This window comes from Anolis carolinensis, chromosome 1 (genome assembly GCF_035594765.1).
Source record: "Anolis carolinensis isolate JA03-04 chromosome 1, rAnoCar3.1.pri, whole genome shotgun sequence".
Lineage (NCBI taxonomy): Eukaryota > Metazoa > Chordata > Lepidosauria > Squamata > Dactyloidae > Anolis > Anolis carolinensis.
The window spans coordinates 259,356,533-259,424,261 of record NC_085841.1 but is presented as its reverse complement, the minus strand read 5'-3'; the positions used below and the strand labels follow the sequence as shown (position 1 = coordinate 259,424,261).

General features: G+C 41.2%; 1 protein-coding gene across 1 annotated transcript; it reads right to left on the bottom strand.

Annotated features, from left to right (window-relative positions):
* Positions 1-28,745: 28,745 nt before the first annotated feature.
* Positions 28,746-62,392, bottom strand: LOC100551818 (acyl-CoA 6-desaturase). The gene is made up of 12 exons (XM_003224120.4): positions 61,928-62,392; positions 51,639-51,749; positions 47,774-47,971; positions 46,100-46,201; positions 42,957-43,082; positions 37,911-37,971; positions 35,865-35,941; positions 35,571-35,668; positions 33,794-33,890; positions 32,737-32,816; positions 31,779-31,904; positions 28,746-29,266 (listed from the first exon to the last, which is right to left on the bottom strand). Exons 1-12 carry the CDS (start codon positions 62,147-62,149, stop codon positions 29,215-29,217), a joined length of 1,350 nt encoding a protein of 449 aa, XP_003224168.2. The 5' UTR covers positions 62,150-62,392; the 3' UTR covers positions 28,746-29,214.
* Between the last annotated feature and the right edge of the window lie 5,337 nt (positions 62,393-67,729).

Genomic DNA, 67,729 nt, shown 5'->3' with positions numbered 1-67,729 from the left:
AAACTACGGCTTCCATCCACGTTTCTTTCCTCCTGTCATTGAAACCTCAGAAGTCCCCGCAGGGAAGGCCTGGCTGCAAGAACTCACAGCGGTGCAACAACTATTGCTCCAGCAACTGGACCAAGCCAAGGAGGACTATAAACGCCACGCTGACAGCCATCGCCAGCCGGGCCCCGAGATCAAGGTAGGAGATTGGGTTCTTCTGTCCACTCGCTTTCTGCCCTCCCACTGTCCCTGCCGGAAGCTAGATGCCCGTTTCATTGGTCCTTATCCAGTGGTGGCGCAACTTAACCCCGTGACTTTCAAACTTCAACTTCTGCGCTCTATGCGCATCCATCCAGTGTTTCATCGCTCCCTGCTCCTTCCGGCGGATGGTGTCCGCCCCGATGCAGACCGGCCGGCCCCCACTCCTGTTTTGGTGGATGGGGAGGAGGAATTCGAGGTTCAGGACATTTTGGATTCTCGCTTCCACCGCCGCCGCCTTCAATATCTCATTGACTGGGTGGGTTTTGGCCCCGAAGAACGCTCGTGGGAAGACGCTTCCACAGTTCATGCCCCCGACTTAGTCCGCCGCTTCCATCAGGCCTACCCTGTCAAGCCGCGGCCCCGCACCTCGGGGAGAGGGCCCTTTTTGGAGAGGGGCCTTGAGGAGGGGGATAGTGTGATGACTCATGGGCCATGTAGTCCCGTTCCTAGTACTGTTGTGACAGATGAAGAGGAAAACTTGGGTTTCCCACCGTTTCTGCCAGATTTGGAGCCCACAAGAAGTCAGCCAAACAAGCCTTAAGCAGAAATCTCCCCCATTTTCTCGCCGCCTTTATTATAATCAAGATAGAAGCGCTCGGGTGGCGACTCGCAGGAGTGCCAGGATTGCTGCCAGACAATTAGATGATTAAGTCTGTTTCCCTTGGGAAAGTTTAAGGAGTCCTGCATCTGGACACAGAATAGGTTTCGTTTCTTGTTCCCCAGAGAAAGTGTTCTTTGGCGGGAAAACAAGATCCTATATAGGTGTTTGGCCACAAGGATTCCTTGCGGAGTCAATTCGTCAACTTCGGGAGTAGATTGTGTGTGGACTACGCTACTTCAGTTTCCAGGACCTTGTTCTCGTTTCCGCCCTGCCTTGTTCCCTGGACCTCGCCACGGATTTCGCCACGGACCCTGTTCTTGTTCCTCGCTTCTTGTTACCTTGAATCTAGCCTTGTTTGCCAAGAATCTAGTTTGCTCTCCAGCCTTGCATCAAGCTCCATGGACTAAAGGACCTTGTCATTTCCCCTCACTTTGCTTGGCAAAGTGTGTGTTTCGGTTATTGGATTACAACTTTGGACTTTAATATCTCATATTGGACATTGTTTCCCTGGACTATATTTGACCTTTCCTGAAAGGTCTACTTCTGAACTATATTCTACACTTATTTTTATTGACTTTATATATTTCCTTAATAAAGATATTAGATAGATTCTGGTCTCTGTGCATGGTTATTGGTGCTCCGCAGTCTGGGTCCTGACACAACTGCTTCTTCAGTATTTTGTTCTGGAAGAGAGAGGTAATTCCTCAGAGAAAGTCATTCAGAGTGAAATAACCACAGAGACCACCTGTCTCTCCACGTAATGAGCATCCCTGAGTAGAAAAAGAAATTGCTAGAAATTATCCTGGACAACATAAGCACTGTTTTGATACATTTTTAAAAATAATCGTAAGCCTGAGAACTACAACAGCAAATTATACAACTCCCAATCTGGATGAACCACTGATATCCTTAATCCAATTTTATTTTCTGCCCTCCTGAAAAGTTTACTTGATCTGTTCTCTTGTGGATATTTACTACATCATGTTGCTTCAAGAAACGTGGATTCAGACATCACTTTGAGAGTGCAAAGCTAATGTCATTTGATGGTGTAGATTTGAATTGCAGCTGCTCTTTTGCCAGGTTGCCCAAATACACTATGATGAGCAGTGGTGGGCTTACAGTTAGGAAAGTAGATACAGGTGACCTGAAGTTTCATCGAGTGCAAACTTATGTCAGAGAAATGTGATGCAAGGCCTGCAAGGTCATCGTGGAGCAAATGTCCTGTTCGAATGAGATGCCCAGTGACCTATAACAGAAAGTTCATTAGGGACATTGATAACCCTTTGCACATGTAATGCAGGGCAGTTATTCAACCTCCTGGAAGACTGAGCCATCAGTAAGAATTAAGGTTACCAATTAACAAATCAAAAGCCAGTTTAGCTTGGCTGTTCCTGGGCCCCTGGTTAGGAATTGGCTCTAGAAATTGGCAGGTGAAACTACAACCCCATGTAGATAAACAGCTTGAAAGATCAAACTGCTATTGAAAAACAAGAACAGGTTAAAAAACCTGGAAATGAGCCAAGTTTTCCCATTTATTTATTAAGCATATATAGCAATTGTTTAAAATCTTTATCCAAAGATTCAAATCAAGCAATGGATTATAATTATTTATAATAAAGTACAGTTTTTTTCCTTTTAAACACTGTAGAAGAAATCTGAATGTAAAGTGCCTTTTCTCCCAATTAAAATTAGAGTAAATTTGGGGGCATCCTTGGTGGAATAAAATGGGCTTTGTTGTTTTCACAGCAACCTTCCAAAACATTTAGAAAATCTTTATATGTCCAAAGAGGCCCCACTCCAGGCTCTTGGACATCCAGAGCAGACAAATGTAATCAATGAGCCAAGGACACAATTTCAAATTAGAAGTTACTGAAACATTAACTAGAAGAAAATAGCAGAACATTGAGGCATGTATGGTTAGGGTTTTGACAAATAAAGATCCTCTTCTAGAATAACAAGGAAACAGACTCCTAACAATGAGAATGATTGTTTCTTTAAAAATTGTGCAATCTTGAAGCTTATTCAAAATGTAAGACTTATTAAATACAAAATGCAGCTGTAGTTGTTTTGCAGATAAACAGTCTTTTCTGCATAGAAAAAAACTTACATGAGCAGAAAAGGTTGTTTTCTATTCAAAACAAACATGCATGAGTTTTTGGGGAAAAAGTCCTGGTATGCAAGATTCTAATTAGTTTTGGATTCCTTATCACGGTTACTCAATACATGAATATTTTCAAATATTCTTTTCATCCCAAACTTCCTTCCCCTGACATAGATGGTGTAGAGCAGTGGTTCTCAACCTGTGGGTCCCCAGATGTTTTGGCCTTCAGTTCCCAGAAATCCCAACAGCTCTCAAACTGGCTGGGATTTCTGGGAGTTATAGGTCAAAACACCCACAGCTATAAGCCAAAACACCCACAGGGGACCCACAGGTTGAGAACCATTGGTGTAGAGGGACATTATTATTCATACCTCAGCCTGGTTCTGGAATCATGGAGCCATCAAAGCAAGTTACATCTGTTTGGGAAGTCTGGCACCCTTTTGAGCAGCTAGCTAGTTTATACTCTAACTTCAATGGAGACTGATTAAAGACAAATGGGAACAACCAGACAAGCACTGAGGTTAGAAAAGGCAATGTAGGTATGCCATCCAGTGCAGCAATTAAGCATCTCTTCCATCCTGCTAGCGAGTAGCACCTGAGAAATAATCCTTACTAGGAATTTCTAGGTCTTGCACCTTGACTCTTCTGTTGGAAGTTGAACATAGAATCGCATTGGAGGATCTAGAGATTTCTAGAGAGGAGCTCTCTATAGAAGTATCTAGGTCCTCAAGCATGACTGAATGAAGTTGACCATAGAGTCACATTGGCAGACCTAGAGATACCACAATGAACATTTTAAATCAAATTTGTGAATAATCAAATCTGCAAAAGTCAAAACCACTAGGATGGAGGAACACTTGTGTATAGAGTAAATAATAAAACCACTGTGAAATTATGAAGGTACTGAATATATCGTATACCAAAAGTCTGCACATTTTAGAATTCCTCTCCTTGGGAGGTGAGTGTGGGGGCACCCTATTGCTAGTCAAATCATTCCATCCTATGGAAGCCATTTTGACTGACTGCTGTTCAGTGACCTTTCAACCAGATCCCTCTTAACAGTTCTGCAGGCCTTGCAAAGTCTAAGGCTCTTTGTTCCCACCTCTCTGTCTTTTCTTTGGTGGCTTCTTGGAAGGCATGTTGAGAATGCTAACACCTTGCCAGAACAAAGCCCTTTCAAGGTAACTTCAATGAAGCCTAATTAATTTTATGAAATATGGGAGCAATTTGCCTTAATAGGTGGTGACTGGTTTTCTTCTCAAAAGGAAATCATCTCTTTGGAATTAGAAGAGAAGCAACTCAAGAACAAACATGTTGTTCCACATTCCCCAAGCTACGTATTTTCAGCAACAACTAGGAAGCTCTGAAATCTGGCACTGGTCATTGTTGCACTTAATTTTGTTAACTAGAAATTGTTCTTAGGCTATACAAGGCAATGGCATGTGGCCCTCCAGATATTGTTCAGTTGATAAGTATTTACCATCCTGGAGCTACTTGATCTAGACAGTGATGGAGACTAGAAAATAAGTACATTTTGTAGTCCATATCAGGTGGGGAGCTGTTGCGGGCTGTATAATGTTTAGCATTAAGCTAAAGTAGTTAAGCTTAAATATTATGCAATTAAGTATCAAACCCCAAGATAAAGTTTGAAATAGTTCATCCCGTTGATCACACTGAGGGATTCTGGGAGCATACTCCAAAAGAATGACTTTTCCAAGCTCTGTCTCAATTTACTTCTGGGGATTCCCGATCAACAAACAAGATTTTTTTGCAACTCTGAATGTAAGAAATAGAAATTCAAAGTGAAGTCAACAGCTACAGATGTTCTAATATGTTGTGAAAGATATACCCCTTTTGAAGTTAGAATAACAGTTAAACACCTCGACAAGTCACTATGTTCTGTTTTGAAATTGTGAGATCTCAATGAAAACTCTGGAAGCTAAAGCAAGACTATTATTTATAAGTGCAGTGATAGTGTGCTCAAAAGAAACCTGCTCACACAAACAGTTCTCGAGTATGTGGAACCACATCAAAAGACAATGGTTCACTGATGCCTCTTTCCTTGAAATGCTAAGCATGCAGATGTTTCCATACTAGATGGACTCAAATGATTGAAGAGTTCAACAGGTGTTCACAATGTCTCCTTTCCCTGAACTTCACAGTGGCATTATAGCAAAGTGCCAGATAAGGCAGGGCAGATTGGGCTAATATGGCAGCACAATACTTATATCTCAGCCAGGCAAAAGTCAGGGACAGGAAGGCTTTTAAGCCCAAAGGCCAGCTGGAGTCAGCCCTTTATGGTGGTAACTAGTGGCCTTAAATAAAATACTATTTTACACTGTTTAAATAATAAATAAAAGTAGATACGCAGGAAGGTTTCATTCGCTTACTAATGTGGAAACCATCAGACCCCATTGGTTCTTGGTATTTGAGCTCAGTGCCCATCTTGGGAGCTTCTCAGGGCAAATCATTTGAAGGCAGATTATCTTTGAGGGCTAAAGTGGAAGTAAAGCCTGCAGAATGTGGATCTGTTTGGTCTTGAAAAAGAGGGATATGAAGTTTTTGATCTCCCAGGGGTCCTTTCATACTACATTAATTATATTGCTATAATTCCTTTTTAACTGCCAGGGCAACATCCTACAGAACCCCAGGGTTTGTAATTTGGGGAATCACAACAGGTCTCTAGCTGAGAATTCTAAATACTTCTCTGTAAAATGTATATTGTAGGATTCCAAAGGACTGGAACAAGACAGTTAAATGGAATATAGCACTGTAATTTGGTAAAATGAAGAGGTACTGGTTGTTTGCGACTACAACCCTTAGGATTCTTCACCATTGGTCATGTTAACTGAGGCTTCTGGGTCTGAAATCAAAAATATATGGCGACCCTAAGTTTCTCCATCTTTTAATGTAAAAAGAAAGATGTTCATTTTTGCAGAAAACGTATTACAGTAAGATCCTCATCTCTGATCCCAGTCAGGCCACAATTACCAATTATACTGACCAAATGGCAGTATATTACTTGACCTCCAATCCAAATATAGCATAAAATTGAGTAGGAGGATTTAGAGATTTCTAGAACCGTATCCTCATTAGGAATTTGCTAGATCTTCCAGCACAACTTTCCAGGGGAAGTAAGTAAGTAAGTAAGTAAAAGTTTATTTGTATACCGCCCTCTCTCCCGAAAGGGACTCAGGGCGGTTTCCAATATAAAATCAGCATAAAACATTGTACAATAAAACACTGAAAACACTATAAAACGCTATAAGAATTAGAAACAAAAACAAAACATAACAATTGACTAAAACAATCACATAAGCAGAAGGAATATAATCACTCAAATAACATGAATCTGCAAAGAAAGAGGAAGAAAAAAAAAGACCACTGGGATGGAGGAGAGGATGGCCTGGAGGGACCACTAGAACTAAAATGCAATGTGATATTCTAAGATGCTTTGGGGCAGAGGAAGTATACCATACAATTTCCTGAAGGACCCAATACATTCTTAAGGAGACCATTTCCCTCCAATTGCGAGTAAGTGAAACTGCAGATATGTACTCCATGTTTATGAGAATGTTACTACATATGTGTGATGGGTGCCAGACCCTGCATCTCCAGATCTCATTTAGTTTTTCTCCATAATCTTTTTCCCAGGATGCACAAAACCAGTCCCAGTAGATCTATTTTCAGGGGACTTCCAATATAAAAAGTGGGGCATAGGTAAGCAAGGATTCTGTGCCCCTTTCCTGTGCAAAGTAGATCCACTTCCCATCCTCTTTCTAATTGACTATCTATGTCAGATCCATATTTAAAGCAGAGACAGAAGAGCTAGGCCGGGGCATTCAGGGTACTTTCCAAGCCCTCATTTAAATACATGAATCCTATTGGTATTATGATTCATTTGGCCTTGAAAGCAAAAGCTTACCGCTGTAAGAATGAAATGTGCCTTGAATTCCATTCAATACTAATAATGAGCCATAGCTATTGGACATCTGCGAAACAAAGTTCTTTCTCCATAGAAGAATTTGTTTGTGGCCAGCAATGCGAAACTGTAAGAAAGAGCAGCTTTGTTTTTCTCCATTCTTCTAGACTAATTCTCCTGCTGCCATAAAGAGCATTCTTATCAAGATTCATAATTAAGATTAGGATAATTATTATCAGTTTTAGACCAGTCTCTCCTGCCCAGTGTTGAGCCTCTTAATCAAAAGAATAGGGATGGAGTGCAAATGGTTTAACCTCATCATAATGTGTGAAGGAAGGGAGAGTAACTACAGCCTCCCTGGTCAAATGCTACTGAGAGATCCAGGGAGATCAATGGGGTAGCACTCCTCCATCTTTCCCTCAAAGTTGGTCAGAGCTAATAAAGTGGGTTCAGTACCATGCCTTGGCCCCATCTACATTGCTATACAATGCAGTTTGAAATTGCATTATATGGTTCCGAAAAGGGAGGTTTGCAAAAACATGATAGTTCTCATACAACTCTGGATCAAATATGGTCCTCTTAGGAGAGAATACATCACAGACATCCTGTAAGACTCTGACCAAAATATGCTCCTGATCCAGATGGAGCCACTGTACCAGTTTACTGCTGAAAAAAAAACCAAATTCCATCCTTGCTCCAGATAATATTTGCTCAGAAGATACTATCTATTACCAAGGACAATTTGGGAATTTGGAGGGTCAACTAGAAGTCAGAGGGGAAGTTTCAGATTCCACAATATTCAAAAAAAATCTTCATTTTTAAAGTATGCTACTTTGGAGATGAGTCCATGAACCAAGGATTCAAATGACCAGCCAAAAGAAATCCACTTAATGTTTAAGTGGTGTTTTGTGCTTTTGTTTTTGCTCACAGTTTGAATCCTTGGTTTATGGTCTGGTTTCCAAAGCAGCAAAAAAAGAAAAAAGAAAAAAGGTCTATCTTCCACATGACATCCAGATATCTAAAGATGGCCATCATGTCTCCTCTTTTCTTCAGGCTAAACATACTCAACTCCTTAAATTGCCCCTGATAAGGTTTCCAGACTTGATTATCTTGGTCACCATTATCTGAACATGTTCCAGCTTGTCATTATCTTTCTTGAATTGAGGCACTGGAAGATTCAAGATTCCAGGTGAGGTTTCACCAAAACACAATAGAGTGGAACCTCTGCTATCCTTGATCTGAACACTATGCCCCTGTTACTGTAGCATATAATTGTATCAGGGTTTATTTTAGAAGGTTATTTATTTTGGGGTGGGTTTATTTTACTACTGTATCACATTACTGATTCAACTTCAGTTTTAGCTTGTAGCTTAGTAAGACCTCAGACTGGATTCTTTCCATGTGCTTTCAAATAAGGTGTCATCCATCTTATATTTGCACTTTTCATTTTTCCTACCTAGATATATTACTTTACATTTATTCCTGTTGAAGTTGATTTTAGTAGCTTTGGCCCTATGAGATATTAGCTACCACCATCACCACCATTGGAGGTCATGTGCAATTTGGTAAACATGCTTTGTACTCAATTATCTAAGATACTATAAATAATAATAATAATCATCATCATCATCAGCATCACAACTTTATTTTTATATCCTGCCCCATCTTCCTGAGGGGACTCGGGGTGGCTCACATGGGGCCAAGCCCAACAACATACAATAAAATACAGCAATATAAAATACAACAATATAAAATACATAACAATCACAGTAGATTAATATATCAACTCTACAAAAAAGCTCCAACAGAGTAAAAAGCATGGACATTAAAAAGAGGCGATATCATGGCACTTCAGTCCATGATCTGGGAAAAGAGAAAAAATTATAATTGTGCAATGGATTAGGAGAACTAATCACAACCGTCTGTGATAAGGTGCAGAAGACTAGGCTGTAGAACAAGTGGGGACTCAATCAACTGTTCACCTCAATCAAAGGTGGCTTGAAAAAAACAAGTTTTCAAAGCTTTTCTAAAAGACATCAATATAGGGGCTAGTCTGATTTCTCTCAGGAGAGAGTTCCAGAGCTGGGGCCACGACAGAAAAGGCCCTCTCTCTCGTCCCCATCAATCGGGTTTGAGATGAGGGTGGGAGCGAGAGTAGGGCCTCCCCAGTGGATCCCAGAGTTCGTGCAGGTTTGTAGCAGGAGATGCGATCACAAAGATAGACTGGACCTGAGCCGTTTAGGACTTTACAGGTAATAACCAGCAGTTTGAATTGGGTTCGGACATTTATCGGCAGCCAGTGGAATTGTTTCAATAGGGGGGTAGTCCTCTCCCTATAGTTTGCTCCCGTTAACAACCTGGCTGCCACTTGTTGCACTAGTTGGAGTTTCCAAGCCATCTTCAAAGGCAGTCCCATGTAGAGTGCGTTACAGTAATCCAATGTGGAGGTAACTAAGGCGTGGACCATCATGGCCAAATCAGACTTCTCTAGGTATGGTCGCAGCTGGCGCACAAGCTTTAATTGTGCAAAAGCCCTCCCAGCCACTGCTGACACCTGAGCTTCAAGTGTCAGTGCCATGTCCAGGAGGACCCCCAAGCTGCGCACTTGTGACTTCAGGGGAAGTGTGACCCCATCCAGCATCCAGCACGTGATACTAAACAACACCTGACCCAGGGATGTCCCAATACCCATTTCTCTCCAGGATGAGAAGGAATGCATGGTGAGCATTTACTGGAGGTTTTTTTTGTCAGCCAGTTACAAATCTACAAATTTTCTAGAAATTCTAGCAATACAGTATAACTCAATTTCAGGCAATATGGGACAAGAACATCGAAAGTGGGACATCTACTGTGGGTCCCAGTAGTAATGTAATTATTTGCTATTTTTCTTCTCAAAGGATGCAATGAGTAATTTTAGTTATTTTTCCCCACTGTGAAAATGTCTTCAAAAAGTGTGCAGTTTTCAAACAGTATTCATAGTTTGGGACTTGTGCATAAAATCTGTTCATTTTTGTTTTGCACAAAAGTAGACTTTTTGTATGGAAAATAATGCTTATGTGCAGAAATATTTTGTACGCACAAAAATGTTACTTCTTGCACAGAAAATGCTGTTTCTTGTGTAAAACAATCCTGTATGAATTTTACACAGAATAAGTTCCAAATGTTTGTAGATCCTTGTCAGTCCAGGATTCTTCTTGTCAGGGATTTTTGATATACACCATTTCTTTTTTCCCCCCAAAACCCATAGTATTCACGATTCAATTTTCAATATTCAATACAATAATATTCCACATTCCATATTCAATACAATTCTACAATATATGTTTGCATCCACTGTTATTTTCACCTATATATATCTCCCATACCCCTGTGCTCCCCTCCCCCCAAGCCATTTCTTTTACACATCATCTGTCCAAAATTTCATTTCCTCTTGTGGCGGTAATTTTCCATCCTTCTTTTAAAATCCTCTTTCAATAAATTTTCTCCATACAACATCAAAATCATTTTATTTCCATATCCCTATTTTAATTTTTAATTTACATGTCAGCTTATCATTTATTGCTAATTTCCAGGACGCTATAGATCATTTCTTTAAATACGTTCATTTTTTCTACAAGCCTTAGGTATTGCATAGCATTGCAGTTAGGGACATGACTGCTCAAAGAATAACAATCCCAACTCTAACCCTGGAGATCCCTCACAGTCGATCAATGACTGAGCTGGGGCACAAGGAAGAAAACATTGTGCAAGGACATACTTTATTACTTTCTTACACAATGACATAAAGGCTTGTGTAATTGCTGGTTATGCCCAATTTTCCCTCTTCCTTATGTGGGGAAAGGGAGATGAGCCAAGTACTACTCTTCCCTTTGCAAGAACTGCCTGAGAGTGTGAAAGAGAAAGGAATATTGTTTCTAAACAATAACTGGAGATAGAGAGGATTTCCCCCCCAGTATGCTAAGGAATATTGTAGCACCGTAGAGATTAACAAGATCACTTTCCATACTAATATTCCATACTTACATGGCTGGATTTTCCCCTTTTGAAAAGGGCTTTTGGAAACACAGCATGGACCAGATTAGGCTTCTAGACATGTATGTCCTTCACTAGTCTAGGGTGCATCTACTCTGTAGAATTAATGCAGTTTGACACCACTTTAACTGCCATGTCTCACTACTATGGAATTGTGGGACTTGTATTTTCACAAGGTGCAGCACCAAACCACAACTCCCTAATTCCATAGTTTTATGTCAAAAAGGAGCCAAACTGCATTAATTCCACAGTTTGTATTCATCCCTAGGTATACTTTATATGAAATAAGCATGAAACTATACTTCATTGCTTGTCAGAAATCAGTATCATAACATAATTGTGTTTGTGTGTGTGTGTTGGGGGGGGGGGGGGACAATGCACTAGGTATTTGAAGTAATTTGCTCTCTGTGTGTGAACATGTACGTTCATATATATTGAATGTTGGTTTTAAATAGGATTTCATGTCTGGCTGTAGTAGCCGGACTGCGACACTAATCTTCTAGATCTCCTCTTCTCAGTGATGCCGAAGACTGGAATAGATTCTAAAGCAGGCCAGCTTTGTGAAAATAGGTCAGGTTGTCCTGGGAGACGCAAACCGGAGATTTGTGTTACATTTCAAGGGAAAGCTAACTTGAAGCTTAACCAATGATGACACTGAGCGAAAGTCAGAAGGAGGAAGGCAAGCTGTTGTTAAAAATTAAAAAGTGAAGACCAAGTGAAGATTACTCTTGTATCTGGCATATTTTATAGGCAGGCCTTAGTCACCCAGAGACTAATCTAATTGCTAGAGAGTCTAAAATACAAGCATCTTACTTATACAGTGTTCCCTCACTACTTCGCGGTTTGCTTTTTGCGGATTCGCTGTTTTGCGGTTTTTCAATAAACTCTAAAAGAATATTATAAATCATAAAAAATTACAATTTACAGAGAAAAGGAGCCCAAGTGGCAATAGGAGGAGGAGGAGTCAATTTATCAACACACGATTGGTTGATAAAGACTTAAATTAGTGTATAACTACTAAAATAATGTATAAATATTAAAATAAATATAGCGCCCCTACTTTGTGGATTTTCACTTATTGTGGGTGGTCCTGGAACATAATCCCGCGATAAGTGAGGGAACACTGTACCTGTTTTTGTGAGGCTTGGACATATGTATACAGTATGGGTGGTCAGCCTCTATATGTTAATGGTCTACTCTAGACAAGAGTGAGGCAGATAGCATCTCAGGATGAACTACGGGGATTGACCCTCCTGGATCGCTGAACAGGGTCCTGGGAGTTAATCTCCAACAGATCTGTACTTTTCAGCAAGGTCTGGATCTATTGAGGCATTTTATTAATTTGAAGTAAATTGGGAAAACCCAGCTTAACTTTGAATTAATCCAGATTGTTTGGATGTCTCAGATAAACCCGTTACCTATCACAGGTTTTGGGCTTGTGTAGAAGGACCTAAAGTGTAGTGGTACCTAGGCATCTACACTGTAGAAGGAATGCAGTTTGTCACCACTTTAACTGTCTTGGCTCAATGCAAGGAAATCATGGGAGTTGTAGTTTGGTGAGGCACTGGAACTCTTTTATAGAGGTGGCCAAAACCTTGTAAAACTAGAAATGCTAGTATTATATGGCATTGAGTTATGGCAGTTAAAGCAGTGTCAAACCGCATTGATTCTTCAGTGTAGATCAGTGGTTCTCAACCTTTGGGTCCCCAGGACAGGTGTCTGGCCTACTACTCCTAGAAATCCCAGCCAGTCTACCAGCTGTTAGGATTTCTGGGAGTTGAAGGCCAAAACATCTAGGGACCTACAGGTTGAGAACCACTGGTGTAGATGTAGCCTAAGGAAGGTTACTTTATTTTGAAATTGGAAGCAGGGTTCAAATATATACTTTTATCTCCAATCCCCATGTGTTTATGCATGACTCATTGTTCTGAATATATTTGATTTAGGAAGGAAGAACCCTGAGCCCCGCCAACTATAAGACTACATCCTTTCTAGATTGACTTCATACATATGTCTCATTGGTGTCAGAAACATTTTATTTTTTATTTGTATGGGAAAAATGGACTTAGAGACATGATTTATTTTTGCTTCAACTGTGGTTACAGAGCATGGGGCACGTACCTCAGCACCACTCATTGTGACCTCCTTTATACCAGCATTAAATCAACCCAAAGTGCATCTGCAGACAGCACTATCATTCTGTTCCTGAGGATGTAGGAGAGAGAAACTATGGCAAAGGCAGATGTAGCTACTCAGCTGCAAAATATCACAACTATATTGCCTCTAGCTATCCCAGAGCTTTTAAAACACAGGGTACTTTTCCCACATCACCAGAAAAAAAATGTTTGAACCATAAACTGTGATAGAGATGTGGTCTATTATTAATAACAATTGGAAGGAGGATAGCAAACACAATTGGTGTGAGAAGAGATGTGGTTGGTGAGGATACAGGGCGGGCACTTTATGAATATAGTACCCTCCTTGCTTCATTCCAGTCCTTGGAGCTATCCTCTTCCTTCTATATATATAAAAGAGTGATGGCATCACGGCAATTCACAAAACAACAAAAGTACAGGCCCCCCAACCTCAAAATTTGACAACACAACCCATCATCCACGCCTCTAGGTTGATACAACAAAAAGAAAAGAAAAATAAAGTCCTAATTAGAGGGAGAGCAATAATTGTTTTTATCCTATTGCTGCCAGTTAAGAGGGCTAATCTCTGCTCACTTGGTTGCCTAGCAACCAGCCAAGGGACAGCCAGGTTTCAGTTAGGGGACAGGCAGATTTAGGCCTCACTGAGTCTTCTTCCACAGATTATCTAATTTGCACTGGATTATATGGCAGTGTAGACTCAAGGCCCTTCCACACAGCTATATAACCCATTTATAATCTTATATTATCTGCTTTGCACTGGATTATCTTGACTCCGCACTACCATATAATCCACTTCAGTGTGCATTTTATACAGCTGTGAAGAAGGGGCCTCATATAATCCAGTTCTGAGCAGATAATATAAGATTAGAAATATACAGTAGAGTCTCACTTATCCAACGTAAACAGGCCGGCAGGATAAGTGAATATGTTGGATAATAAGAAGGGATTCAGGAGAAGACAATTAAACATCAAATTAGGTAATCGTTATACAAATTAAGCACCAAAACATCATATTATACAACAAATTTGACAGAAAAAGTAGTTCCATGCGCAGTAATGCTATGTAGTATTTACAGTAGAGTCTCACTTATCCAACACTCGCTTAACCAATGTTCTAGATTATCCAACGCATTTTTGTAGTCAATGCTTTCAATATATCGTGATATTTTGGTGCTAAATTCATAAATCCAGTAATTTCTACATAGAATTACTGTGTATTGAACTATTTTTTCTTCCAAATTTGTTGTCTAACATGATGTTTTGGTCCTTAATTTGTGAAATCATAACTTAATTTGATGTTTAATAGGCTTATCCTTAATCCCTCCTTATTATCCAACATATTCGCTTATCCAACATTCTGCCGGCCCGTTTATGTTGGATAAGTGAGACTCTACTGTACTGTATTTACAAATTTACCACTAAAATATCACAATGAATTTAAAACACTGACTACAAAAACATTGATTATGAAAAGGCAGACTGCGTTGGATTATCCAGAACATTGTATAAGCGAATGTTGGATAAGTGAGATTCTTCTTTAATATGAAATAATTACTGGGATAGAATAATGCAGAACAATATAATCTCTAAAACCAGGACAGTAAATAAACAGGGGAATTCCACACAGGAAACAATCAGGGCCAGCTAACACCTCCCAACAAAGTATTCCCATCATCAAAGTCTGGCAAATCCTCTGTTTTCTCAGGGCCACAGACAGTAGAAGCACATAAAATATCGCAAACAACACCACTCTGAAAACAAGGGAATTCCAGACAGGAAACAATCAGGGCCAGCTAACACCTCCCAACAAAAAATTCACTCAGGGAGGAAACAGCCAGGCTTTAAAGCTGCAAGGCCATTACATCCTAATCATTTTTCCTAATTGCAGCATTCATACTTTCCTCCAACAAACAAAAAAAAACAATCAGAAATATTGTATATTCACAACCTTTAGGAAATAATATCCCCTGATGGCGCAGCGTGTTAAAGCACTGAGCTGCTGAACTTCTGGACTGAAAGGCCGCAGGTTTGAATTGGGGGAGCGGAGAGAGCCCCCACTGTTAGCTCCAGCTTCTGCCAACCCAGAAGTTCGAAAACATGCAAATGTGAGTGCATCAATAGGTACTGCTCCGGCGGGAAGGTAACGCCGCTCCATGTAGTCATCCCACATGACCTTGGAGGAGTCTACGGACAACGCCGGCTCTTCGGCTTAGAAATGGAGATGAGCACCAACCCCCAGAGTAAGACACGACTGGACTTAATGTCTGGGGAAAACCTTTACCCTTGACCTTAACTACCACCAATTCCTCAATACTTTATTTCCCATACCACCATACTTTGCCACAGCAACGCGTGGCCGGGCACAGCTAGTTTTATATATATTGGTCCCAACTCCTTGAATCTTACCAAAGTGATGATTTACCAAGTTCTCATTGATTCAATGGGTATGCTCTAATTGGGGCTAATAACTGGATTTATGCTATCATTTATACATGCTGTGAAGACCACTTTATTTTCTCAGGTATACATCTTGTTTATATCCGCAGCCTTATTGTGTTTACTGAATAAGTTTTTAATCTGCAGGGGTTTTATAGATTGTTTTATATACATTTTGTGTGTAAATTTTATTGTTCTGTTTTATATGTTCATGTACCTACTGTATTTTGTGTGTTGTTGCACTATTGAGTGCTTTTGTGAGCCATCTTGAGTTCCTTCAGGGAGATGGTGGCGGGATATAAATAAAGTTTCATTCAGTTTCATTAAGACAGCTGATTGATGCCAAAACTGTCTTTGCCCTGCTTCTAGTTTGAATATCTTTAAAATTGTCAGTTGTCTGGACAAGAATGATCCCGAGAAATGGTCTATTGCCATCAGTATCATTTTCAGGACCAAAACGCAGTACAGGAATGGTTTTACAAAAACAGCAAACAAGCAAAAACGTTGAAGCTTGGAGTCAAAGCAGATATGCAATTTGATCCCTGTGCAAAGCATCCAAGGATTGAGTGCTGATTCCAACAGCACTGTCCCTTGTACTATCATTAATTGCTGGAATAACAGAGCAGTTTTCTCTGACCATGATCTGGTGTGTTTAGACAAGGGCCATTGGGTTATTTGTCTGTCTCATGAAAGACTGATAAGAACCACTGGGATGGAAAGGCCCCCTCGGTGTCAAGGCAAGAGGACTTTGTGCTGTCACATAACACTTCTCCAAGACTGTTAACCCACCTTGAACTGAAACTTACATAAACATACTGTCACCCCACCAAAACTAGCCAAAGAGCATCCTTAGGAAGGAAAGGCTACTTTGAGTGACAAGAAGGATAATATTTGCATCCAGATAACCTTTACCTTGCAGTGCACAAATGGGCCCTCTCGATTTATAGCTGTTTCCCCAAAAGCTGAAGAATTTAGGTTTAAAACATATTTGACATGTCCATTTGCCTTCTGCTGTCTCCCCATCAGACTGGAGCTAAAATGCAATTTAGCACCAAAACATCACAATGTATTGAAAACATTGACTACAAAAACACTGACTACTAAAAGACAGACTGCATTGGATAATACAGAACATTGGATAAGTGAAGGTTGGATAAGCAAGACTCTACTGTATTTCTATTGTCTAGCTGGAGTTATTTTTATTCACTTAAGTGTGTTTTAATGATGGTTAGTATATGTGTGTGTGTGTGTGTGTGTGTGTGTGTATGTATGTATGTATGTATATATGTATATGTATGTATGTATGTATATATATATATATATATATATATATATATATATATATATATATATATCTATCTTGTTGGTGTCTGATTGCATTTTAGCTCCAGTCTGATGGGGAGACAGCAGAAGGCAAATGGACATGTCAAATATGTTTTAAACCTAAATTCTTCAGCTTTTGGGGAAACAGCTATAAATCGAGAGGGCCCATTTGTGCACTGCAAGGTAGAGTCTTGCTTATCCAACCTTCACTTATCCAATGTTCTGTATTATCCAATGCAGTCTGTCTTTTAGTAGTCAGTGTTTTTGTAGTCAATGTTTTCAATACATTGTGATGTTTTGGTGCTAAATTTGTAAATACAGTAATTACTACATAACATTACCGTGTATTGAACTGCTTTTTCTGTCAATTTCTTGTAAAACATGATGTTTTGGTGCTTAATATGTAAAATCATAATGCAATTTGATGTTTAATAGGTTTTTCCTTAATCCCTCCTTATTATCCAACATTTTTGCTTATCCAACGTTCTGCCGGCCCATTTATGTTGGATAAGTGAGACTCTACTGTAAAATGAAATTCTGAACATAAAAGCTTGCTTAAACATAAAAGATTTTTCTAATTTCCTAGCAATTGTCATTTTTATTGTGTCTGCTCAGATATCAATCCCACTGACTTTTATAAAATAGATTTATTTATTTGTGAGATTGCAACTGGAGTCAATCTTGGATGGCTTCCATGAGGAGAAAGTTCCAAAATGCAGGGAAAACATACAAGGCCACTAAATTTGTCATGATTTCCTAAGTTTGGAAGATTGGTAGTTCATTACCTCAAACATTCATTCATGGCCGATCATCTGTGTCCGACTGCGATTGTCTTCCAGAGGCAATCTTGGCAGTGAATCCATAAATGACAGTGAACTATTCTGGATCCACATGGTCATTCACTTAGACTTAATTCGCCTATCCAAAATGCAGGACAGAATACAATGGGTTGCAAGCCATTGAAGTAGTGATCAGGGGACAGGGGACAGGGAAAAGGCAGAACTGCTTAATGCCTTCTTTGCCTCGGTCTTCTCACAAAAAGAAAGTCATCTTCAACCTCAGCAACATGAAATGGACGAAGGATTTGGGGAAATCCAACCCCAAATAGGGAAACAAGTTGTCCAGGAACACCTGGCCGCTCTAAATGAATTCAAGTCGCCAGGGCCAGATCAACTACATCCAAGAGTACTGAAGGAACTAGCGGAAGTTATTTCAGAACCACTGGCGATCATATTTGAGAGTTCTTGGAGAACGGGAGAAGTCCCGGCAGATTGGAGGAGGGCGAATGTGGTCCCTATCTTCAAGAAGGGAAAAAAAGAACGAACCAAACAATTACCGTCCGGTCAGCCTCACATCGATACCAGGCAAGATTCTGGAAAAGATAATTAAGGAAGTGGTCTGCAAACACTTAGAAACAGATGCAGTCATTGCTAATAGTCAACACGGATTTACCAAAAACAAGTCATGCCAGACTAATCTGATCTCTTTTTTCGACAGAGTTACGAGTTGGGTTGATACAGGGAATGCCGTGGATGTCGCGTACCTGGATTTCAGTAAGTCCACGACATGCGAGTATGGAGAAGAACAAACCATAGACCACCTATTACAATGCAGCCTGAGTCCTGCCACATACACAATGGAGGACTTTCTTATAGCAAGCACACTCCAAGTGGCCAGTTACTGGTGAAAAGGCATTTAGTATAATGCCAAGGGTTTTTTTTTAACTTTGTATTTTCATTATATTACAACTTGTATCCTCGGTTCACTTGTGACATCTATATATATAATAAAAGTGAAATCGGAGTATGTATCAGCGTTTTGATTGGCCTGGCGGAATATGTGCTCGCGTTTTGATTGGCCGCCACTATCCCAGGCCACTGAGACCAACAGGAATGACGGATCTGCACCAAACTTGGCACACTTCATCCCCATAATGCACTTTATGACCTGCTGCCATTTGGGGGAGGATGGACCACAGATGATGGGATTTGCAGTACTTTCAAACACTTTAACTCCCAGAGACTACTGCAATGCCCACCAATGATAGAAATGGACCAAACTTGGCACACAGAACTCCTGTCGACCCCTTTACATCCTGATGTATATTGGGGCAGGATGGACCAAGGATGATGGAATTTGCAGTACCTTCCCTCACTTCTTGAGACCACAGCAACTGCCACAAATCACACAACTGAACCAAACCAGGCACACATATCCCAAATGACACACTTCACATGCTGCAGCAGTTTGACGGAGGGTGGACCAAGGATTATGGGATTTGCAGTACATTCATCCAATTCACCTCCCACAAACCACTGTGATGCCCATGAATGACAAAACTGTATCAAACTTGACACGCAGGTGCAGGGTACCCCACTTTACATCCTGGTGCAGTTTGGGGGAAGAGGGACCGTGGATGAGGGGACTTACAATATCTTCAGTCACTTCCTGGGACTACTGTGACCCCCACCAATGACTGATCAAGACCAAACTTGGCACATAGAGCCACCATGGCCCACTCTACATCTTGGTGAGATTTGAAAGAGCTTGGACCTTGGATGATGGGACTTGCAGTATGTTCACTCACTTCCCGAGACCACTGTCACCCCCATCAATGTCTCATCAAGACCAAACTTGACACAGACAACACCCAGGACTCACTCTACACCCAGGTGCAGTTTGGAGGACGATGGACCATGCACGATGGGACTTCCAATACCTTCACTCACTTCCTGACAGCACCGCGACCCACACAAATGACTGATCAAGATCAAACATGGTACATGGAGCCCCCATGACCTACTCTACATACTGGCTCTGTTTGCAGAGGGATGGACACTGGACGATGGGACTTGCATTTGGGAGTTGGAGCTCACCCGCACCCACTGAACCCACCTGACATTGGATATAGGCTACACTTGGAACACAGGCAAACAATGCCTTTCTCAAATGACCCGGGCACCGCCGGGTCTCCAAGCTAGTTATAAATAAATAGCAGGCTTTATGACAATATCTCTTCTGGAAGTTCCTTAGGGTTGCTCTTTCTTCACTAGAAAGTTGTTTGTCTGTGAATGCTAATTATTCTATTAATTTATAAGAAAATGTTTGTAAAACTGAATTTCTATTGTTAGGTATTCAAATGTTAGCTGGCTGAAACTGATGTCTATATGATTTTGGAATCATCATGGCAGTACAACGTGCATACAGATTCTCACTCGCTCTCTGCAAACCATGTCTATATGATCTTTGGAGTCATAATGGAAATACAGTAGAGTCTCACTTATCCAAGCTAAACGGGCCGGCAGAAGCTTGGATAAGCGAATATCTTGGATAATAAGGAGGGATTAAGGAAAAGCCTATTAAACATCAAATTAGGTTATGATTTTACAAATTAAGCACCAAAACATCATGTTATACAACAAACTTGACAAAAAAAGTAGTTCAATACGCAGTAATGTTATGTTGTAATTACTCTATTTATGAATTTAGCACCAAAATATCACTATATATTGAAAACATTGACTACAAAAATGGCTTGGATAATCCAGAGGCTTGGATAAGCGAGGCTTGGATTAGTGAGACTCTACTGTACTATATATATATATATATCCATCTAAAAACTGTGGAGGTGACAGGTGAAGTGGCTGATTGAGACCGTAGGAGTTTATCAAGGGCTTCACAAATTTCATAGGGTTTTAAAGGAAATTATTTTGTGCAAACAATGGGATTATCCTGAGGGGGTACAAAGGGAAGAAGTCGTTGTCACTAAAACTATAAACTAAAACTATGTTCAACTTTCCAATAAAAGAGCAATTATCATGTTGTTGAGGCACATTATCATGTTGAAAATTCTCCTTACAATAAGGCATTCTTTCTAATTTAAATAATCTGAGAGTTAAACTCAGGATTACTGTTCAATGGAAATGTCACTTGGGCTTTAGCCAACTCCCTTGCCATATCTTGCTTTTTAGTCACCATTGGGGGGGGGGGGGGAGGAGATATAATAAAAAAACGGTGGTGTTGGGGGCCATTTTCACATGCATTTAATCAAATATTGTTATATTTACAAAGGAAAACACATCTAATGGTGCCATGGCCTTTGATGACTCCTCTAAAATGTGCAAAACTCTATATTCAGTGGTGATATATTCAGTGGCAAATTCAACATTTGGCTTGTTGACAGTGATATACAATGCAAGATTAACATCACAGGTTAAATCTTTAACATCGCAGATCTACCCCTGATTTGGAATTCATCTAAGCCAAATTGAACCCAAGCTGCATGATTTGGATCACGGAGCATAATTTCCAGCAAGGGGTGGCAATTTGTCACCTTTCAGCTGTTTCTAGACAACAATTCCCATTACCTTTCACCACTGCCTATGTTGGTTGAAGGTGATGGGAGTCAGTCTTTGAACATCTAGATGGCTGCATGTACCCATTCCTGATATTCAGGAATATACTTGCATCTATCCCATTAATTACATTTTTACATTTCTTTCATTAGCCAGATTTTTTTTTTGCTGCTCCAAGATGAGAAACTGCACATTGCTTCTGGTGTGAGAGAATTGGCAGTCTGCAAGGATGTTGCCTAGGGAAGCCCAGATATTTGATGTTTTACCATCCTTGTGGGAGGCTTCTCTCATGTCTCTGGAGGGGGAGCTGAAGCTGACAGAGGGAGCTCATCCACTCTCCTTGGATTCGTACCACCAACCTGTTGGACAGCAGTCCTGGCTGCACAAGGTTTTAACCCATTGCATCACTGGGGGCTCCTCATTAGCCAGATATAGCATATATAACAGTCAAACAAAAGCAAACAAGTTGAGAATTTATTAACCAGATAGAACAGATAAATTCTCAACTTGTTTGGTTTTGTTTCACTGTGGAAATCGTATGGACATGTATACTCATGTATTCTAAGTATATTTAATATGGGTAATTAAAGACACAAACATGCTTTTATATTCAACAGCTATGATTTTATTGAACAGTAGAGACACTAAAAAAAATAGGCAATTTGATTGTTTTTTAAAAGTCAAACTTGGACTGATCCAACAGACCATTGGTGTGTATTATAGCCCTCTTAGACTATCATTAGACCACACTGTAGGTTTAAGTATACTGTTACAATAGCTCATTTTCAAAAACATGATTGTATACAGAATTGAATGTCTGGACATTTGTAACACAAAGATGACTTCTTGGAGGTTTTTGTGTTTTTATTTTGCAGACATTTTAATGAGGCTGAAGCTTAAAATATTCATAACTGACTTGCTGAAAATGGGTATTTGTATGGATACTTCATGCCTAAAAGTGGGTGCTAATTTGGACAACTGAACAATAAAATATTAAATGATGCATTATGTTTGCAGCCTGCCAAATTCCTCTAGATTTCATCTAACATTGTATCACAACTTTTGCCACACACAACAGAGCTAAGAATTCACAAATTTTATCTAAACACATCAAGAAATGAGAGATAGTGTGCTCAGATGGTACGATGAAAAACAGCATAGAAGCTATCATTTGTAACCTGAGATGGTGCCAAGAATCTGTTCCCCCAATGTTTTATGAACTTTTAAACTGCTCCTCAAAAATAAAAGTTTTATCAAACCAATAAGAACTTCATCAAGCAAAATGGGCAGTTCAAACCATCGAATAAGGTTGCAGGGGAGGGGAAAGGGAAATCTGGGCCAGAAGATGTGGGCATCTGCTCAACAATGTGCCTGTCTGCTCATGTAGAAGACATAGTTAAAAAAAAAAGTCTGGTACATTCTTACATCATCATTCACAATCCACACTGCTACAATCCACGTTATTTAACTGCTACAGTTATGGCAAAATTATAAAACAGACTGACACCTCTCTTGAAGCTGTAGGTATTTTCTCCTTTCATGTTTTTTTCTGTTTAACACATGCCTAACACTGTTGTTTTCTTTCATGTTTGGGGGTTGATGGCTTTCACCACATATTTACTTGGCTTTTCCCAGACATTCACTAACCCAGCTGGTCAGAGGTACTTTCATTTAATATTTGAAACTTTTAATTATTATGCAAAGCTAGCATTCTCAGAATATGTCCCTTTTGCTACTTAAACATCATCTAGAACATTTCTTAGAAAACACCAATGTACAGGAACAAAATAATTCTTATAAATAATTTTTATAAATTTAGAATTACTTAATTCTAAATTTAGGTAAAGGTTTTCCTGACATTAAGTCTAGTCCTGTCTGACTCTGGGGTTGGTGCTCATCTTCATTTCTAAGCCGAAAAGCCAGCATTGTCCATAGACGTCTCCAAGGTCATGTAGCTGACATGACTGCATATAGCCCCGTTACCTTCCTGCCGAAGTGGTATCTATTGATCTACTCACATTTGCATGTTTTCGAACTGCTCGCTTGGCAGAAGCTGGGGCTAACAGCGGGAACTCATCCTGCTCCCTGGATTCAAACCGCCAACTTTGTGGTCAGCAAGTTCTGCAGCTCCATGGTTTAACCTGCAGCACCACTGGCCTTCTACATTTACTTACTAATTATTGTTCTTCATGAAAAGAAATTAAAATATATTGTTCAATTTGAATGGGCAGGGAGACGGACAGCGGATGGATCTTACCCCAGGCACATCATTTACTTCTATGCAAAAGCATCTTAAAGTACCCATAATGCCCGTGATCAGTTTACAACTACAGCTCACTTGACTGAAAGTCTGGCTGATGATCAAACCATTAGAGTTTTGACTTCCAATCTTGCTCAAGGAAGCCCACACATATGAGCCCAGCGGTCGAGCTCACTAAAGTTTCATCTAGTCAGAAAGACAAACTAAATGTGGAAATACTACATGTTTCTGCATCTTAATTTCAGTAAAGAATGTTGGGCCATTCCAACATCATATGCAATAAAGCAATGTTTCATCTTACTGAATTTTCCTTCAAAAACATTCTTCTTCAAGCCTTTAAAATTGGAAAAATCAGAAACAGGTATTTTGTTGGAAATGAGAAAATTCATTTGCTCACTCAAAGCAATGGTATTAATTTTCACACTATGTGGCTAGGTATACTTAATGCAATTGTTTTGGAAGACTCATCTTAAAGATCTGGATGAATTTTTGAAATCTATCTGAACAGAGACTAGTTAGAGCAGCAAATTCCACAGAAGAGTGAACACAGGATGCTCAGTATTTACAGTTGGCATGGCTACATTTGAATATACCCATTAACAGTGTGTACACTACTATCGATTTGGTGCTTTGATCTCCTGGGCGGAAAGACACATTGTCTTCCATTAAGAGCAATGAAACAGAACACTCAGGATATCTCCCAAATACAAAAGCTTCATTCATTTCAATTAATGATTTTTGTGAGTTTTCTCCTCTGTGAACAAGAATGTAGCCACTTGGACTTATTTTATTCAAGGGATTCCTGCCCACCTCCAGGAAAAGAAAAAACCCTTTTCTGTACTTATAATGTTCTTGAGGGCTCACAATCTTCTCACTGGAAATAACTGCCCTCTACAATGGCATACTGGCCTCTACTTTTGTTGATTGTCCCAGTAACTTTGTTCTGCGTTCTAAATTGGAGACATCTATATGTGGTGCTCTCCAGCTGTGTTTGACCACACATCCCATTATCATCAAACAGCTACGAGTTATGAGGGTTGTAGTCTGATATATCTGGCGAACATTAGAAGTTGACAGTAGGGAATTCTAAGTTATGCTTACCTAACAATCAGAAGATGCAAGCATCATTTCCTACATACACAAAGACACGACATTTTTATTTCAACAACACATTAAATCTTCTCCACAGGTGATTAAATAGGTCTATTGACTTCAAAAGACTCAATCTACACTTTTCTGAGGCTACTCTGCATGAATAGAAAATACTGGTACAAAGTGGAAAGCAAGGACCATTTATAGCAGTGGTTCTCAACCTGGGGTCTCCAGATGTTTTTGGCCTGTAACTCCCAGAAATCCCTGCCAGTTTACCAGCTGGAATGATTTCTGGGAGTTGAAGGCCAAAAACATCACGGGGCCCCAGGTTGAGAACCACTGATTTGTACTCATGTATAAGATGACCTCATGTATCGGTTGAGGGAAGGTTTGGGAGTCAAAATTATGGATTTTGAAATGACCCATGGATAAGTTGAGGGTCAATCTGAAGAGGTAGGAAAGTACTAATATCACATTGGAGACCAGCTGCCATTTTCCTATCCAGGATTTCAAGAAGTCTAGAAATGGCACCATAGCAGAGTGAGTTGGTGCTTCTTTTAGGTTCTCCTAGTATAGACTAAGCTCATACCTTTCAAGACTCAGAGAAGATGGTTCCATTTTTATAAGAGTTAAGATTCAGCACTCACACTGACCTGTGGCTACACTGACTTAAGTTTTTGAGGTTTAGTTTATGATGAAAAAATTTAGACTTATACATCAGTATATAGGGCATATTAGATGGATTGGATGGAGCAAAATTATGGGGAAAACTGCTGTAAATTGTGACAGTGTTTTTTTTCTGGAAGCAAAGGTTAAGGGGGAAAATGAAAAAATTCAGATCAAGTGAGCTTTCTAGTTGAAAAATTACACAGAAGATGTTACAGTACGTTGTGTGTGCATGTGGTGCATACTCATGTGTGTAGGGTAGAACAGAGAAAATGTATACATTCACAGAACCAGGAAGATGGCACCAAATCAGCCAACATTAAGCTTTTTTATGAGTCAATACTAAATTAAGTGCTTAAATCTCTCAAGTTTAAATCAGTAGGGTTTAAAAATTCTTAACTCTGGCCCAACCATACCCAGAGAGATTAAGGCAATATGTAATTGTGTTACCGACAATGTCATGCTATTATTTGTCCTATATAATATTTCCAAAGTTTTACAAAACATGAAATGTTCCTGTTAATTTGGAAACCAGAGGCACCAGAAGTTCCTAAATTCACAAGAGAAACAAAGTTGAGTAAATGTGACCTAAAACTTCCATTGTGGTTGCTACAGTAATAGCGGCAAGCAAGATTAATATCATTTACAAAATGGTAAAGAGGCACCAAAATGGCATTCGAAGCAGATTCAATGTGACTTCATTTACTAACATTAAGTCATGAAGGGCTACTGTAACACTTCACTTGGACTGGACTTGAAACAGCATACCTGTCCTCTTATTGTGGTTCATTGGGATTTAAAATTGGTTATTAGTAGTCTGTCTGTCCTGAATCCAATGGAGGTATGAGACCCATGAACAATGCAGACGAATCCCTGTAAGACATGTCTCACTCACAGATCTAAGTCTTCTGATACATGAAATAAACGAATTAAAGAATAAACTCAGTGGCCCATGAGAGCATTCACAAAATTCCCTGTACGTATATTCACATGGCTACATTTATTTATTCATTTCTTACATTCACAGCCCATCCTTCCTCCAAGAAACTCAGGATGATATAATGGGCTTTCTTCAATCCCCACCAATTATATGGGGTAGGTTAGGATGAGTGAGTATCATAACTGAATAAGAACATACAACTAGCAGCATTTTTCTAACATGTTTAACTACTGGATTAAAATACCAGGTGCATCCAGGTTGATTAAAAAGACCAGAAAATCCCATATTTTGTTTCTTTCCTTTCCAATTTTATTTTGGAGTTCCATAAAGGTTTATCTCAGGATATTTTATCTCAGTTCCCAGTATGATCATAGATGTTTTATACTAGCTCCACAGGTCGGTTTATTTTAATTCGGCATAAAACCAGAAAGAAGAGGAATGCAATCTAGGACTTTTTAATCAGTTTGGACCTGCCCGCCAGCGGTAACCTGGCTCATTAAGATATGCAACTTCAGAAGTAATTCATGGTGAGATACCCCATTTAATATTGGGTGGGCTGAAAAATAATAAGATCCACTGGGGTAAAGAAAAGACTACTTTACGAAACCACTTGATTATCTCTCACTTGATAAACCACTTTATTATTCCCCATTTAAAATTGTCCAAAGGAAGTATTTTTTCCACATAACACACAACTGAGTTGTGGCTTTTGTAGCCTTCTACATACAAAACGTCTACAGACTTCATGGCCTAAAAACCTGGCTTAATATGTTCTCCCACCCCTACCAACTGTTAGGAATTGTGGGAGTTGAAATCCAAAATACCTGGAGGGCTGAAGTTTGCCCATGCCTGATCTAGCTTGATGAAGAGTTAGGGAGAACTCAAAAGCTTGCACAGTCATCCATGGCATTTTTGTTGAGAGTCATAAAATATCCCCCCAATGTGGATCTTGGGTTATTTTGCCTAGTAAAGTGAATGTGCTCCTTTGTACTACAACATCTCATTATTTTTCTATTTCACACCAATTATCAAATGTCAACATAAACACTCTAAGAGGGACTGAAACAAAACTGAGACTGAAATCCTATGCAAATTACACCTGGGGAAAATGTCACCCTAGATCCAGTGATACTTATTTCTCATTCGGCATGTTTAGGATTTCAGTGCAAGACTCATTAATAAAAAATTGAAATTCAACATGTAGAAACTTAGCAAGGCTCACAAAGGAAATGATCCCAATGCCTACAAAAATTCCAGCTGAAACATGATGAAGAGAGAAAAGGCAACAACAACTAGTTCCAATTTTGTCTACTGGATGGGAGTGTTACATTCACTTTCACCCTTGAAAGATTGTGAACTGATAACTGAACAGAAAATAATGCCATCAAGCTGGAGAGTGTATGTAGTCTCATACAATCAATTTGACCTTTCCATAATTTAAACAAACTTTGCACTAAGCATTTTGCAAACTGTTGTTTTCTGAGCTGTCGACACTGTATCTAAGAAAAATGACGATGAAATATTTTTAGAGCTCTTTGGAATTTCACATGACAAATAAAATCAGAGACAGATTGTTCTCAGCAACACACATTAAAAACATCTGAGCAAAATGGCGAAGGGGCGGAGCCATTACGTAGAAGAAAATATTCTAGAAGAGGGTTGTTGTGTGTTTTCCGGGCTGCATGGCCATGTCCCAGAAGCATTCTCTCCTGACATTTCACCCACATCTATGGCAGGCATCCTCAGAGGTTGTGAGGTATCACAACAACTCTGTGATTCCAGCCATGAAAGCCTTCAACAACACATTCTAGGAGAATTGTGGCCAGATAAATTCAATGAACATAAAATCCCCAATGGTTCCAGATGTGATGTGAGAGCTTTTTTGCAGCTCTAGATACAAACATTGGCATTAGATTCTGATTTAGGTACATTCAACTGAACTGTAATGAGATTTCCCACCTATTCCTCCCCACAGCAAGAAATCATTATTTCCAATGGAAATATGAGTAAATACACCCCCTGCAATTCATCCTGAAAGGCAGTTTCTAATTGGGAGCTTCTCAGCTTGTGAATTATGCACAGTGGCCATTTAGGTGCATAATTCCCAATCCAGTTAGAGATATAGATGAGAAAGCCTGCTTCCGCACATGTGACTATTTGTTGAATCGGGTTAGCTGGCATCATCATTTTACAGATTTTTGCAGTGAAGTGATAGAGAAGGGGATCTGACCTGCACAAAGTTCAAGGTAAGCACATGTAGTTTTGTTCAAGAGAGGGAGAAAATGGGAAGATTATGCTTACACAAAGCCCTAGGGCTCTGAGCAAAGGAGTCAGACATAGATTTCCTGATTGCATTCTGCCTTTCATTTCTCTTTTTGGAAAAAGTGAGTAAGAAATTCCCCAAGGACATTCTCTGATGAATTGCTGACACTAATTACTTGTTGGTGTGTGTGTTTCTTTTTAGCAAGTTCTCTTTCTGACATTTGTCATCTCAAATAGATTACGAGGGTTTGTAAAGTAGAGGTTTCAGACGCATCACATTATATTTCCTACTCTCTATTCCAGCATATTCAGGGAAAGATAATCCATGCTGATTTAAAATTGACTCTTTTAAGTAGTTGGTCATGCTCCTTTTATTGTTTTCTGTTCAGATACCTGAAGACAGACAGGGTTGTTATTTTTTTAAAAATCTCTCTGTGTGAGCCATATGCCTGAGACTGAGATGGTGGAAAAAAAGTATTGGGAAGAGGAAAAAGGGAATATCTCTGCATACTTGCACTTTCATTCTTCAGTCTGCCTTGCTGAATATTCCCCCACAATTTGTTGGGACAATTTTCAGCCACCATGTCATAGGAACAGTGTTTTCCAGTCATCTTCTACAGACAATACTCAACATAGCTGAAGCCATCTCTGTTTTTACACAGGTCCCCTGAACCCACCCCACCATTTGTGGAAACTCCTTTCAAACTGCAGGTACAGATACAGACTGAAATTGGACAATAAGAACACACTTGAGACCCCTTTCCCCTCCCACCAGCCCCCTCCCCTCTACTAACACCTTCCCCTTTGTTTTGAAATCCAGCTTCATTTATGGAGATAGGCGTCCAACCAGAGTTCTCCAGATTTCTTTAGGGACCTACAGAGTAAGAAGAGAGGTATGAGATTCCAGTATGATCACAGATTTTAAGACAGGCCACATCTTTTTTTGAAAGCCAATACTATGCTTTCCATCCAAAATATGAATTTTTGGGAAATATTTATAACATCATGTAGTGTGATTCCACTGGCTCCTTAATGTTTGAAATAGATTGATTTGGCCTGAGTGACAAGTTTTGGAGGCAAGATCTAATGTTTTTTAAAGACCTACTTAAGGTAAAGGTAAAGGGTTTCTCCTGGCATTAAATCTAGTCATGTCCGACTCTGGGGGTTGGTGCTCATCTCCATTTCTAAGCCGAAGAGCCGGCATTGTCCGTAGACACCCACGGTCATGTACCACTCTTCCTGTTGGAGTGTACATATTGTGATGCCTAGGGCACCTTTGGCCCCTGACCCTGTGGTCATTACTGTCCAGGATGAAGAAGACTTTGGTTTTCTCCCACGTCAGCAAGAATCAACTCCTTTCCAGATGCCTTCTGTTGACATCTCCGAGCCAGAGCCAATTAAGGATGCCCTTGAAACAGCGCCGGCTCTCCCAAATTCTCCTGAAAGTTTAGTGTTTGATCGTAGGGCCTTTTTGAAAACAGACAGATCGCAGGGACAAAGTTTGAGGAGAAGCGCCAGATTAGCGGAGCATGGTGACTATGGCTAAGCCCAGTTCTCTTGGGAAGAATTTGGGAGTCAGACACCTGGCGTGGTGAAATGACAAGCTCAGTTCTCCTGGGAAGTTTTAGGGAGTCAGGCACCTGGTTTGGGGGAGCTTGTGAATAAAAGTATTGCACTGGGAACTTTCCTGTGCGGTGTCAACTTTACTTCTGACTGAGAAGCATCATTGTCTCTAGCTCTTGGAATCCAAGCGGCCTGAAGGTGCACTTACTCTTGAATAGACCGGGCGCCGGTCCACCTCCTTGCCCAAGTTTGGACTGTGTTTCAGCTCCTGCACATCTAGTTCATGCTTTGGCCTGAAATCCTGCTTTCGGACATTTACTCCAGAGAACTCTTTCATGCCACTTGCTCTTTTTCCCCACTCAATACTCAAGCCAAGTTTGACTGTGTTTCGGTTTCTGGACTTTGGACTTTAATATTGGACATAAAACTTTCATCTATTGGACTAATTTTGATCTTTCCTGAAAGGTCAATTGCTTATTCAACTTTGCTACTTATTTCCTTTTGGAACTTTATTTGCTTCAATAAAGATATTATATTGTTATTGGCCTCTGTGTTGGTTGCTCTCGCTGCCTAGGGGTGTAACACATATTGATCTACTCACATTTGCATGTTTTCGAACTGCTAGATTGGCAGAAGTTGGAGCTAACAGTGGGTGTTCATTCTGCTCCCCAGATTTGAACCATAGTCCCAAATTATTTGCCTCTCCTCCAGTTTACATTCCTTACTACATGCACTTTCTTCTGGCCCAGTTCATTTTTACGAGCTTTCTCAGGTTTTTATCTAACTCTGTTTTATTGTAAATGTGATTTTAATATGTCTTATAGATTTGTTTTACATTGTCGTGTCTTTCACACTGTTTGTAACCATCTGGGCTTGGCCCCATGTAAGCCGCCCCGAGTCCCTTCGGGGAGATGGAGGCGGGGTATAAAAATAAAGTTGTTATTATTATTATTATTATTATTATTATTATTATTATTATTATTGACACAACAACATTGTATGACACAGCAAACAAGATAGATATGCTGGATTTTGTATCACAAAATCACAAGTCGAACACTTCCCAAGCGTTTAGGATTTTCGGATGATGTGTGCAGATCCCAGTAGGGTGGCCTTTTGCAATTGGCAGATCATAATTTTGTCAATGTCTATTGTTTCCAAATGCCAGCTGAGATCTTTTGGCATGGCACCCAGTGTGCCCATCACCACCGATAATAATAATAATAATAATTATCACCACCGATAATTATAATTATAATTATAATTATTATGGATTCCATTTCAGGCATATAGATTCACATAAGTACTTGCCTGTACTGTTTACACATATGTAAATGACATTTACACCATCACTATTCTCTATCACATGCAGAGGCTTTCACAAGCCTATCAGCATGTTGACTGTTTGTCTGCATATTTTCTTGGATGAAGCATAGTTTTCTCGGGGGGAAAACTTTGCTAAGTTGAATATGTGTTGCAAGTCTTATAATCTATCACTGTCTCCATTAGAGTAACTAGAATTGAGATGAGGAATCTCAACCCATACGACTGAATTTAACCTTGGGGGTTCCCCAGATAGAAATGGGTTCTGCTGATGTCACAATATGTTTGGTTGCTTCTCAGGTTTGCATAGGTTTTCAAATGTCTATTTTAAGGACTAGCCACTGTCTTTATGAGATTTAATCAACAATATTTTGCTATTTTGGTCCCATCCTTTTGCCCTTGGTCATGACTTCTCACACTCTCCAGAATTCTCAATCTAATAAAATGCTTGGCATGAGACAATTTCATGACCATGTTGCCAATTCTCACTAAGCTCTTACCCAACTATATCTGAGAATGCCTTTAGAAGAGGCTTTTCTTCATAAGGGACATCATACTTGGCGCACAGTGACTTCACCAATGGGGCTATCTTGTAGTAATTGTGACGCGGCATTGTGGGAAACAAACTGAAATAAAAGAAGAAAGGAGAAAGAGTGTTAAAACCACAGGAACAGAAGATTAAAAAATCCACTTCACTCTCTTCCTTTCTTAAGTAAAGGAATAATGACTGGACTATAGCCACAAAAGCCTATAGACTCTAAGAGTACAACATCCCTTCTGATCTTAGAAGCTAAACAGGGTCATCCTTGGTTACTACTTGGATGGTAGACTACTAATGATATCCAGGAGCTGTAGGCTAAATTTGAGTGGAAATAACTGGCAAATCCAAGTCTTTGAGTATTCCTTTCTTAATAAAACTCTATGAAATCCATGGTGTTACCATGCATCAAGGCAACTTGAAGGCATGTGTACACACTAAGTAGCCACAGAATAAGGCAGTAGAGTCTTGAGGTGGCAGAATGAAGATGGCTGAAATGCTCCCCCCAATCTCAGCATGTAAAGAAGAAATCAATTGAGTCATCCTAGTAGACAAGAATCATGGAGGAATAGAATTCTGGGATAGGAACTCTTTTGGGTGGGTTTTGGGTTCTTCAGCAATGGAGTTTTCACTTTCTGAAACAGATCCTATCATTCATTCCACCTTATGGATAAGAGAAAGCTGTACAATTAGAGCATACTGTACAGCAGTGATGTTTGTACTGTTTTCTGTTGTTGTCAAATAGTAAACGGAAGTACATGACATGGATGATTATTATACTTTTATGTATACATTCTTGTAATTTTAGTACACAGAAAGAGAAGTTGGAACAGAAATAATATCACACCCATTCTTTACTTTTGGTGAGTTTGCTTTATCTAAAGGATTGCTATCTTTGACTCCAAATATTACATACTTACTGGTGCTCTATTTGAAAGTTCAGGTGCCCACTGAACCAGTCATTGAAAAACGATTGTTCAACATTGCAGGTAGCTGCCAACTGCAAAAGACAAAGAGGGAAAATGATGACCCTTCATGAAGTCAAGAACTGGAAAACAACCAAGTGGACTTTTGTGAGTTTTGCTTTTTTGGAGTCATCTGTTGCCCTACTTCCACTTTATGCAATCTACTACTTAAACAGTCCAATCGTGTCTACTTAGAATAAGTCCTAGTGAATTTTATGGGGTTTACTGCCAGATAAGGAGATTTGGGATTACAGGCTAAGGCTGCACTCCAAAGACATCTTTCAGATATGTGCACAGGCTGCAAGTCAGGAGTGACTTGAGAAACTCCAAGTCGCTTCTGGTGTGAAAGAATTGGCTGTCTGTAAGGACTTTGCCCAGGGTTGCCCAGATGGTTGATGTTTTACCATCATGTGGGAGGCTTCTCTCATGTTCCCGCGTGGGGAGCTAGAGCTGACAGAAGGGAGCTCATCCTGCTCCCCGGATTTGAACTGCCAACCTTTTGATCACTAGTCCTGCCGGTACAAGGGTTTAACCCATTGTGCCACTGGGGGCTCAATTTACCTCTAAACACTAAATTCTTATGAAATGTTCAGGCAAATCTCAAGTCACGGAAACGTTTAAAAACGTGTTCAAAGGTTTTTTGGCACCTCAATAAAGAAATGTAATATGCAAAAAGGATTCATGCTAGACACCTCTTTACAAATGGTGGCAGACTTCCAAGGAAGGCAAAAGTGAGTAGAAATCTGACATTATCTAATCTCAATCCACATATACTCTGGTTTCTTTTCAGATCACATAATCTTTCATCTGAAATAACCCACATATGAATGAGGAGTGGTCTAGTTTCTGCTAGAATAATCATTTTAAAAAGAGATTGTAGCTACTTTTGTGTTGCTAACTGAATTGACACTTTATTACATTCCTTTTATTGTCTCTTGTCCCTGGTCCACCAAAGGTATCATTCTTTTGTAGATTTTGGATTTTGTTATATAAGACTAGAAAAAAAAATTACCTGAGCACCGAGCCAGTCTCTGTGCTTCTCATAGTCAATTTCCATAGGAATATGATTCATCTGTGTGACCCAAACAAACCAATGGCTTTCCAAAAACCTTTATTAAAAAAGAAAATGATTCAATCTTATTGAGTAGTAATAACTGGCAAGACAAAAGTCAGTGAAGTGGAACTGTGCCCTACTAAAACACTTCAACTAAACTCCCAAGAATGTTCTGAGGGATGAAAGAGACTCAGGGTGCTTCTACACGGTCACTATAATTCATCTTGGAACGAGTTCAAAAAAGAAATGGTGTCACTGTGAGGTGATCAGATTTAAAGGTCTAGAACTAGTTTGAGTAGAACTAATCAATTACCTTTCCCAGACATCCAACTGGCCCCATACTGCCCAGCCATGCTCTTGGGGCATTTTGGCAGCCTTCCCCCTGGTTTGGGATCATTGCTGAGCTTCTGCAGAGGCAGGTGCCTACAATGTGCTCAGCATTTTGTGGAGCTGATTTCACCCTGGCTCTGAGGACTCTACCAGACAGGCCCAAAAATGTGAGGCCTGTTGTACTTTTACCCGAGGTGCCCAAATGATGCCTCAGGTAACAGTGAATTAATTTGGAACAAAGCAGGGTTTACCTCAATTAATTAGATACCCCATTAGATCTGGGACTTCATGAAAAGCCTGGGTCTAAGGAGGTACTGGGCCTGTGGGAACTCACCCCCAGGTAGTCCCCATTGTCATCTTGCACCTTTTGGGCTCCTGGAGCCCAAAGGTGCGAGATGGTGCCCATTCCTTCCCCCCAAGCCCCAAAAACTTCCCTAAAAACTTTTTATACCTTACCGGGCTGCCATTAAGGTGGTCCTGGAGTCCTCCTGGCACGTAAAAATGACACGCCAGGAGATTTCTAAATGCGTAGAAATGACATCACCACCCCGGTCTCCTGGTGCTTTATTTCTACATGCCAGGAGGACTTCAGGACAACTTTAATGGTGGCCTGGTAAGTTTTTAAATGTTTTAGGGTAGTTTTGGGGGTTTTTGGGGTTTACTGGGATGGCATCTAGACACCCCAGTGGTGGGCAGGGAGTTCCAGAGTCAAGGGGCAACCACCGAAAAGGCTTGCTCTTCCGTTCCCATCAATCATGCTTGAGATGGAGGTGGGACTGAGAGAAGGGCCTCTCCTGAAGATCTCAGGGCCCAGGTAGGTCCATATAAGGGGGTGCCAAATAACCTGGACCTGAACCTTCTAGGGCTTTAAAGGTCATAACTAGCATTTTGAATTGTGCCCAGAAAGAAACTGGCAGTCAGTGGAGCTGTTGCAACAGGGGGGTTGTCCGCTCCCTGCAGGCAGCCCCAGTGAGCAACCTGGCTGCAGCTCTTTGGACCAGCTGAAGTTTCTGAACACTCATCAAAGGCAGCCCCATGTAGAGCACATTACAGTAATTCAAATCGGATGTAACGAAGGCATGGACCACCATGGCCAGATCTGGCTTCTCAAGGAATGGGTCCATTTGCCACACAAGTTTTAATTGTGCAAAGGCCTTCCTGGCCACCGCAGATACCTGGGCCTCCAGGTTCAACACCGAGTCCAGGAGGACCTCCAAACTGCAGACCTGTGTCTTCAGGGGGAGTATGACCCCATCCAGCACAGGCTGGATCCCTATTCCCTGAACACCCTACATGACCACAACATGACTAGGCTACTCTGAAAACACTTCCCAGTTGTGATGTCATTGTGCCACTGATGGAAGGAAGGGCTTCAGAAAGATGGGAGGTTGTTTCTCTCTCTTACCTAACAAAGGTGAGGAGACACATGGATCCAATAACTCCATAAAATGGGGTGTACGTGATCAAGTAGCGTATGTAATAACTGAAGGCCCAGGCCAAGTCCTAGAGAAAGAAGGAAGAGGATTATATCATTTGGGTAGTACTTGATTTTCTTCCTATTAGTGCCCATGTCAGCACAAAATGCAGTGAGAAACTCCTTGCCTCCCCCAATAAGATCTTGTCAGAGAGCCTTTGACTCCAGTGAAATGGGATTTAATGAAGAAAATGAAGGACATGGGGAGAGGAATCTTTGACTTACCACCCAGTACTTGTGTTTGAACATGGTCGTGAAGATTTGCATATGGAAGTAAACTGGAATGAGGAGTGGTGGGAAAACTGAAAGGAAAACCAGAAGATTAGAGGAAGAAGGCAAGCATGAGATATAAAAATGGTGGCTGGAGGCAAAGTAGCTACAGGTTGAGTCCAAAAGGCTGATGGCGAGAAGTAATTTGGATTCTGAGATACCTGTATTTGCATTATGAGATATCTTGGAGATGGGACGCAAGTCTAAACATGGAATTCATTTATGTCTCATGTACACACGTCACCAGAAATGTTTTTCCTGGACATTATAGATAAAGAAATGGATATAAATATAGACTGCTTCTCTGAGACATGACAACAACACTGTTTACTCAAAAATGGAAACAGACTGAAACACTGATGACACAGCAACGGATTGTCAAGGTTGCTGAGTTGGCCAAAGTTGCCAAGCTAATGTGGATTTTAAAAGGATTAAACAACTGAAGATATATCTTTTGAAAGACTGGAAACTATTTTGGATATTCTGAACAATAAGAAACCTAACAAAGTAATAATTTCTGGCTATTAGTAATTATAAAGAATTAGTTGGATTTGTAATTGAAGCAATTTTTCTGACCCCTCCCCCCTTTCTTTTGGATTGGAAGGGGTCACAGCCCTTTTGTGCTTTAGTCAGTATATAGTATTTTAGTATTGTGTATTTTAGTTCTAGTTATATATGTGTGTATGGATTCTAACCTTGGATTAGGGGCTTGTCGTGGAGCCTCCGGTGGCCTAGGGGATAAAAGCCTTGTGACCTGAAGGTTGGGTTGCTGACCTGAAGGCTGCCAGGTTCGAATCCCACCCAGGGAGAGCGCGGATGAGCTCCCCCTATCAGCTCCCACTCCAGCTCCATACGGGGACATGAGAGAAGCCTCCCACAAGGATGGTAAAAACATCAAAAACATCCGGGCATCCCCTGGGCAACGTCCTTGTAGACGGCCAATTCTCTCACTCCAGAAGCAACTCCGGTTGCTCCTGACACAAAAAAAGGGGGCTCGTCTACATAGTTTTAATAACCTGCACTTATCATGAAGTCACTCCTGGATGTCTTCATGACATTCAGGGACTTGTGGTCCTTACCGTGGGGTGAACTGGGTTAATCCAGTGTAACACCATGTTAAGGAAAGTTGGGTGAGACTCCAGAGTTTGGCTGAAATGCCAGAGCAACCCTGGAATTTGGGCACAGTTTGGACAACAGGATTAGGCCCAATGCAGATAACTCTGCTCTCCACATGAGCCACTGATACTATCTTCTCTTCCTTGTGCTTATTGCTCTCCTCCTTCTCCCTGATCATGTGCAGATGTCATGCAATGGCCAGGAACTCTCATGGAGCTCTGAGGCTACCTGGCAACAGTAACAGGCGTGGTGAGGTGAGCAAAATTATCGCAGTCCAGCTGGATCCGATGGCTCTGCCTTGGCCATGCAGGTTTGGGACAAGTGTGTGGCCATCTCCAAGACCAGTTCATGGTATTTCTACTTCACTAGCCTCGCAATAAGTGACCATTGTCAATAAACTCTAGGACTAAGGAATACCAAGGTCTGATCCCTATTTGGATATGTAGCTCAATAAGTAAGGATACAAGGGGAGGGAGCACATATGCTGCCTTATCGTTTTTGGAGAATGAGTGGGATAAAAATAAAATGATTCTATGAAGTTATCAAAATACAGAGTTAGGAGAAGTGCACTTTGCAGGGGTTTGAAAGATTTTTAAAATAAATAAATAATAAACAAATAAATAAACAAATAAGGTCCAAGCATACATGTAATACCCTGGAAATTTGAAAGGGACCACATAACAGGGGAGAGATCATAATACCAAAGTTTCTGCTTTGGATTCCATGTGAGAGAAAATTAGAATATTAATTAATTAATATTCTATTTTTAATTCATTATAAAGTTAACAAAACTCAAGAGGCTGTTTAAGCAAGAAGGAATGATACGGTAACATGAAACTTGAATTCTCTACATGTAAGAAAATGGAAAGATATGAAGACACTCACCAAAAAAGAAATATTCATGTTGCCGATTATAAGGGAAGAATTTCAGCTTCTTTTTTCCGTACTAAAAAAAGAAAGAAAGAAAAGGGACTTTGTCACTCCTCAATGCCCCCAATATAGAATTTATTTCTTGGGTTGATTTTCTAGTCCCTCTCCACAAGGATTTTTAGACAGAACTGGCCCTCCATATCCACAGATTTGGCATCCATAGATTTCACCATCCAATGCTTGAAAATATTTAAAAATACTTTAAAATAAAAAGCACACCTTGATTTTGCCATTTTGTATAAGGGACGCACGCTATTTCACTATGCCATTGTATATAACAGGATTTTGATATCCAGGTGAAGTCAGTTTGAAACAGAACGCTTTGTAAGTATAGACATAATCTCTTTTCATTATTTTATTTTTATCCACTCTGTGTTTAATGTATCAGGAGAACAACTTGTAAGCCACTGTATGTTCCCAATAGGTTCCACGGTATCTATTGAGTACATCCTTGAATTGTTTGAACTAAATAACTATAACCCTACCACCAGACGAAGACTATAGGTAGTCGAAACTGGTTGTGGATCAGGGGTCTACTCTTCTTTTATGAAGAAACAAGAAAACAAGAAAGTTTACTCCATTATGAATGCAACTATCATTCATCATACTGTGAATGTAACAGTTTGATTGTAATTTGTAACAATTTATCTGAAATTTATCTGAAATTTATATTCATTTATTGTATACAATACAATGTTTAATATTTAATACATTGTTATTGCTCCATTCAGTGGACATTTGTTAGTAACAGCCTTAAGTAGACATCTACTCCATCTATTTTTCCTTGTTCTTCTGAAGTGACCAGGGACCATAAACTATTCTATGGTGATGATTCTATGTGATGTAGTCTGTAAATATATCAAGCTGTAGATGGATTCTGCATCTACAGTTTGATAATATTTTTAAAAATCCAAAAAGCAAACCTTGAATTGGCCATTCTATATAAGGGACACCATGTTATAATGAGACTAGACTTTGCTATCCACAGGAAGTCCTGGAACCAAACCCAGCAGATACCAAGAGTTGAGTATAACTATACATGGTGTGGGGGAAAACAAGTGAATACTGTCTTCCAAAAAGGCATCCCTCAGTTCCTGCAGTGACCGTATAACATTGTGGCACCTTTAGGGAAAGATATTCACTGTGGAATTTGCCTTCATGGGTGGGAATCCATATTTTGAGAGAGCGATTTGTTGGTTTTTAACCCCATCAAACAGATAACTCTTGTACAGAACGACACATTGCTTACTTGTTTCCTCTTCTACCCTGGAAGGCCTCAACAAAAAGCCTTGCTTCATCAGAAGGATGCTTCATGCTCCTGATGACCTTGGTTGCTCCTTCATGTAACTTCTCAGACACCACTAAATTCCAGTGGGTTTCTCAGCATGTAAAAATTATATTCCTCTATATATGTGTTTTGGAATGTGAAAATTATTGCATTAATGGGTCAATGGAAGCTTTCAAGAACAATTCAGCTTAAGGACCCCTTGATAAGTAATCTGGTTCTGTAAAAAGTGCATGCTAACAATTTCCTTCAGAGAGTATGTTTTGACAATCAAATGCTTTAAATTTTGAAATTCAGTGTGTAATATGTGAAAACTGCACCAATGTATCTTTTAAAAAGGCTGATTGGGTTGCAATCCTTAACAACTAGGCTCTGTTGAAATATTGGCTATACTCCTGAGTAAATATGCACAGGACTGCACTGTAACTTTTACTCCAGAAGTTCAATTATTTTATTTTAATTTAATACGACTCAAGAAATAAATGCCACTCCACACAATTCAAAGAATGAATAACGGGTAATTGTTAATGTTATGCACTATTAAGCTCTTACAGTCTCTTGTAATGCAATATAAAACTACAATGTCAAGAAAAACTGTCACTCGAGGCCCTCCTTTTTTTGCCTCCCTTCAAATAAGATCAGTGGTTCTCAATGTGTGGGTCCCTTCAACTCCCAGAAATCCTAACAGCTGATAAACTGGATGGGGTGTCTGGGAGTTGTAGGCCAAAACATATGGGGACCACAGTTTGAGAACAACTGAATAAGATAGTCTAGGGATTCTGGAAGATGGAGGCCAGCAAAGTCAGCCTAGGAATCTGCTTGTGACCAAGGACACACTTTTCACACTGGCATTTGAAGTAAATGAATGGAAATGAAGCACTTTTATTTTTGAATGATACAGACAAAAATGTTGATAGTTCATACTAAATGCAAATGTAAACACATAATCTGAAAGATATCAGAAAAGAAAGAAAAAATGAGAAGGACAGCAGAAAACAAGAAAATCCAGGTTTCAGTCAACGAAGATATAATTCTTTCCTGACTCCCAACTCCAAACCCACTTAGCAGTTTCTAAATGATAGAGTTGGACAAGACCACATGGGCCATCTATTCCAACCCCCTGCGATGCAGGAAAAGCACAATCAAGTAAATGACTCAGTAGTGAAGGTTGGCTCAATTCCATTATTTGTTTTGTTTGAACAAACTGTTGCTTGAGGACAGCCTGCTCTCTAGAAAGAACTATCGAAAAATGTTACAGCATGAAAGAACACCTAGATATTTCTATCCTGAGGTTGGTTCATTTCCAGGTTTTGTGCAAGTTCTCCACTTGTTAAGTTGGCCAATTTTTACCAAAATGTACCAAAGAAGAATGAATGAGTCTTGGTCCCATAGGGAAGAAAACCCCATTACTGAATCTGTATTTTGTACCTGATGGCAGCACACTTTGGGCACTCTCTTCAGATTATACCTCTAATAGCTGATCCATTAATATGCTACTACAGCTAGAGTATCCCTTATCTGGAATTCCAAAATTATCCAAAGCCTGACATTGTCCATATGGGGTGCTGAGATATGCTTTGCTTCTGATGGTTCAATGTACACAAACTTTGTTTCATGTGCAACATTATTTACAATATTGTGTATAAAATTGCCTTCAGGCTATATGTGTCAGGTGTAATTGAAATGGAAATAAATTTTATGTTTGGACTTGGGTCCCATCTCCAAGTATATGTATAAGTATAAAATCCATTTCCCCCCAAATCCAAACCCTTCTGGACCCATGTATTTTGAATAAGGAATACTCAACCTACATTTTTTCTTCCTGTTGCTACTTAAAAATTTCAGAAATAGATTATTCAAAGCATTTGTGTTCTCTTACACTTACTATATTTTTAAACTTTCCCCATGGCCATTGACATTTTCAATATACTGTTCTTGAAGCTTGGGGAAAGAGTTTTCTTTTATTTCTTTTTTTTTTACAGCTTTCCTTTAGCACACATTATAATGGTATGTGTTAGAAACTCAGAGTTGCTGTGACAACCAGGTCACAGCTTTCCAACTAGTATAAATCATGACAAAGAACTGGACCGAAAAGTGCATTTATTTGTATTTAGTAACTGAAACTTACTGCAGTTTGGATTTATTGGAAACACGTGTCCCAAACAAGGGCAACATTTCACCACAACATTCCAGAATTATTCACAAGCATTATTTAACCCAATAAGGATCATACTCGATGTTATTTTACTACCTACTTTCAAAAGGTTGGGATTCTCCCATTGTAAGAGTTGGCTCTTGTATTTAAAACATATGTTTTTTACGAATGCGGTGAACATAAGAAAACGGAAGCAATTAGATGGGAACATACCAGGATTGTGTGCAGAGAAAGTGGGTGGGGGAGATAAGGTTCCTTTTCAAAGAATTGCCTAGCTATAGATATTACTGAATATGCAAGCATAGGATGACCCATTTGTGTGAGTCTCAGAGATTGTGAAGAATATATGTTTTCTTAGGACTCATACCTGTAACTGACTGTGATTACTTATATAATATGAAAATGTTGTTTTCTTAAACGAGGATCTTCCCAACTTCGTTGCTATGGCAAACCATATAGAGGTATGCTATCTCAGTATATATTGTCAGGTCAGCAAAGGAGGAGATGTTAACCACAGTACAGGTGTATATGGATGGGAAATGATTTAGTAGCAGGTGTGCTCATATGTCAATTAAAAGGTTGACTGCTGTGAAAAGACTTTTCTGTCAATATCAAGTTATTGAAGGAGGTGACTGACTTTTCTTAGGAGGAATAGTTATCTTCTAGGACTGTCTTGATTTGTGTTTTCGACCATGTAGAAAAACCAGCCTTTTGCAGTGTGGAAGTGTGATACTATCACAGTGATAGTATTTTGGCAATACCTTTATAAAGAGAAATGTAAAGGTAAAGGTTTTTCCCTGACATTAAGTCTAGTCATTCTGACTCTGGAGGTTAGTGCTCATCTCCATTTCTAAGCTGAAGAGTGGCGTTGTCCGTAGACACCTCCAAGGTCATGTGGCTAGCATGAGTGCATGCAGCGCCATTACCTTCCCGGTGGAGTGGTACCTATTGATCTACTCACGAACTGTTAGGTTAGTAGAAGCTGGGGCTAGCAGCAGGAGCTCACCCCACTTCCGGGATTCAAACCACCGACCTTTCAGTCAGCAAGTTCAGCAGCTCAGCAGTTAATTTGTTGCATGGCGAAATTATGTAGTTCTGTGACCTATATTTAATAGTTTAGTTTATGTCTCCACAAAATCCGGAACTAGTTCAGCACTATTAGGCAACAGATGGCTACAAAACATCTGTTCATCATCAAAAAGGCTGTTTACTACAAAATAGGAACACATTAAAAAATAAGACTCTATGCTTTTTACTGTGTATGTGGCCTTCGAGTCACCTATCAAATTATGGTGACCCCACACATTTTAAAAGGGCTTTCTTAGACTGGGAATACTCAGTGGTGGGTTTGTCAGATCTTCCTCTCAAATAGAGCCTACAGTACACAGTACTAATTAGTGGTCCCCCACCCAAGTACTGACCAGGACTGACCCTGCTTAGTTTCCAAGGTCAGACAGGGTATTTAGGCCTGTATTGTTTTTACTACTCTATTCTTATTATAACAGTCAGATCTGAAATCTCCAGTGTAAACACAACTTGATTTCACATTCTTACATCTTACCTCGACAGGCTGAATATCTCCTAGAACAAAAAGATGCATCATATTCACATCTGGATCTTTCTTGAAGATGTTGGGTTTAGCATGATGCTGGAAGTGCCGATGATTCCACCAATTTGCTGAAGCACCCTGTAGAAATATGCGGACAGTCCATGGACATCTTGGATTTCTGTCAACGTGTCATCTCCACATTCTAAAAACCATTCATGTGCAGAAAAAGAGGCTGTAATGTTAATAATATGTATCCATATGATAAATATTTGTGGAACCCATGGAAAAGGTGATGGAAGTCTCTAACCAAGGGTGTATCTACACAGTAGAATTGATGCAGTTTGACAGCACTTTAACTGCCATAACTTGAGACTATAGTATCGTGGGAGTTTTATATGGTCTTTAATTTTCTCTGTCAAATAGTTCTGATGGCTCATCAAACTACAACCCCCATGATGCCATAGCAGTCAGCCATGGCAGTTAAAGTGAAGTCAAACTGCATTCATTCTACTGTACAGATGTACTCCTAGTTTTCTCTCAGAGTTCTACTGCCATTGCCAATTGACATTGGAATATAGCTTGCAGTTAAGACCTTAGACCTGGATCCTTCGGTTTGTACTATACAGCTCCTTTTTCCCTGGATGTGTTTTTACATTTTGAAGCTATATATGCACCAGGGATAAGCAGCATCTGTAATACCCTAGATCCTGAAAAGCTGGTGGGAACGGCTGATGCATAGAATCAAGAAGGCCCCTTTAAAAATAAAATGAAAAATATACCCTCAGGATTTTCAAGAATTTAAATGTATGCCTGTGTGTTTGCATCTGTCTTCCTGTCACCTGATGACTTATGAAGACCCCATGAATTTCATAGCCTTTTTTCAGGCAAGGAAAACTCAGGGCTGTTTCTGCCAGTTCTTTTATCTGAAATGTAGCTCACAGAACTTGGTATGTGTTGGTGGTCTCCTATCCAAGTACTAATCTTCCAAGATAAGATGGAATGTGGTGTCTTTAGGCCCGCAATTTAAACACACAGAACAAATGCAAACCATTTTAGACCCAGGGTATTGCAAATATAGTGCTTCCATTAGATTCGTTGTGCTGGGAAGTCCCACTAACACATAGTGCCTCAAGGTAGCTGTTCCTACTCTCCTGCTGTCACTCATATTTCAATTCAGCTGCTCTTTCTTCCTTGATCTGTCTTATCTTAGCTTCTCTACTCCTCCAACACCAGGAAACATTTTTTAAAATCACATCTGTCTCCTTTCTCTACATTTTATGTTCATTCCACTATGTAGCTCACATGTCAAGATCTGAGGAACCGGTATTACACAACAGTGGGTGGGCTGGTGTGAAGTTTAATGATGTACTCATTTAATAACTGTCCCCTTATCATATCTGTTGCAGAAAGTTTAACTTGGCCCTGAGAAGATAGTAGCCATATGGTTCCTTTACACTATAGAATTAATGCATTTGATACCACATGAACTACCCTGACTCAATGCTATGAAATCACGAGTGTTGTAGTTTTACAAGGTCTTTAGCCTTCTCTGCCGAAAAGTGGCAAACTATAATTCTGGGATTCAATAGCACTGAGTCATGAGCATTAAAGTGGGGCCAAAAAAAGCATTAATTCTCCATTGTAGATAGTAGATACCCCCTATGCCAACTGCTAATCCCAAGAAAAGCAGACCCATTGACCTACTTGTTTGATGATAAATAAAAACTTACAAATGACAGTAAAATAATGTATTTATTCTAGTTAAGTCTAGTAGTTTCATTATACAACAGACAGTTTAAAAAGTTAAAAGAAATGTGAGGGAGAGGGATACTGGCTCCTTCCCTTTCTTCCTTAGGGTTTTACTCCCAATTGTCCTTGTGCAAAGTGCAGCCCAGGCCAAGTGTTTCTCGAAACAGGCTCTGATGCCGTTGGCTCTCTGAGCTGTTCCAGACTGTTTCCAAGAACTTAAGGCCGACACAAAGCCTTCCTTAACAAAGAGGCCTTCAGTCCAGCCTATGTTTATCGCTGGCAGTTACAATGCTTGACTCACATATGCTGAACAGCAGTTGTTCCTGATAGAAGTAGGAAAGGCTACTCAGAAAAAATCTCTGAGAAATTACCACTGATGAGGCTGGCTAATACATGAGCCTTTGTTTTGATGTGGCATGGGCACAATGGTCCCAGGCTTGGAGCGCTCATATAAAAGATAACACTTAACAGACTGTGAGAAAGTCAGAAATCCATCAATATACATCAGAAGAATATTAATTCTCTTAGATGATGCTATAGTGATGATTTGTGCTCTTGGGGCTTTATCATTAACCTTGGACGTAACAGTGAAAGGCATGTGTTTCCTGCTACTTCATCTCCAAAGCCGGAAAAGCTTCAACGACTTAATTTCTATGTGCTAGGCTGTTGCTAAAGGCACATGAGCCAAAAAAAAAAAGTTTCTGATCCTAGGATTAGAACTGCTAATTCTCTCAGGACTGTTTCCAGTCAGTGCTTCTTAACATTAATCGTTAATGGCCAGCTGTTGGTATCTAGAGAATATGGACTATGCTTTTGGATTGTGTGGTTTTAATAATTGATTTTAATGTTTAGGTGTTTTTTAACTTTATAGTTTTATGCATATGTTTATTTATTTCTATGGTCTGTTTATTCGGCATTGAATTGTTGCCTACTTGTAAACCGCTCTGAGTCCCCTTTGGGGTGAGAGAGGATGGGGTATAAATACAGTAAATAAATAAATATCCACTTGCGTCTGTTGTGTAAAATAAAGGTAGTAACTACTATTCTTGGTCCTATCCTGGTTTTCTCCAACAGTTCCTTAATCTGGACAGCTCTTTGATGACTAGCCTAAAAACTGATTATTTGTTTTTTGCTTATTTTCTGTCAAATCTAAGGTTAGAATTTACTGTTTTACACCTGAAGAATGAAGAATATGACCCAGAAAGCTTCCAGTGAAGATTGTGTGGCTTTGCCCTGTGGCTTTAATAGCAACAAAGCAAGCGGAAATTCCAATAGGTCTCTGGTGTTTCATAGTCATGCGATGAAGGATTTCAGTCTTGGATTTCCATCTGTTTCTGTTAAACACACAGCAACCCTTCCATGATAATCTTAATGTCATCATCTCCTCTTTAATTAGGTGACCTTACCTTCAAGTGACCAATCACAAACTTGTGAACTATATGGTTCCATTTAGATTTCTTAAACACAGAGAGGTGTCCAAAGTCGTGCTGCAACCATCCAGCTTGAGCCTTTGGAGGAAAGAGAATGGTTGTAATAGAAAAGTGCTATTTAACAGAAACATTACATCAAAACTCATTTAACCATTAGAACATCCTTCATTTTCTGTGCAACACTGCCATCAACAGAGCTGACACTGAAGTAGGTGAAATTCCAGATACCTATGTTCAAAATAAAATCTAACATGGAGAACATTACTATAATTTTCAGGTGTTACTTTTATAGTAACAGATTCTGTCAACCACTTTAGAAAGGAGACGGCTTGGAATGCAAATTGGCATTGCATATGTAATACTCTCTGCACACAGATGTTATATCTGTGGAGGAAGAGGAAAACATCTCTAAAAGAGATCTAAGAAATCATTGTATTTATTTGAGTTAGTTTTATTTGAGTCCTGCTGCTAGACTTTTTGCTCTAGTGCAGTCATTCTCAACCTGTGGGTACCCAGATGTCTTGGCCTTCAACTTCCAGAAATCCTAACATCTGGTAAACTGGCTGGGATTTCTGGGAGTTGTAGGCCAAAACACCTGGGGACCCACAGGTTGAGAACCACTGCTCTAGTGCTTTGACAGTATACAATGCCTGCCCATCCCATCACTACACTTCAGCTTGGAACATGACTGGGCCCTTAGTTTAGTAGCCCCTTCAATGAATTTTCACATTGTAATCATGCTCTCTTTTGCTGAAAAAGAGACAGAAAAGCTCTGGGTAAATGGTAGGGAGAAAGGAACGACTGGAAAGAATATCTTCATCTGCTGTCTTACATGGCTACTGAAGTGGCAAATAAAAAGAATGGGAGCAGAGAACCATGGCTCCCTTTACTTCATTCTCCATGCTCCTATCCTGCTTACCAGATGATTTGGTTTCCTAGCCTCCACTCTCTTATTACCAGATGATAACATGCATACTCTCAGGTGCACAGTTTACTTCAGCTCTTTGTATTCTACTAGTTCCCATATTAATCTTTCTGTAAAGGAGCTGTCCAAGGTAATCTATTTTAGGGACAGGGTTCTGAATCTTCAAACATCTAATTAAACCTGCAGTAAAGTCACTGATCCACTGACTCCAGAGCCACCAGTAGCTATTAGTAATCACGGCACATACATGTAGCATCTAGGTCGGTAGCTATTGTTATTCATGTCATATACACATAAGGACTAGCTATTCACAGTCATGGCATATACATGTAGGATGTAGCTTACTAAATGTCTCAACATGTGGACCAAAATTCCTTCAATTGTTGTCTCTGGATAAGTTCAGCATTTTTCATCTAGCACCACAATTTTATTATGTGGGACCAAGCTTTAACAAGGGCAGGCTGATTTCAATGACTGAGCACGAGAGCCAGGGACAGGTTGGTTTATCTCCTGAGTCTACTTTGGACAGTGTGTGTTGTAGTGCTGAAAAAGGCCCACACCTTTCTGATAGTAGCTGGCCGCTTTTATTTAACACATTGTAACTTGATTTCACGCTCCCTAATCACATGAAGGTCTGGATAACATTCAAGTTTGCTGAAATAAAGTCAATGCATGAATGAATTAGCTAACCAATAGCATCACTAGAAAATAGAGAAGGAAATCACCTGAGAGGTTGCAAGGATGATGATAAGGAGGAAAGTTATGCTCCAACTTGTACCATAGTATGAAACCATTAACCAAGCCAAAGCCTCCATCACGAGGATTTGACCCAAGTAAAAGGAAAAAAACACAGGACTCGCTTTAAATAAGTTCATCTCCTCCGCTGTCTTCCTCAATGCGCGGAAATCTTCTATCATCTGGGCCTGCAAAGTGGAGGTACAGGAGATTGAAATAAATCCTGGTGGCATAATGCAAACTTTGGATTGTACCTCAAGGTATCTATATCACAGGAACACTTGGCCTTTTAGATGTTTTGGACTACTGTTTCAACAATCCTTTAACTATTTGCATTGTGAGTTAGAACTTCTGGGAGTTTGCATTCAAAACATATGGAAGGTGAAAGGTTCCCCATCTCTCCTATTCAATATTCACCCTCTGTGCTTTACCCACGCCAGAAAGAGAAACACAAATGCAAGGCCAAAAGGAGGTCCAATTGATGACTGCTTGGTATGAGTTATGTGAACTAAAAGTACATTTGCAGATATTTCTAAGACCACTGCAACTTGTGGATAACCTGGAATGGGCTGGGGGGCAGAGAGAACGAAAGGTCATGCAAGATAAGGTAGATTAGCAATTGAATCTGGGAGGAGGGAACTGTAGCTATTACAAAAGAAAAAAATTTACAAGGACATTTTTTCTCTTTCTCTTGACCACCCATGTATCCAGGGCCGGCCCAAAACGGAGGCCACGTGAGGCGGCCGCCTCGGGCGCAGGGCCCGGGGGGCGCCGTCAGGCTTCCCCCCTCCCAGCGGGGACCATGAGCTCGCTCGCCGGCGAACAGGAAGGCCTGTTCGGTGACGAGCGAGCTCTCATGGCCGGCTGGGATGGCCCTGGATGGCCGGCCTGTGTGCCCTGGCCCCGCCTCTCACGTTGCGTGAGAGGCGGGGTCGGGGTGAGCTGCGTGGGAGGCGGGGCCAGGGTTGGCCCTGCCTCCCACGCAGCTCAGCCTCGCCCGTCTGGCCTTTTCCAGGCGGGCCGACTGCACCGAAGGTCCCTGCAGGCCGCGATCGCGGCCTGCAGGGACCTCCGGTGCAGTCGGCCTGCCTGGAAAAGCCCAGGCCGCGCGGGGCGGGAGGCAAGGCCCCGTCTGGGCGGAGCCCTGCCGCCCGGCCTGTGCGCCCCGGCCCCGCCTCTCACGTTGCGTGAGAGGCGGGGTCGGGGTGAGCTGCGTGGGAGGCGGGGCCAGGGTTGGCCCTGCCTCCCACGCAGCTCAGCCTCGCCCGTCTGGCCTTTTCCAGGCGGGCCGACTGCACCGAAGGTCCCTGCAGGCCGCGATCGCGGCCTGCAGGGACCTCCAGTGCAGTCGGCCTGCCTGGAAAAGCCCAGGCCGCGCGGGGCGGGAGGCAAGGCCCCGTCTGGGCGGAGCCCTGCCTCCCGGCCTGTGCCCCCGGCCCCGCCTCTCACGCTGGGTGAGAGGCAGGGTCGGGGTGAGCTGCGCGGGAGGCGGGGCCAGCCCTGGCCCCGCCTCCCGCGCTGCTCGCCGTGACCCCGCCTCCCACGCTACGTGAGAGGCGGGGCCAGGGAGCAGGAGGCGGGGCCCGCCGGCGCCGCGGTAGGCGTGGCCATGTGCCTCCCGCGGCACATGGCCACGCCTCCCGCGGCGCCGGTGGGGGGGGCGCAATTTCCCCCCTCGCTTTATATATAAATTTATCTCCGGCTGGCCCTGCATGTATCCTTGTTTTAATTTCTGATAGCCCCACCACATACACATTTCCATACTTTTCTACAAAATCATATTTTTAAACAATATCTTATCCAGAAGTAACTACTAAACAATGAGTTGCTTGAAATTAATCCCTTTTTGCATCAATTAAAGCAAAAACATTCTAAATGTAACATAATGAGGAATGGCGTACATATTAGTTATTTTTAGATGTGTGGCAGATACTTACTTAACAGAGATTTGTTTGTAGCATTCAATTTTTTTAAAAAAATAAACAGAAGTACCTGCTCAAAATAATTTTGCATTATGGGAAAGTAAAATGATACTTTCAAAATGGTAACCATGATGCTAGTTATGGTGGCTTGAAATAATAACTGGAGCTAATTACTTTTCAAAATAATTGCTTATGTTCTGATAATAAATATACTCTTAGGAAAGGTTCCCACTGGGATTCCTCTTGAGTAGCTATTTATTGTGAAAGCACTGGAAAACATTCCTAGTATAAAGGATAATGCTTGCCCTAGAAATGATGCAACTGTGACAATTTTCACTACTAATTTAAGTATGGCTAAATGACTCTTGCTTCAGCAGGTGTCTCCACTGCTTCTCTGTATTTCTGCCAGATTGGTCTCATGAGGACAACGGGAGGTAATTAAAAATGGGCCAGCTTCTGCCCCCGCATCTGACAGTCACACTCTTTGGAAGGCAGAACGTTGCAGAATATGGCCTCTCTGGAAAGAAGCTAATGCAGAATCTTCAGCTTGAATGTTGAAGCGCAGTATTGTCTGTCGTGACCTCAGTCATCCCAGAACAAGAGGGAATGGAAAAGGTTGCCTCCTTTTGAATCAGCCAAGTGAAGCAGAGCGCCTGAATAATTGATAAGCTGAACATCTGGGATTCGAGAAATCTCAAGTGACATGGCAAGGAAGAGACAGATGGGGAAGGTACGGTGGGGTCTTGTTTGGGAAACTGTCCTCCGGATCAGAATGCAAAATGTCTTTAAATTTTCATGTATGGATTCCCATCACTCACAAGTAACTGGAGGCTTGATCTCCAGTGAGAGAAATGTAAACATGTATATATGCAGCTGCATACACAATTGGCTTGATACACAGACAGTGGCTTGGGAACAGAATCCTACCATATAAAAACAGCCTCCCATGAAAACCCCGTTTTACACAATTTGGTTAATTTCACACCTGTCATTTTTCTTCCCTAGTTCTCCTGCCCTTAGCTACATGAAGTTTCTATGGTAACAAGGATTTCCCCTTCAGAATAACCTTAAGGCATGACAGCAGTTCAGTTCTATTTGAGGGGAGGGGATCAAAATAGCTCTTAATAATTGTCGCTCTTTCCCTGTTCAAAAGCACTCCCTCTGCCGACATGATGGGGAGGCCGAATCCATGTTTTTTTTAACGAATTTTTATTTTTTAAAACACAAAAAAATACATACTGTACACATACAAAACATTTACAATTCCCACCACCAACACGAGGATTGTTTTCATTTACATATTCATTTCTTTTTGAGACAATCTTTATATCTTTATCTTTATACATTTCCATTCTACATACTATATATATATATATATATATATATATATATATATATATATATATATATACTATATACTATATACTATAGTATACATATCTTCAAACCCCAAAACTTTGCATTCTTTTGACCCCATCTAACCTTAGAAAAACAATTATTTGAATGACTGGAACCCGTGCAGAGTTGCTTGTGTTAAGACACAACAAGGAAACTAAATCCAGAAGAAAAGATCTCATGAAAAACTGTATCTCCATGCATCCACCACGTATGGAATTTTATGTAACTACAGGGAGGTAAACAAATTAAACAACCACCCCAATGTGTTGTTAAAGGCTTTCATGGCCAGAATCACAGGGTTGCTGTATGTTTTCCGGGCTGTATGGCCATGTTCCAGAAGTGTTCTCTCCTGATGTTTCGCTCACATCTATGGCAGGCATCCCACATCTATGCCTACCATAGATGTGGGCAAAACATCTACCCAATATCCAATTATCCTCTGGTGTAAATCATGAAGAGTAGGGGTCTGTAGGAATTACAGGTGTATGTATTTCACACAAGAACAAAGTCTCATTAAAATGTTGGTTATACTCACATTTTTGTCTCTGTCTTGACTGGGTTCTCCTGGGGCAAGTTCTCCGATTAATAGGGGCTTAAGAAACTTCCGCACAAAGGTGATATCAGGATGAAAGGCCCGAAATGCATCCTAGAATGAAGAAAGATAATACAATAACATGAGCTTTTATCTGCTCTATTTTATCTTTTCCATTAATCTCTAATTTCCCCTCTGCCCTTTACTAATATGTGAGGAAAGGAACTTGTGTTTTCATGTATAACCTTAGATGATTCCTATTGTCCTGAAAAAAATGAGCTGAACTGTGGTCTACTGATCTACTGATGCACATTAACACTCTCTGGCCTGAACAAACATCAAGGCACATCACAGCCATTGTGCACTTGTGGCTGATGCACAATGGTTGCAATGGTCACTTTGCTGTGCCCCTTATGTAGGAATAGCAGCCCTTTACTGAATACACAGAGATTTCAGAACTGCTCAATTCTATTTCCTTCAGACATAAGCCTACTTGGGAAGATCTCAACTCCTTAAGTGAATTCTGGCCTCTATTATGCTATTCATGCACAGTCAGTAAGGGATTCTGGAGATAGTTGCAGTTGCATTGCCAGTTGTAGACAGGGTCAAGCAGCTGCAGTTGGATTATCTGCAGTCAATTCAGATACTGACAAAATGGAATGAGTTTAGTTACATAGACAGAACTTTGGTACATCTAAAGAAAGGTTAGAGGTGAACATAGGTTTGTAAAGAGATAATACTGAGATACTAAATAGCCTAAAGGCACCAGATCCTATCTGACACAAGAAGCTAGGCCCTGATTGAATGAGAGATCACCAATAAATACCTAGTGCTGCAGGCTATGTTTAAGTGGAATGAACCAATAACACCACCTCTGAATATTCCTTGCCTTAGAACAGTAGTTCTCAGCCTGTGGGTTCCCAGGTGTTTTGGCTTACAACTCCCAAAATTCCCAGCCAGCTGTTAGGATTTCTGGGAGTTAAAGGCCAAAATATCTGGGGACACCCAGGCTGAGAACCACTGCCTTAGAAAACCGATGAATTTTTTGGAGTTGGCATGAGTAGACTGGTGACTTGAAAGCACACACACAACCTTTACTTCATATTGCCAGGAACATGTAAGCATATTATAACTAAAAAAAGTAACTAAATGTTGCATTCAAATGAATTGGTTTTCATTGGAATGCCAGTTGCGCAAACTGAAGGGTTATAAAAGCAGCAGTATGTAATAGGGAAATTAATTGAGTCAGTAAATGATTAGCTCTTGTTAGAAAGACCTCTAGGCTTCATAAGAGGACTCTCTAGCTGTTCGTTCATCAAGACTCTAAACTTATCAGGATAGTTCAGAACTCGCATCAATCCAAATATAGGGGACTAGTTATCCTCACTGCTGGAGTTAGACGAAAAAGAATCATAATTGGTAAATATACACTTCCACTATGTAATTGCATGGGGAAATCCATTTCTGTGTAGCCTTTTTGTCTAGCGCATCATACTTTGTAATCTGAAAAATTGAGTTACAATGTTCCCCTTTTATGATCTCCTTTACTGCCATACCCTCACATATGGACCTCTGAAACTCTATTATTAAAATAAAATAAATATACAGTCAACTAGTATACAGTAGACCACGAATCATTTAAAATCATGATACTGTGGATAGCTAGATAATTCAGTATGTACTAAAGAGGAACAGAAGAATACAAACATATTTTGCTGTATCATATCTTAATGCACCTAGTTCAGTATGTTTCCAACAGAGACTTAATGCTTTCGGACATTCTGCTTCCAGAAATGGAAAAACAAAGTTTATTGCTTTTTAACATGGGAAATTTCATTTGACCATTAGGCTAATATATCCATTATTTTTGTGCAATTGTTTTTAAAGTAAAAGCCATAAAAGGCAATGGTCATTGACTGTAAATTATAAACAAATCTGACATGTTATAGGATTTAATCCAATGAAATCTTAATCTAATTTCTCTTTGTGTTCCTTAAGTTACAAATCAGTTTCATCCTAGCATTATGAGAAAATCTATTTTTCAATAGCATTTATTTTAAGGCTTCATCACACAATCCTCGGGTCAGCAGCAGGGCCTAAGTGGTTCATCTTTTAAAGCCCCCTTGGACACAACAGAAACACACGCGCACACACACACACACACACACATACACACACAATAAAAACATAATCACACTATAATGCAAGCAGAATAGAGATCCAAGGGGAAAGCATTTTCCGGATATTTCCAGCTCAATACTTCTTCTGATTAGGTAATTCAACTGCATATAATACTGCATGTCTCTATGTAAGACTATATTGTAAAATGTTTTATATATTTGTAAAATGGTATCAAGCTACCAGTTTGTTTGGTTTTCAATCCATTTTTGAGTGCTTCCTGACATTAAGAGGAAAAACAACCGTAGGGTGCTACATAATGCTTTTTGTTATTCTGAAATAGTGTAAGGGTATGGGTGCATATCTCCCACATAGCTTATGAAGTTGAACAAACTGAACATGGTAGGATTTCAATAAAATGTGTGTATCACAAGTTCACAGGAAGCCTGATGCAAAGTTATTCATAGGAAACCTTTATCCTTAGCCAAGTTTCTATATGAGAAAAACTAGCACCTTCAGTGCAGTTTATCAACCCAAGACCTTGTTTAAAAGAATTGAAACACCAATGCTAGCAAATGTCAAATAATTCAGAGTTCTAGGCTAGATGACAAAAACTATGAAAGCAACTTAGTATCAGAGGCATTGTTATATATTGATAATACAGAAGTTGGCAAAAGGGAAGAAAATAATTTCAGGGGATGCAAAAGTTTGCCAAGTTAAGGTCATGATGAAAAATAGTTTCATGAAGAAAGGTTTCCTAATCAAAATATCACCCTAAGTTGCAACAACAAAACTCATTAAGAATCAGTTTAATGTATAGTGGTTTGAGTGTTAGACCAGAACTCTGGGGAACCAGAGTTCAAATTCCCACTCAGTCATGAAAAACTACTAAGGGACCTTGGACAAGTCATACAGCTCATCTACTCTGACCTCTTATGTTGGTGTGTACTTGGATCAGCCTTAGGGCAGCTAAACACCACTGATGGCTGATCTGGCTTAACCCTGGGGACAGTGGTCACAGTAAATGTGACAGATGGGATCAGTCCTAGGAGGAGCCAAGCCACAAGAAGCATGTCATTGGTGTTTGCTCACCCAAAGCTATCTAAACATTCTGGAACTATGTTGTTCAAATTCAACAAACAAGCATCTTATACTGACAACCTAACTGGATGACATTTCTCGACGGCCAGTGATGCCTTCTACAGTTTTCACTACCAGTCAGAGCAACTTGGAAAGACAGAGGATCTTCCGCACACCATGGATCTGACTAATAGATGGGTTATTCCTATGGATAGGGCTTTGGCATGTTGTTTTTCTGTCACGCAGAAGGCTGTCTGCTGGCATTAGTGCAAGCGATTTGGAAATGCCCATTACTATCCCAATCCACTGACACCCTAAATATGTCAGGAGGATGGAAAGGTGGCAACAGAGAGGAAGAGCTTCATGAGCCTTCTTGCTGGGTCACACAACGTTAGCACACAAAAGGATTTTCAGGCAAGTCCATTAAAAGAAGCAAATATGTTCTTAGGAAAGACTACAAAGTACAGTATACTGAAGGTGGGGCGGGGGGTTGAGCTTTCTGGAAATTGGTTTGAAGCCTTCATTGCAATCCAGTAGTTATGTCTTCTAGCAGTAGATTAAGGACATGGGAAGCCCTGTGTTAGGACTGTATTCCAAGACTGTATGTATGCCTTTAGCAAAAAAAACCAAAACCTAACAGGAAAGGCAAAGAGATGGAGAAAGAAGAGAAAAACAAAGTATCCTTCAGCAAAGCTGAACTAGTGTGCCTCCTCCCTCTGCTGTATTACTGGAATGGCAGCAGGCAAAGACAAACACATGCAGAAATATACAATCTTAGTAAGAGGCAAAGTGGCTCGCTCCCAAGGCTGCTTTGCTGCTCAAGGCTATTTTGCAACCCTCAAATGCTCCAGTCTTTCTCTGGTCAAAAAAAGGGAAGCAAATTCCATCACCTTCAGAAACCTTCAAAATATACTGTAGCAGTTTCATAACTCAATTTGCAAATAAACCATAGCAACTTTTAGGACTTGGATATCATCATGGTCTATTTGCAAGGTGATTTGTAAGACTGTCCCAGTCATGCTAGTGACTCTCTTGAACAGACAGCTGTTTCTTTTTAGATTCTTTAACTCTTTCTAGTAGATAGCAAGCAATGTCAGCTCCTTAAGAATCCCTAAATGGCCCACTGGAATCAAGGGGATCCCTTACAAAATGTACTATGAAGAAGATGATCAGTATCAAGCTTACAGATGAAAGGCTGAAAGAGCATCAGCATGAATCTGGCCATGGAGACAGAACTCTGTGCTCTTAGGACTGGCTATTACCTTGAACTAGCATTATTTGCTTATTTCCTACATGCTTAAAATGTTTGTTTGTACAAAAGAAAGAAAGTAGGTATCAGTCTCATGGGCACTTATATGACTATTTGGGTTTTCATAACAAAGAAGAAAGTTAGATCCTCTGGGGAGCATCCACTCCAGCCTGCCAGAACCCAACAGCAACCACCACCAAGAGGACGTTTTCATCAACTGCTGCAAGACTGTGGAATGACCAGCCAGAAGAACTTCGACAGCTCAACCAGCTGTTGGAATTTAAGACACAATTGAAGACCCATCTCTTTCGGCAGGCCTATCTGGTCAATTTTAAGTTGTGAATTTTTATCAGCATTTAAACTTGTATTTTAACTCTGTTTATATGTCTTTTAATAGTGCTTTGTCTCTGGTTTTAATTATGTTGTCAAGCCACAAGGAGAGGCAGGTAATACATTCATCATCATCATCATAATCATCATCATCATATTATATAAAGTACACAAAGCAACATCTTTCAGATAGCGTGATTCCACTGAGAGTCAATTAACACAGAGTTGGATTTGTTCCAAAATAAGCATGTAGATTATTTGTACATTCCCTTTTCCCAAAGAAAATAAACCCTATAAAATATTGCTTAGGGATACCGGAAAGCTGTGACCAATTCCAAGTGCCTCTGAATTCCTAAACACCAAGCCAACTATACATTTGCAAAAAGAGTGGGAACCATGAGATCTTCCTAATGTTGTAAAATAGCTTCTAGCAATCCTCACTACTGCTTATTTTGGTTAGGAAGGGTGGGAGCTGTGGCTCAACTGTATCTGGAGGTCTGCAATGAATCCCACCCCTGTCTCAGAAGAAGACTATGCAGTCACTGCTAGTATTGTGGGTGTCTTCCTAATCTGTGACAAGTGGTAATGTAAACACAAATAGTGGCACAAGTGCCCATGAGACTGATAGGTGTGCAAAGATGTATCTGAAACAATGACACAAATTTCCTCTGGTCACACTGCCCAACAAAAGAAATAAAACAAAAGTCTGACACACTCATTTGTTGTCATTTGCTGGCCAATATTAAACAGTACCTCCTTCTGATAAGGATGAAATGCTCCTGGGGACCTGGCAGTATTGTGTACAGATTGGCTCTATGTATCAATAGTGTTCAAGTCCAATGTCAAAGAGCTACACAGGCAATAGGTTTGGAGTTTGCATGAAAAGACAGCAAATCCTTTGTTATCTAATTTGTTAAAGTTGCATTTTTACTTGCAGGAAGGTGAGGAGGTCATTGTGTGATTTTCTACCTTGGGTGCAAAATCACACTGGCTGAGAATACAATGCACCTTGAGTGGTGGGCTGGGTGGGCAATGACATATTATTTGCTGCTTTGCCACAGGTGTGACAGAAACTCATAAAGGCATGACGGCACTGTATGCCTTTTGCTTCTATAGCTTTCTTGTGGAAAAGACATTTCCTGCTGTATCCCAGCTCCACTGTGCTCCACCTCCACACTCCATCCCTACTGCTAAGATGCTGTGGCTGGCCACATGCCCACTCTTCATCTTGGGCTCCAAACCCACAGTGCTTACCAATGCCTTCACATTGCTGCCAAGATCCACTGCCTGGGCCTTTCTTTCAACTGATTCACTCCATCCATCCTTTCTTTACCTCAGTTCCCCCCTCAATCGGCAGACGTCAATGTTTCAAGATGCCAAATGGCAGGGAAGGAGAATATATATTATGAAGTAAAACATCAGGTGCTGCTTTAGCAACCAACTCAGCCAAATTAAGACTTCATGATCTTCAGGACTTTGGCCCTCTAAATCAACTTGACACCATTATCTAACTATGGAAAAATGTGATAGAAAAATGTGGGTTATACAGATGCCTTTTGTCCACCAAGCTTTGGTTTCAGGACTCCATTCCCACCCAAATCCGTGGATGTTCAAGTTCCATTATGAACCAGAGTACATAATAAAATGGTGAGGCAAATGATGTATGCATATCATATATAAAGTGGCAAAATTAAGATCTGCTTTTTTGATTTGGGGGGGGGAAGGGGGATATTTTCAAATCATGGATACTTGAATTTATGGACATAGAATCTGTGAACATAGAGGGCCAACTATAGTACCTTTAAGCTGCTCTCTTACATACCCTTACATACCTCCCTTGGAGTGGGAGCTGCTTCTGGATTAACATGTGTAGGGTTGGACTGTTAATTTACAACCAAAAAGACTGTGAGATAGATAAGGTTTCCACAGCACTGAATAAAATTGGCTTAGTAGTAATTTGCTTTCTCCTCAGAACAGTAGCTCTTCCGGGGAGCTGGCAACTCAACATCCCCACCAAACCACATGGAACAATGCTTCCTCTTTCTTCACAAATTAAAACTCCAGGGAAAGCAGGATATAGCACCTATTCATAAAATACCTCTGTTTCACACAAAACTGCTATCTGGATACTTTAGCTCAGCATGTCCCTCCAATTTTTTAAAAAATGTTGCTTTAGAAAAACTTACTGTGATCTGAAACAACCAAGACAAAAGGATCACTGTGGGTTTCTGTTAATGGTTCAGGCATCCGAGATGAGAGGAAAATGGCAATCATAATTTAAACAATTTAACAATTGCAGTTACAAATCTGGTTACAGATCCACATATTTTAAAATGTCACAAATGTAAGGATTGGAGGATAATGGTTATGTGATTGTGGCTGTTTCCTTCATCTGAAGGCCTCCTTCTTCTCCACTTAGCATTTTAAGGTACCACCAATTTGAGGAGATTCGTTTCTGAATAGCTCAAGAGTATCGTGAACCCTTAATAGCAGCTAGTTATTAGAAACCACAAAGTTGGTTCCTGCTACCAATTGTACTGGTTCCTTGGGCATTGCTAGTCACACTCTATTTGACAGGATCCTCATGGAAGGCTTGCACTGACATGTTCTCTTTCTATGTGCTACTTGATTTGGGCTGGTATGGCATCTTCAGGCACCACTGATAATACATCTTAATAGAGTGTGTGTTTCCACTTAACAAACACATGGCCGATCAAGAACAAAATGCAGCAAGACACCTATCCCATGAAATCAATGTGTGACACCACTCCCAGTTCTGCAAAATATTTCGGGAATCACGGCATACAAAATAGTGATGACTATGGGGATTCCCCTTCCCTCCTCAATGATCACAATTGACAGTTAGGCTCATTGGGCACAGCCCAGCTTGTAACAACTCTTAGGTGCGACTTGACAAGTTTCCCTTTCTTTCAGTGGCAAGGCTCCAGAAAAGCTGCTCCAGAAAAGCTGGCCATATAAGAAAACTGAGTCATTCCTTCACTATGACATCTCACAGGCCACTTTATACCACTGATCTGAAGAAAGGGAGCCAATGTGCTGTGATAGCCAGCAGGCATAATGTTTTGAGAGTTGGACATCAACCCTGGAGACCTGGATTCCAATCCCTGCTCAGTCATAGAAACCTACTCCGTGAACATGGGCAAGTCATGCTCTCTCAGCCTCATCGGAAGGCAAAGGCTCTGAACAAACCTCATAATAGTTTTGCCCTGGAGTTGGCAAAAGTTGGAAACAACTTGGAAGACACACCACGTTCTAAGACAGAGGACAGAAGGAGTCTTCTCCTTTCTGAATTCCTTGGGCCCAGTGCCTGGTGTTTCCCACCATTTCTGACTGGTGTGTGTGTATGTGTGTGTCCACCTTCAAAGAGCCTGTTCACTTATGGCAACCCACAAATGCCACGGGTTCTCTTGGCCAAGGAGCTGGTTGGTCAGTCCCTTCTTCTGAAATGGAGCCTACAGCGCCTGGTGGTTTCTCACTCAAGTCCTAACTGGGGTTGGCCCTGGTCTGGTAAAGATAAAAGTTTCCCCCTGACATCAAGTCTAGTCATGTCCAACTCTGGGGGTTGGTGCTCATCTCCATTTCTAAGCCAAAGAGCCGGCGTTGTCTGTAGACACCTCCGAGGTCATGTGGTGGGTATGACTGCATGAAGTGCCATCACCTTCCCGCCAGAATAGTACCTATTGATCTACTCACATTTGCATGTTTTCGAACTGCTAGGTTGGCAGAAGCTGGGGCTAACAGCGGGAACTCAGCCCGCTCCTTGGATTCAAACTGCTGACCTTTTAGTCAGCAAGTTCAGCAGCTCAGCGGTTTAACCTGCTTTATGGTCTGGTACCTTTGAGGTATTTAGTAACGCCAGACTCCCAAGAACAAAAGAAGAAAGAGCTGTAGTGGAAGGCTCAGATCCAAGGCCCTCACTAGTCTCCCAATTTGTTTTCCTGGTGGTTAATGGGACAACCAGTAGCAGCCTACAGATATGAGGCCAAGAGCAGACTCCTCCCCTCTGCCTTCCCCGACCTGCCTTCAGACTGAGCCCACCCTGAAGCTGCTCTCTTGAGGCCGCTCTTGCACACGGGCTCCTTCCCCACGAGGACACAAAGACTGCCCCGACGCTTCTTTGGTGACACCAAAAGTTTCAGAAGCGGCCCAGGCAGGCAGGCAGCCAAGCCAGTTCCATGGGGAGAAAGAAAGCGTTTGGAGGCAGTGGGACAATCCCTGCCGGGGGTGGGGGGGTGGGGGTGGGTGGGGTGCAGAGAAAGGCGGTATTCTCAACGCCGGGACTCTTATTTCGTAACCCCCGCCTTCGCCCCCGTGAAGCCTTCCTCCCCACAACAAAGAAAAGCCTCTTCTTTTGCGCGCCTCCGGTGCATCTACGTTGTAAAACGAATGCAGTGGGTTTATGTGAGTTGTCCGGGCTATGGCCATGTTCCAGAAGCTTTCTCTCCTAAAGTTTCGCCTACATCTGTGGCAGGCATCCTCAGAGATTGTGGGGACTGTTGGAAACTAGGCAAGTGGGTTTTATATCTCCGTGGAAGGTCCAGAGTGGGAGAAAGAACTCTTGTCTGTTGGAAGCAAGTGTGAATGTCGCAATTAATCACCTTGATTAGCCTTTAATGGCCTTGCAGCTTCAAGGCCTGCCTGATTCCTCCCTGGGGGAATCCTTTGTTGGGAGGTGTTAGCTGGCCATTGAAATCCACAAGCATGTGGGCATTTTCAACAGAAAGGAGGAAACCATGAAAAAAAAACCAAAATCGCCAGAAAGGGCCAAAGCCAGAAAAAATTGGGGGGGGGGGGGGAGAAAGGGTGTTGAAACTTTTTTTTAGCGAATAATGAGTAGTTCCATAACGCAAAATAATTTAGAAAACAGGCTCCATCGATAAACTTCAGTGGACACTCATGGGGATTTAGTTAATCAGTCAAAACTCATGACTGAACAGGGTTTAAAAAAAAACTTTAAAAGGGGGGGGGGGGTTGAACCCCTAACCCCGCCTCCCTTGGCTACCAGCATTTTAAAAAACTCTAAAATCAGGACAGTAAATAAAGAACAACACCCAGAAAACAGGGGAATTTCAGACATGAATCAATTAGGGCCAGCTAACACCTCCCAACCAAAGATTCCCCCAGGCAGAAAGCAGCCAGACTTTGAAGCTGCAAGGCTATTCAATGCTAATCATGGCCAATTGGAACATTCACATTTGCCTCAAACAGACGAGAGTTCCCGCTTGCCTAGTTTCCAACAGACAACAACCTGCCATAGATGTAGGCGAAACGTCAGGAGAGAATGCTTCTGGAACATGGCCAGACAGCCCGAAAAACTCACAGCAACCCAGTGATTCCGGCCATGAAAGCATAAAACGGATGCAGTTGGACGTCCCTTTCCCAGCCACGGGGATCCTGGGAGTGGGACCAAGGCGGACCGTGGGATCCCAGTGCGCCCGTGGTTCGGCGAGGGGCCCGTGGCAGGTGGCGCGGGGCCGCAGGGCGCGGGTCTCACCGTGGCGTCCTCGCCGGCGTAGTGGCTGATGACGCGCCGGCCTCCCGGGTGCCGCCGGACCCACTGCGAGATGTTGTAGACCTTGCGCTCCACCACCAGCCACTTGTCGTCGTGCAGGTTGTGCTTCTGCACCTCCTCCCAGGTGAACGCCGGGACCGGAGCCTCCCGCTCCCCGCCGCCGCCGCCGCCGCACTCCTCGCCCTGCTCGCCGCCTTTCCCCATCGGGGAGGCCCGGCTCCTTTGTCCGCCCTCGGCTTCTCCCGGTCCCGCAGGAGCGTGGCGGAAAGGAGCGCCGCCTCTGCGCCTCGCGGGTTTAATTCATCCGGCGCGGCGGCGGCACCTTCGGCCCCGGCGGCTCTTTGTGCCTTGCCCTCCCTCCCCACGCCACGCCCCCCACGCCGGCTCCTCTGTGGAGCGCCCCTCGCCGCCGCCGTCTTCTTTGCTGCTGCTGCTGAGGCTGTTACGGCGGCGGCGTCTCCCTCCTCCTCCTCCTCCTCCTCCTCCTCCTCCAGGTCCCGTAATCCCTCTCCATCCCACGCCGAGGAGCGCCGAGGAAGTCCCCCCGCTCATCAGCAGAGGCCCTCCGCCAATCGCGGCGCTGCCTTGGACCAAGATCGCCCTCCCATTGGCTGGCGGCTCTCTTTCGAAGCTGGACCAGGGCCGCAGGAGGAGGAAGGGGGGAGGCTCGCTGCCAAAGGCCGCTTGGAGACGCCGCTCTCTTGGCTCCCGAGAGGAAGGTCCCCCGGGGGGAAGGCCAAGGGGTTTGGGGGGTTGTGGTCGCAGGGCGCCCTCCCCCTCCCTTCCGAGAAACCAGGGATGACGTCTGCTTTGCAATAGCGGTTCCCTGTCTGGATTTATTCCAGAGGAAGGAAGAAAAGAAGGAGAAGGATGGATGGAAGGAAGGAAGGAAGGAGAAGGATGAAAGGAAATAAGGGAAGAAGGAAGGATGGAAGGAAATAAGGGAAGAAGGAAGGAAGGAGAAGGATGAAAGGAAAGAAGGAAGGAAGGAAGGGGAAGGATGAAAGGAAAGAAGGAAGGAGGATGAAAGGTTCTTCAAGGTGAACTGAATCACCTAAACTGGGCTCTACAGGCCAATGGAGACTCCACCACAGACACCAGAAGAGCTGCAGGGCCAAGAACAAGCCACGAGAGGAAAGACAAAGATCCACCCAGAGGAAAAGTGTTCTTACCAGACTTCAAGGGAACCACTAACCGCATAGGGAAGCTCATGAAAAAACACAACCAACAAACTACCTACAGACCCACTAAGAACATTCAACAAATGCTATGTTCAGCAAAGGAGCAAAAAAGGGATCTTCTCACCTGTGCAGGAGTCTACCGTATACCATGCAGCAGTGGACAAGTCTCCATAGGGACCACCAAACACAGCAGCATTGCCCAAACACAAATCAAGGAACAGGAAAGGCACTGCAGACTAACTCAAATAGAGAAGTCAGCCATAGCAGAGCATGTGATGAACCAACCTGGACACAACATATTATTTGAGAACACAGAAATGCTGGACCACTCTAACAACCATCATGTCCGACTACACAAAGAAGCCATTGAAATACACAAGAAGCAGGTGGACAATTTCAATAGAAAGGAGGAAACCATGAAAATATACAAAATCTGGCTACTGATATTAAAAAAACTCTAAAATCAGGACAGTAAATAAAGAACAACACCAAGCAAACAGGGGAATTCCAGGCATGAAACAATCAGGGCCAGGTAACACCTCCCAACAAAGGATTCCTCCAGGCAGGAATCAGTCAGGCCTTGAAGCTGCAAGGCTTTTCAATGCTAATCAAGGTGATTAATTGCAACATTCACACCTGCCTTCAACAGACAAGACTTTTTTCTCCCACCCTGGACCTTCCACAGATTTATAAACCTTCCTTGCCTAGTTTCCAATATACCTTACAATCTCTGAATATGCCTGCCATAGATGTGGGCAAAACCTCAGGAGAGAATGCTTCTGGAATATGGCCATACAGCCGGGAAAACTCAAAGCAACGTAAGGAAGGAAGAGCTTTGGCTTCTGGTACTTGGTTTACGGGGGCGTCTCCACTGTGGAATGAATGCAGCTTGGCCCCACTTGAACTGCCATGGCTCAAGGCTAGGGAATCCCAGGAGTTGTAGCTAATAATAATAATAATAATAATAATCTATAAAAATATAATAATAATAATGAACAAAGTGTGGATTGTCGATGGTGCAATCCCAGGTGACAGCAGGATTGAAGAGAAACAACTGGAAAAGCTGACACGATATGAGGATTTAAAGATTGAATTGCAAAGACTCTGGCACAAGCCAGTCAAGGTGGTCCCAGTGGTGATTGGCACACTGGGTGCAGTGCCTAAAGACCTTGCCCTGCACTTGAACACAATCGGTGCTGACAAAATTACCACCTGCCAGCTGGAGAAGGCCACCTTACTGGGATCTGCACACATTATTCGCCGATACATCACACAGTCCTAGACACTTGGGAAGTATCCGACGTGTGATCCAATATAACAGCCAGCAGAGTGTCTGTTGTGGACTCATCTTGTTGTGTTTCAAATAATTAATAATAATAATAATAATAATAATAATAATAATAACTTATTTCTTATATCCCGCCACCATCTCCCCGAAGGGACTTGGGGCGGCTTACACATGGACAAATCTGAACAACAACATAGCATAACATTACATACACAGAATTTAACAGTAATTTAAAACCTATCAACACCAAACAAAAACGACATAACATTACAATTACTTTAAAAGCCCGAGCATCGATTTTGAAAAGGTAGCTTGACAAGGTCTTTCGCCTTCTCTGCCATAGAGCGCAAACAAAGAGAATTTTACTAAGGACCCTTCCACACAGCCATTATCAAGGCAGATAATCCACTTTGAACTGGGTTATCAGAGTCCACACTGCTTTGAACTGGGTTATCAGAGTCCACACTGCCATATAATCCAGTTCAATGTGGATTTTACACAGGTGTGTAAGGGGCCTAAGAAAGCCAAAGAAGGTTAAGACAGAAGGGAGGGGAGAATTGGAGGAGTTGAAATTTTTTTTCTGCCAGTCAAAACAGCAGCACGACAGAGGTATTAGGTAGGAAACTGAGAAGATGAAAGTGGGAGAAGATTCAAAAGGAGGACTTTATGACCTAAAGAGAAAGGAGGGTGAATGCAGGTAGGAGAGAAGAAAAGGGGGTAATTGTTGTGGAGTAATGGAATGAAGATATTAAGAAGCTCCAACAGAAGAAGCAGAGGTGTGGATGGAAAGAGGGAGCTTGCACAGAAACTTTAAGAACCTGTATTATAAAAAGGCTAAATTGCACCTCAGTCTGGCGGCACTATTTTTCCTGTTGCACACTCAATAGTTGTAGCTCCTCAGTTGCACAATAGGTTAAACCCTTATGCCAGCAGGACTGCTGACCGAAAGGCTGGTGGTTTGAATCTGGAGAGCAGGGTGAGCTCCCTTCTGTCAGCTCTAGCTCCGCATGCAGGGACATGAGAAAAGCCTCCCACAAGGATGGTAAAACATCAAACATCTGGGCGTCCTCTCAGCAACGTCCTTGCAGATGACCAGTTCTCTCACATCAGCAGCAACTTGCAGTTTCTCAAGTTGCTCTTGACACTAAAAAAACCTAATAGTTTTGCTCTGATCATAATAAATCTATTGCATTTAATCTCCTAGCCTCTAGTGACTGATACTCTACTAGGGGTTTGGAAGGCACAGGGCCTCAATACAGGTGCCCCACCAAGCTATAACTCCTAGGATTCCATAGCACTGAGTCCTGGAAGTTCCAGTTTAGTCAAACTACATTCACTCCACAGTGAAGATGTCCTTTAAGGTTTCCATACATGCACTTTGGGCTTTGTGACCAGGAATCTTCTCAATCTGTACACTTGCTCATTCATATCTATGGGGAGTAGGGGTCAAAGTAACAATTTCTCCCTTGCCATAAGGCCAGAACAAGCAAATGAATACCTCCATCTGCCATAGGACCAAAATCAGCTGCTTCTTAAAATTTACTGCAGATTGGAGTTCTTTACTAGCCTGAACATCTAAATCCATGAGGCTCTGAGTAGACACATTTACTTAGTCAGATGTTTTCCAGGAGTTGTCAGGCCCAAGCATACCGACTCTTTTGAGACACAGTGCTGGAGAGGATACCATGGACAGCTACAAAGTCAAAAAAAAGTATCTTGGTATCCATTGGCATTTATTCAGGAACCCTCTCCCCAAATTGGGTACCAAAATGTTGAAGACTCATTGTAGACAATGGTATAATAAAATGATGATCTTATATAAAATGACAAATCCAAGGTTTGCTTTTTTGGATGTTTTAAAAAATCTTCAATCATGGTTGGCAGGAAATTGGTCTTTGAGCAAATCAAATCTGAATGCTTCCTAGAAATCAAAAACACAAAGCTGAGGCTGCCATACTTTCACCATATCATAAGAAGGCATTACTCATTAGTAATCAGTGTAGTTTTCAGCTCTGATGATGTTTTCATGGATTTTGACTGAATTTTTAAATATTATCTATATTTAATTCTGTTTTAATGTTTGCATATTTGTAGATTTTAAACTGTACTGAATGGTTTTTAACGTAAGCCACTTTGAGTCTCCTTGTTGGAGAGAAAATCAGTGTAATAATAATAATAAAAACAACAACAACAACAACAACAAACAATGATCTACCTTTGTAAGGTAGAAAGCAATAGGAATAGAGCAGTGATTCTCAACCTGTGGGTCCTCAGATGTTTTGACCTTCAACACCCAGAAATACTAACAGATGGTAAACTGGGAGTTGTAGGCCCAAACACCTGGGGACCCACAGGTTGAGAACCACTGGAATTGAAGAAGAGCCCATTCCAGATGGGTAAACTCGGTGATGCTACAGGCCTGAGTCTGCAACTACTGAGCAGGACTCTTGGTGACTTGGAGTCTCATTCAAAGGCTCATCTTGAGTCGAAGTTGACTTGAAGACAATTAGCAACAACAAATTAGTCTCCCCATATCAGGCTCTGGTTAGTACTTGGTTGGAAGTCTGCCAGTGAATATCAGGCACTGAATGCTATTTTTCAGATAATGGAATTGACAAAACCACCTCTGAGTATTCCCAGCCTAAGAAAACCCAGGTAAAATTCATGAGGTCTTGACAGGTGACTTGAAGGCACATGCACAGAGTAGAGCCTTGTTTTTGTGAATTGCTATATTTCAGAGGAAGGAGCTATCAAAGTCATATTTGAATATTCCCTGCCCATGAAAATTCATGGGGTTGCCGTAAGGCATGTATGCACACTTCAGGATCCAAGAGTGATGGGGTGCTATTTTCCTATTTAAAATCAAGGCCCTCAAAATTTGCATGAATACCAAAGGATCAGGTGGCATGTGTCCTCTGACGCCCTGGCTATTGAAAGTTCTTTCCACCAGATTCCTGGCCCTTGAATCATGGATAAGAGTGCAATGACTCAGGCACATTGACCTGGAACTCTTTCATACCACACCGTTACTGTACTTTGAGTCCATTTGTATGCAACTTCATCTGGATTACCTCCATCTGCACGTTTCGGCCCTGTGCTGTGGAGCTTTTTGGTCATTTTTATTCCTTTCCTTTCCGATATGCATTCCTTGCCTGTCCTGCTGACTTGAGTTTATTTCCTTTTCTTTTCTTTAATTTATAATTTACTTTTCTCCCAGACTGAGACACAAAGCAGTTTACAGTGTACAGTAAAGCACAATGTAACTACAACAACATGTATTTGTTTTATTATTATTTTTCCCCATCCCATGATGTT

Bases quoted from the DNA above. Each gene is read 5' to 3' on its own strand.
- LOC100551818 (XM_003224120.4), bottom strand. From the start codon at position 62,149: ATGGGGAAAGGCGGCGAGCAGGGCGAGGAGTGCGGCGGCGGCGGCGGC. The intron at 47,972-51,638 runs GTGAGTATAACC...TCCACTTTGCAG, and splicing joins GTCAAGACAGAGACAAAAAT to GCCCAGATGATAGAAGATTT. The intron at 43,083-46,099 runs GTAAGGTCACCT...ATATTTCTACAG, and splicing joins TTGTGATTGGTCACTTGAAG to GGTGCTTCAGCAAATTGGTG.